The 72,089-nt window shown below is 40.8% G+C and overlaps 7 pseudogenes; all 7 read left to right on the top strand.

The window, feature by feature from the left end:
- Positions 1 to 16,990: 16,990 nt before the first annotated feature.
- Positions 16,991 to 18,601, top strand: LOC129564012 (mortality factor 4-like protein 1 pseudogene; annotated as a pseudogene).
- A 427-nt stretch (positions 18,602 to 19,028) lies between these two features.
- On the top strand, positions 19,029 to 23,449 carry LOC129564013 (uncharacterized; annotated as a pseudogene).
- Positions 23,450 to 24,753: 1,304 nt separating this feature from the next.
- On the top strand, positions 24,754 to 26,507 carry LOC129564015 (mortality factor 4-like protein 1 pseudogene; annotated as a pseudogene).
- A 287-nt stretch (positions 26,508 to 26,794) lies between these two features.
- Positions 26,795 to 27,529, top strand: LOC129564016 (mortality factor 4-like protein 1 pseudogene; annotated as a pseudogene).
- A 53-nt stretch (positions 27,530 to 27,582) lies between these two features.
- On the top strand, positions 27,583 to 28,525 carry LOC129564017 (mortality factor 4-like protein 1 pseudogene; annotated as a pseudogene).
- Positions 28,526 to 28,833: 308 nt separating this feature from the next.
- On the top strand, positions 28,834 to 29,568 carry LOC129564018 (mortality factor 4-like protein 1 pseudogene; annotated as a pseudogene).
- A 338-nt stretch (positions 29,569 to 29,906) lies between these two features.
- Positions 29,907 to 32,212, top strand: LOC129564019 (mortality factor 4-like protein 1; annotated as a pseudogene).
- Positions 32,213 to 72,089: the final 39,877 nt, after the last annotated feature.

Genomic DNA, 72,089 nt, shown 5'->3' on the forward strand with positions numbered 1-72,089 from the left:
AAATAATAGCAAATGAAAAAACTGAAAAAGAATTAATCTCCAAAATATACAAGCAGCTCCTGCAGCTCAACTCCAGAAAAATAAACGACCCAATCAAAAAATGGGCCAAAGAACTAAACAGACATTTCTCCAAAGAAGACATACAGATGGCTAACAAACACATGAAAAAATGCTCAACATCCCTGATAATCAAAGAAATGCAAATCAAAACCACAATGAGATACCATTTCACACCAGTCAGAATGGCTGCTATCCAAAAGTCTACATGCAATAAATGCTGGAGAGGGTGTGGAGAGATGGGAACCCTCTTACACTGTTGGTGGGAATGCAAACTAGTAGAGCCACTATGGAGAACAGTGTGGAGATTCCTCAAAAAAACTGGAAATAGAACTGCCATATGATCCAGCAATCGCACTCCTGGGCATACACACTGAGGAAACCAGAATTGAAAGAGACACATATACTCCAATGTTCATCGCAGCACTGTTTATAATAGCCAGGACATGGAAGCAACCTAGATGTCCATCTGCAGACGAATGGATAAGAAAGCTTTGGTACAATACACAATGGAGTATTACTCAGCCATTAAAAAGAATGCATTTTAATCAGTTCTAATGAGGTGGATAAAACTGGAGCCTATTATACAGAGTGAAGTAAACCAGTAAGAAAAACACCAATACAGTATACTAACACATATATATGGAATTTAGAAAGATGCAAATGATAACCCTGTATACGAGACAGCAAAAGAGACACAGGTGTATAGAACAGTCTTTTGGACTCTGTGGGAGAGGGCGAGGGTGGGATCATTTAGGAGAATGGCATTGCAACATGTATATTATCATATGTGAAACGAATCACCAGTCCAGGTTCGATGCATGATACAGGATGCTCAGGGCTGGTGCACGGGGATGACCCAGAGGGAAGATAAGGGGAGGAGGGAGATGGGAGCGGGGCACAGGAAGGGGAACTCATGTACACCTGGGGTGGATTCATGTCACTGTATGACAAAACCAACCAATATAATACTGTAAAATAAAATTAAAAATAAAAACTTAACAAGGAAGAAATAGAGAATCTTAACAAACACATCACAAGCTCGGAAATTGAAACTGTAATCAGAAATCTTCCAGCAAACAAAAGCCCAGGTCCAGACGGCTTCACTGCTGAATTCTACCAAAAATTTAGGGAAGAACTAACACCAATCCTACTCAAACTCTTCCTGAAATGAGGCCACCATCACCCTAATCCCAAAACCTGACAAATATGCCACAAAAAAAAAACTGCAGGCCAATATCACTGATGAATATAGATGCAAAAATCCTTAACAAAATTCTAGCAATCAGAATTAAACAACACATTAAACAACACATTAAAAAGATCATACATCATGACCAAGTGGGCTTTATCCCAGAAATGCAAGGATTCTTCAATATCTGCAAATCAATCAATGTAATACACCACAGTAACAAACTGAAAAAAAAAAATCATATGATTATCTCAATAGATGCAGAGAAAGCCTTTGACAAAATTCAACATCCATTTATGATAAAAACCCTCCAGAAGGCGGGAATAGAAGGAACATTCCTCAACATAATAAAAGCTATATATGACAAACCCACAGCAAACATTATCCTCAATGGTGAAAAATTGAAAGCGTTTACCCTAAATTCAGGAACAAGACAAGGGTGCCCACTCTCACCATTACTATTCAACATAGTTTTGGAAGCTTTGGCCACAGCAATCAGAGCAGAAAAAGACATAAAATGAATCCAAATTGGAAAAGAAGAAGTAAAACACTCACTGTTTGCAGATGACATGATCCTCTACACAGAAAACCCTAAAGACTCTACAAGAAAATTACTAGAGCTAATCAATGAATATAGTAAAGTTGCAGGATATAAAATCAACACACAGAAATCCATTGCATTCCTATACACTAATAATGAGAAAACAGAAAGAGAAATTAAGGACACAATTCCATTCACCGTTTCAATGAAAATAATAAAATATTTAGGAATATATCTACCTAAAGAAACAAAAGCCCTATATATAGAAAACTATAAAACACTGGTGAAAGAAATCAGAGAGGACAGTAATAGATGGATAAATATACCATGTTCGTGATTTGGAAGAATAAATATTGTGAAAATGAGTATATTACCCAAACTAATTTGTAGGTTCAATGCAATCCCTATCAATCTACCAACGGTATTTTTCACAAAGCTAGAACAAATAATTTCACAATTTGTATGGAAATACAAAAAACCTCGAATACCTAAAACAATCTTGAGAAAGAAGAATGAAACTGGTTGAATCAACCTGCTGGACTTCAGGCTCTACTACAAAACCACAGTCTTCAAGACAGTATGGTACTGGCATAAAGACAGAAATATAGGTCAATGGAACAAAATAGAAAGCCCTGAGATAAATCCACGTACCTATGGGCATTTTATCTTTGACAAAGGAGGCAAGAATATTCAATGGAGAAAAGACCATCTCTTTAACAAGTGGTGCTGGGAAAACTGGTCAACCAATTGTAAAAGAATGAAACTAGAACAATCCCTAATACCATACAGAAAAGTAAACTCAAAATGGATTAACAATCTAAATGTAAGACCAGAAAGTATAAAACTCCTAGAGGAGAACATAGGCAAAACAATCTCCGACATAAATCACAGCAGGATCCTCCATGACCCACCACCCAGAACATTGGAAATAAAAGCAAAAATAAACAAATGGGGCCTAATTAAAATTAAAAGCTTCTGCACAGCAAAGGAAACTATAAGCAAGGTGAAAAGACAGCCTTCAGAATGGGAGAAAATAATAGCAAATGAAGCAACTGACAAAGGATTAATCTCCAAAATATACAAGCAGCTCCTGCAGCTCAATTTCAGAAAATTAAATGATCCAATCAAACAATGCGCCACAGAACTAAACAGACATTTCTCCAAAGAAGACATACAGATGGCCAACAAACACATGAAAGAAAAGATTCTCAACGTCACTCATAATCAGAGAAATCCAAATCAAAACCACAGTGAGGTACCATTTCACACCAGTCAGAATGGCTGCTATCCAAATGTCTACAAGCAATAAATGCTGGAGAGGTTGTGGAGAAAAGGGAACCCTCTTACACTGTTGGGAATGCAAACTAGTACAGCCACTATGGAGAACAGTGTGGAGATTCCTTAAAAAACTGGAAATAGAACTGCCATATGATCCAGCAATCGCACTCCTGGGCATACACACTGAGGAAACCAGAATTGAAGGAGACACATGCACATGCACATGTTCATCACAGCACTGTTTATAATAGCGAGGACATGTAAGCAACCTAGATGTCCATCTGCAGATGGATGGATAAGAGAGCTGTTGTACATATACACAATGGAGTATTACTCGGCAATTAAAAGGAATACTTTTGAACCAGTTCTAATGAGGTGGATGAAACTGGAGCCTATTATACAGAGTGAAGTAAGCCAGAAAGAAAAATACCAATACAGTGTACTAACACATATATATGGAATTTAGAAAGATGGTAATGATAACCCTGTATACGAGACAGCAAAAGAGACACAGATGTATAGAACAGTCTTTTGGACTTTGTGGGAGAGGGCAAGGGTGGGATGATTTGGGAGAAAGGCTTTGCAACATGTGTATTATCATATGTGAAATGAATCGCCAATCCAGGTTCAATGCATGATACTGGATGCTCGAGGCTGGTGCACTGGCATGAACCAGAGGGATGGTATGGGGAGGGAGGTGGGAGGGGGGTTCAAGATGGGGAACACATGTACACCCGGGGCAGATTCATGTCAATGTATGGCAAAACCAATACAATACTGTAAAGTAAAAAAAGAAAAAGAAATAAAAGAAATCAATAAAGATTAAAAAAAAAAAAAGTTAGGCTAGACTCAGGTACAGTAATCATATTCTAAATTTACTAAACAATTGGTTAACTGCCTATGTCCCTTTTTATCACCCATAAATTAAGAAATTATCTTTGCTGTCTCACTCATGCACAAGGGCTACTAAGGGATAGAGAGGCAAAGTAATCAGTTTTTGCAATACTGGAGCAGAGCTCCTATTAGGACATTCAGAAATATAAATCTATGTTTTCAAACATAGCTTAGTCTATAGATCTGGGATTTCTATCACATTTTTTTTTGGCACAAGGCAAGAGTCTTAATCCCACATGATAATAAAGACTTGTGTAAATCTCAAAAGGATTCTAGAGCATATTAGCTCTTTATTGGTGTGTTACAAATTACCAGAAATTTAGCAACTTCAACAAATATTCATTTATTTGCTCATAGTTCTGTGGGTCAGTTCAGGTAGGTTCACCTGGCTTCTCCACTGAGCAGCTTTTCATGTAATTGTTGGCCATTTGTGTATCTTCTTTGGAGAAAGGTCTATTCAAGCCCTATGCATATTTTAAATTGAGTGTATTTTTGCTGTTGAGCATAAAATTCCTTACATATTTTGGATAGTAATATCTTATCAGATATGCAGTTTAAAGATATTTTCTACCATTCTGTGAGTTTCCTTTTCATTTTGTCAATTGTTTCTTTTGCTGAACAGAAAATTCTTAGTATGATATAGTCCCACTTGTTGATTTTTACATCTGTTGTTTGTGTCATTGGTGTCATAATTTAAAAAAAAAAAACCTTGCCACAATCTATGTAAAGCAGTTTTTACTTATTGTTTAGGAATGTTATGGTTTCAGTTCTTACATTTAAGTGCTTAATTAGGTTCAAGTTGATTTTTGTAAGTCGTGTGTGTAAGATGGGGGGGTGAGTCAAATTTCACTCTTTTTCATGTGAATATCCAGTTTTCCTACACCATTTATCCTCTCCCCACTGAGTATTCTTGGCACCTTTGTCAAATAGTACTTGACCATATATGTGAAGGTTTATTAATGGGATCTCTATTTTGTCCCATTTGTTTACCGTGTCTGTTTTATTCCATATTCAAACCGTTTTCATTGTGGTAGCTTTGTAATATATTATGAAATCAGAATTCTGATGCTTCCAGTTTTGTTTTTTGTGAAGATTATCATGTCTACTTGGTGTCTTTTGTGGTTCCATATGAATTTTATGATATTTTTGTCTGTTTTTGTGAGAAATCTGGTTTATTCTTGTAGGGTACAGTTTCATTAGTGATTTAATTTTCAAAGGTATTATTTTGGTTCAGCTTTTTATCTCATGCTCCGGAATTCCTATTGGAGTCTACTTGTGCTGCCTGCAGGAACAAAGAAGTTTTACTGAACCAGAATGCTTGTCACTGAGAGGTCGACCCACGGGTCCTCTCCAGCACAGCAATGTGAGTGTATAGGATGAATTAGAGAAAGTCAGGACTTGAACACAGAAGACCTATTAGGTTAGTGGAGTGATGTAACAGAAATGACCTGGTTAAGGTGATGATAGTGGACTTATAGAGAATAATATGGACTCAAAGGATATTTCAGTACATAATGCTTGTATGTGTGCTCAGTCATGTCTGACTCTTTGCGACCCCATTGATGGTAGCTCACCAGGCTCCTCTGTCCATGGAATTTTCCAGGCAAGAATACTGAAATGGGCTGCAATTTCCTTCTTCAGGGGATCTTCCTGACCCAGGGATTGAACCCGCATCTCCTGCATGTCTTGCATAGGCAGGCAGATTCTTTAACACTGAGCCACCTGGAAAGCTCAGGTGTAATGCTTAGTAATGAGTTACACGTGATAGGTAAAGGAGAGACAGGAACCTAAGCAGACCGCTTGTTTGTTTGTTTGAATTTAATAGTGTATTGTTATGCATTCACCACAATAGGAAAGCAATTTATGCTTTCTCGTTTCAGGATCTTACTGTTGCTGATCAGTCTCAACAATTTTCACTCATTTCTTTACTGTTGCTTCACCCTCCACATAAATCTTATTCGTGCTTTGACACTTTTGACATGCTTTGTAGCATCTTTTCCTCCAAGTAATTTTATATTTTCATTACATGTTTATTATTATTATATTTATATCATATATTATATCCCCATAGAATTTTTTTGAATCTCTATATCACTTATATTTTTCTTATGTATTAATTGTGTTTTGAACTAACTTCCTGAAATAGACTAAACTTATTGAGAAAAGGGACTGTGTATTCAACACATCACCATTAGAGAGTAGTTATTCAATACATGTTTACTGAATAAATGAACAGATAAATAAATTTATTAATTATAACTTCATGTTCACCAGAATATTAGTAATAGCATTGAGATTTTTTCCTAGTAGAGGATATTCTAGATGTATATCACAAATGTTGAAAACGACTCTACATACAGCATATACACCACAGCACACGTGTGCACACACACACACACAATAAACACAATAAATAACACTATCCATGCCTTAACCTTAATCACAGTAAAAATTACTCTCTATGATCATAATTTCTTTGCTAAGCCTATTACACTTCTAAGCTTCTGTAAGATATTTTAAGTTATAAGTAATATTAATTTCTATTCAGCACCTAAACCTGTCATAAATTTAAGAATAGCAAGGGACTGAAGATTTAAGAAAACCAAGGATCATTCAATGACAGGAATAATTAAAACTTTTTTCCTATGTTTCAACCCCTGCCTGAGCTAAATTCTGTAGATAGTGCATATTCAGGGAGATACCAGATAACTGAAGTGTGAACTTGAAGAAGCATCCTAAGAGATGTGGAGTTTTCAAACAATAGTCCAGAAACAAAGTACATTGGGCATAATATGAATTGCTTACACTCGTATCACTAATACCGTTCTGACTCCCAAACTTGTCTGTCTTCAGGCATCTCAGATCAACTTTATGATATAAGGTATACATCTTTGGTTAAAGCTAGATATGTGGATTCATAAATATTTCACTGTCTTTAATATTGCTTTTTGAGCTATGGGGTCAGGTCTCTTGACTCCCTTTTTAATAGATGACACATTCTGTCTGAAGTTAAAACTGCAATCTGTGACAATGGACAGAAACTGTTAATATCTTGTATTCATTTCATGGAGACTAAATTTATATGTGATCTCAGCACAGTGTCCTCAACTACTCAGCTATCAAGAAAAGTGCAATAATGTCTATTATACTGAGAATCTATTCCTTTTTCTTAATAAAAATATTTGTCACCAGAGCAGCTTTTTGGTATACTTGATTTTGCAATAACCCCTTAACTTTCTACTGCATAGTTAACTTTCTGCTTGCAAGTATACTCTTCTTCCAGATATCTCTCCTCTGCCTCTCTCTCTCTCTCTATGACATAATCTGTCTTCCACTCAATGACTCAAGAATGTAATATGGTGTTATGTTAGACTAATGAATCTCTTCCTTATTTTTGGCATCTCAGCTTTTCTTTGCAGCTTCATCAATCATAATTGTCCCGCTATATCATGTCCTCTGTCCACACTAGATTACTTGGCATTTTTGTATATTTTTCATGCTTTCTTATTTTTGCCTATGCTGTGTTTCTACTGGAAACATACTTCTGTCCCTTTTTTTATTTTGCCAAACTCTTTTTTTTTTTAATTTATTGGAGGCAAATTACCTAACATTAATATATTAGTTGGTTTTGCCATACATTGACACGAATCCACCCCGGGTGTACGTGTTCCCTTTCTTGAACCCCCCTCCCACCTCCCTCTTCCCCATATCCTCCCTCCAGGTCATCCCCGTGCACCAGCCCCAAGCATCCTGTATCATGTGTCGAACCTGGACTGGTGATTCATTTCACATATGATAATATACATGCTACAATGCCGTTCTCCCCAATCATCCCACCTTCACCCTCTCCCACAGAGTCCCAAAGACTGTTCTATATACCTATGTCTCTTTTGCAGTCTCGTATACAGGGTTAAGCGTCTGCCTCCAATGCGGGAGACCCAGGTTCGATCCCTGGGTTGGGAAGATCCCCTGGAGAAGGAAACGGTAACCCACTCCAGTATTCTTGCCTGGAGGATCCCATGGACGGAGAAGCCTGGTAGGCTACAGTCCACGGCGTCGCATAGAGTCGGACACGACTCAGCGATGGAACGGAATGGAACGGATACAGGGTTAAGGTTACCATCTTTCTAAATTTCATATATATGCGTTAGTATACTGTATTGAGGTTTTTCTTTCTGGCTTACTTCACTCTGTATAATAGGCTCCAATTTCACCCACCTCATTAAAACTGATTCAAATGCATTCTTTTTGATGGCTGAAAAATACTCCATTGTGTACATGTACCAAAGTTTTCTTATCCATTCATCTGCAGATGGACATCTAGGTTGCTTCCATGTCCTGGCTATTATAAACAGTGCTGCAATGAACATTGGAGTACATGTGTCTCTTTCAATTCTGGTTTCCTAGATGTGTATGCCTAGGAGTGCGATTGCTGGATCATTTGCCAATCTCTTTTATGACTTCTTCTGTGAAGCCTTCCCTAGGCTTTTAGGTAAAAGCAATTACTATTTTCATTCCGCATTATTCTCTTATTTATGTTACTCAAATTTTTACTGAGATATAATTGACAATTAAAACTGTATATATTTTAAGTATACAATTTGATGCATTTATATGTCTATATATGAAAACTGATATTGACCAAACTCAAGCTAATTAACATATTCATCACCTCGTACAGTTACCATTTTTTCTGTGTGTGTGTGTGTGTGTGTGTAGAACACTTGGGATATAACTGCTTTAGCGAATTTCAAGTATACAATATTGTTAAAAATAGTCACATTATTTTATATTAGATACCCATAGATTTTTCATCTTTCGTAACTAAACCTTTGTACTCCTTATTTGATATCTGCTCATTTTCTTCTTCCTCCAGTCCCTGAAAACCACAAGTCTATCCTCTGCCATTATGACTTCAACGATTTTAGATTCTACATATAAGTGAGATCATGTGGTATTTGTCTCTCTCTCTCTGGCACCCTTGTCAAAGATCAGTTGACCATAAACATGTGGATTTATTTCTGGGCTCTCTATTATGTTCCATTGATATGTATGTCTGACTTTTTGCCTGTACCATACTCTTTTGGTTACTGTGACTTTGAAACCAGGCAATGCAGTAACTCCAGTTTTTTTCTTCTTGCTCAATATTATTTTGGCTATTTGGGGCTTTTGTAGTTTCATCTGAATTTTAACATTCTCTATTTCTGTAAAGAATGTCATTACAATATTTGTAAGAAATTGCACTGAATCTTTAGATCACTCTGGGTAGTACAGACATTTTAATAATATGGAGTCTCTCAGTCTTTATAAACATGAGATGCCTTTCCATTTATCTGTATCTTCTTTCTTTCATCAGTATACAGGACTTCCACCTCTTCAGTTAAGTTTATTCCTATTTTAGTCCTTTTGTTGCTATTGTAATGAGGTTTTTTTTAAAAATTTTGTTTGCATATAGATACATGACTGATTTTTTATTTGCAGATACTGTTTTTTTTTTTTAAATAAATTGACGGTTAGTGGTAACCTTGTGCAAGTCTGTTGGTACCACTTTTCCAACAGTGTTACTCACTTCATGTTTCTGTATCACGTTTTGGTAATTCACACAATATTTCAAACCCTCCACCAGCTAATACGCTGAAGACTTGCTGAAGGCACAGATCATTACTAGCATTCTTAGCAATAAAAGATATTTAAATTAGGTATGAGCATTGTATTTTCCAGATATAGTGCTATTGCACACTTAATAGACTACAATATAGTACAAACATAACTTTTATATGCACTGGAAAACCAAAAAAGAAACTTGTGACTCACTTTATTGTAGTGGTCCGGAACTAAATCTGCAATATCTCTGAGGTATGCCTGTGTATTCCAGGGTTCAAAGCTTAATTACTTTTTAATTGACTTTCCAAGCTCATTCCATGTATCTAGTGTATTGTTCTTTTAATTATTTTATTTTCTAGGCTTAAAAATGTTATTATAAATGTGTTATGACATAATATACAATTTCAAATACTGTCAAAAATATGCAAGTATAAATTATAAACAACAAAAATGAAAGGTCTAATATATTATACTTACTGGTTCAAAAAATAATTTCCTGAGCTTCAACCCCTGCCTTTATGTTCACAATTTTCAGATCTAAAATTTTATGACTCCAAAGACAAGTATAGCATTATAGTAGGAGTAAACTGAGATTTTTTTTAAAATTTAGTAGCATCGAGCATTTTATACTTAAAAAATGACCATTGCAGCACACCTGGTTATTCCTCTCTGTTCAGTTTTTTCATATAGTATTTAACTTCATAATATAGTATATACATTATTTAGTATGTCTGTTGTCCATCTCTCATGATAATATCTAAGTTTCACAAGGGCTAATATATATTTTTTAAATTATTCACTGATGTATATCAGAGGCCTAGAAAAACACCTGCCACAAGATAGGAAATCAATAAAGTTTAGTTGAATGAATAAATGAACTATCCCTTAACCTACTATCCCACCTCTTGTTAATCAATCTCATTATTCTCTTTCTTCTCACTTTGTATTCATGACCTAAACCATGACATTTAGGATTCTCACTTAACTATTCTCTTGGGAAATGTTTGTGACATTTCAATGACCTCCTAAATACTAGACAAAATGGGCACATTTCAACCACCTTATTCTATTTTAGGATACATTTGACACTCTTGCTTCTTGAAACTTGCCACTACATTTTATGTCCATTATAATATACTCTGTATTTCTTCTTCTGATTTTTTTCTTCTTTGATTCCTTCCTGGGCTGTTTTTATTCCACGGGTCACATAAATATTGATGTTTATATCTAGAGTTACACTTTTCTATCTGCATACTTTCCATGAATAATCTAGCTCATGATTATCATATCAAACATCATGTCTAATTCACAGTATCTATAGTTACAAAACAGATCTCTACACCAAGTTTCAGAATTATATAGCTAACTTCCTGCTGAATAACTCCTCTTGGGAAGGCCAATGTTATCTTAGACTCTACAACACAAATAATTAAACACAGCTTAACAACTGGACATGGAACAACAGACTGGTTCCAAATAGGAAAAGGAGTACATCAAGGTTGTATATTTTCACCCTGCTTATTTAACTTATATGCAGCGTACATCATGAGGAACACTGGGCTGGAAGAAGCACAAGCTGGAATCAAGATTGCTGGGAGAAATATCAATAACCTCAGATATGCAGATGACACTACCCTTATGGCAGAAAATGAAGAGGACCTCAAAAGCCTCTTGATGAAAGTGAAAGAGGAGAGTGAAAAGGTTGGCTTGGAGGTCAACATTCAGAAAACAAAGATCATGGCATCTGGTCCCATCACTTCATGGGAAATTGATGGGGAAACAGTGGAAACAGTGTCAGACTTTATTTTTTTGGACTCCAAAGTCACTGAAGATGCTGATTGCAGGCAGGAAATTAAAAGACACTTACTCCTTAGAAGGAAAGGTATGATCAACCTAGATAGCATATTAAAAAGCAGAGACATTACTTTCCAACAAAGGTCTGTCTAGTCAAGGCTATGGTTTTTCCCGTGGTCATGTATGGATGTGAGAGTTGGACTGTGAAGAAAGCTGATGGCCGAAGAATTGACGCATTTGAACTGTGGTGCTGGAGAAGACTCTTGAGAGTCCCTTGGACTGCAAGGAGATCCAATCAGTCCATTCTAAAGGAGATCAATCCTGGGTGTTCATTGGAAGGACTGATGCTAAAGCTGAAACTCCAATATCTTGGCCACCTCATGCGTCGAGTTGACTCACTGGAAAAGAGTCTGATGCTAGGAAGAATTGGGGGTGGGAGGAGACGGGGACGACAGAGAATGAGATGGCTGGATGGCATCACCGACTCGATGGACATGAGCTTGAGTGAACTCCGGGAGTTGGTGATGGACAGGGAGGCCTGGTGTGCTGTGATTCATGGGGTCGCAAAGAGTCGGACACGACTGAGCAACTGAACTGAACTGAACAACTAAAACTATGCTTATCCTGCCTTCCTATTTAATGGTACCGCCAGTCATTCAGACACCCCAACTAGAAATGTGGAAATGATCCTTGAATGTTTCTCCCTCCAATCAATCAACAAATCTTACTGATTTACCATAAAATGACTACCCTTTAATGTGACTAATTACGCGTTTCTATCAATATCACTCTGGTTAAGTCCCCAATCATCTGTTACCTAAGTGATTTTTTTGACTATGAGATTTGGGGAAACAAGAAGTATAAAATGGTATATAGATTTTTATGTGCTTATCTTAGGTGATTTGGGTGACTGGAAAGATGGTAGTGTTATGATAGACCTGAACCTATTCTTCCAGTCCTCAAAACAGTTCTCCCTTAAATCAATCCACGTCTCTTCCAAAGCAATATTCTGGAGTTGTCAATATAGAGGTGGTGGTTAAAATCATCAAACTAGATGAAATCATTCAGGAAAAGAGCAAGTAAAAGGGGAAACAGTGCAAGACTGTATATGTTAGCAGGAGGTGTTGTTATGTCTTAGGCAGACATGTGATGAAAAGAAGCAGACACCAGATTATTAAGGGCCTTGTAAGGCCCTTATTCTGAAGACTTTGAAATATGCAAGGTCAATGACAGAAAAATGGAAAGGTTTAATTCAGATAAACGAATGACACAGCTTTGCTTTTCAAGTAGGTTACATTGACTGCAGTATAAACAATTCTTGGGGAAAAGCAAAACTAAAGGTATTAAAAGCAGTTAGGAACTACGATAATCTTGCTGAGAGATGATGGTAAAATGGACCATGCTAGCAGAAAGATGCCAACTCCATCATTGTGAGGAATATATATTGCTTCTGAGGGAGTTCTTGTGAAATAACATGGAAATGATCTGCCAAGTTTCAGGTTTCAGTTCAGTTCAGTCGCTCAGTTGTGTCTGAATATTTGCAACCCTATACAGCACGCCAGCACGCCAGGCCGCCCTGTCCATCACCAACTCCTGGAGTTCACTCAAACTCACCTCCATCGAGTCGGTGATGCCATTCAGCCATCTCATTCTCTGTCGTCCCCGTCTTCTCCCACCCCCAATCACTCCCAGCATCAGAGTCTTTTCCAGTGAGTCAACTCGTCGCATGAGGTGGCCAAAGTATTGCAGTTTCAGTTTTAGCATCAGTCCTTCCAATGAACACCCAGGATTGATCTCCCCAAGAATGGACTGGTTGGATCTCCTTGCAGTCCAAGGGACTCTCAAGAGTCTTCTCCAGTACCACAATTCAAAAGCATCAATTCTTCGGTGATCAGCTTTCTTCATAGTCCAACTCTCACATCCATACATAACCACTGGAAAATCACAGCCTTGAATAGACGGACCTTGGTTGGCAAAGTAATGTCTCTGCTTTTTAATATGCTATCTAGGTTGGTCATAACTTTCCTTCCAAGGAGTAAGCGTCTTTTAATTTCATGGCTGCAATCAGCATCCACAGTGATTCTGGAGCCCCCAAAAATAAAGTCTGACACTGTCTCCACGGTTTCCCCATCTATTTCCCATGAAGTGATGGGACCAGAGGCCATGATCTTTGTTTTCTGAATGTTGATCTTTAAGACAAACTTTTCACTCTTCTCTTTCACTTTCATCAAGAGGCCTTTGAGTTCCTCTTCAATTTCTGCCATAAGGGTGGTGTCATCTGCATATCTGAGGTTATTGATATCTCTCCCAGCAATCTTGATTCCAGCTTGTGCTTCTTCCAGCCCAGCGTTCCTTATGATGTACTCTGCATAGAAGTTAAATAAGCATGGTGACAATATACAACCTTGATGTACTCCTTTTCCTATTTGGAACCAGTCTGTTGTTCCATGTCCATTTCTAACTGTTGCTTCCTGACCTCCATACAGGTTTCTGAAGAGGAAGGTCAGGTAGTCTGGTATTCCCATCTTTTTCAGAATTTTCCACAGTTTATTGTGATCCACACAAAGGCTTTGGCGTAGTCAATGAAGCAGAAATAGATGTTTTTCTGGAACTCTCTTGTTTTCTCCATGATCCAGCGGATGTTGGCAATTTGATCTCTGGTTCCTCTGCCTTTTCTAAAACCTGCTTGAACATCTGTAAGTTCACGGTTCACATATTGCTGAAGCCTGGCTTGGAGAATTTTGAGCATGACTTTACTAGCATGTGAGATGAGTGCAATTGTGTGGTAGTTTGAGCATTCTTTGGCATTACCTTTCTTTGGGATTGGAATGAAGACTGACCTTTTCCAGTCCAAATTTGCTGGCATATTGAGTTCAGCACTTTCACAGCATCATCTTTCAGGATTTGAAATAGCTCAACTGGAATTCCATCACCTCCACTAGCTTTGTTCGTAGTGATGCTTTCTAAGGCCCACTTGACTTCACATTCCAAGATGTCTGGCTCTAGGTCAGTGATCACGCCATTGTGATTATCTTGGTCATGAAGATCATTTTTGTACAGTTCTTCTGTGTATTCTTGCCATCTCTTCTTAATATCTTCTGCTTCTGTTAGGTCCATACCATTTCTGTCCTTTATCGAGCCCATCTTTGCATGAAATATTCCCTTGGTATCTCTAATAGGATTGTTAATTAGAACAGTAGGGAAGTTCTCTTAACCCTAGGATAAAATGCTAAAGAGAAGTAGTTAATATTAAAATCAGGTATGTGGAATAAGTCTACGTATTGAAAGAGTGCTGAGGTAAAAAACAAAGTTCACTTCAGAGTTCAAGTATCAAATGAATGGGAGAACAAATTAGAAAACACACTTAAAAGTTTTGAGGATTCTGGTGTTTTGATGTTATCAGAGAACTTAATGAAGGACTTAATTTGGATTAGAGAAGGGGTGAAAAATTTAAGGGAAAATGCATTTAAGGAGAAACTTAAAAACTAAATTGGAATAGGGGAACAGAATGGGGGAATAGTATTCAGCTCAATGGTGCAGCATTGCAAAGCCCCTGAATTTGGAAGGATTTTGGTATTTTCAAGAAATTGAAAGGAGACCACTGTCTTGATTCAGAAAAGGAGAAGCCAGTACATGTAATCCTTACTGATAATTCTTTTAAAAATAATAAAGATATCATGCTGGCTGCAGTTCAGAGAATGAATTGTAGTGGAGCAAAGACAGAAGTCAGAATATTTGTCACAGTGTTATTACAGCAGTGCAAAGGAAAGATATTCTTGCTTTATAGAAGGATCATGGCAGTGTGAATGGAGAAAAACAGTCAAAACTGAAACACACATATTTGAGATAATACCCAAGATTAGTGTTTGGGTCACATGGAATAAAATCATTATGGTTCGGGAAAACAATAGATTAGAGGTATCCGAGGAGAAGCCTCTACTATCACTAGAAAAGGAAAATGGGAAGATGAATTTTATTTTTCAGAATTTTATCAGCTGAATTTTGAAATATGCAGATATTGAGATATCTGTAAGATGTTTAAATAAAGATGTTCACAAGTCCTTTGAATACTTTACCCCACACTTAATTCAGAGAACTAAGATAGCAACAAAATTTTGACACAATAGGAGTAGATGAGATCACATACATTTTTGGTAGGGTGAAACAGAAAGTCAAAGACAGAAATCGAGAGTTCAAATACCAGGTGGAGGGAAACAATTCATTAAAAAATTAAAAGGAATGTTGGTGTCACTGACAAAGAAATAATTTTTATTAAATAAATAAAGCCCCATAGAGGAAACAGGCCAAAAATAAATCTCAAGTAGCTATTGATAAGTATCCTGTGACCTTCACTGCAGTTTTGTAGTGAGGAAACAGCTTATATTTTCATCTTTGTCAGTTATTTTCAGAGTACATTGTAGGTGCTCACTAGAACTATTATTAATTGACTTAAAATTATTAGCACAGCTAGAAAATAATAAAGGTATATGTTACCTTATTTTGTAATTCTCCAACCATTATGAAAGGCAGGAAAAAAATGGAAAATGTTTACCTGGGGCGGATTCATGTCAATGTATGGCAAAACCAATACAATATTGTAAAGTAATTAGCCTCCAATAAAAATAAATAAAAATAAAGTAAAAAAAAATTAAAAAGAATACAAAGTAAGGTGTTCACACAGCAATTTATTAAGATATTTGTTACCATTACTTTATGGTTTAAATTAATAGTTTTTTTTCCAATCCCTCCCCACTGAAGATTACTCTGTTATCTATTTAAAACATCCACGGTGGGGAAGAAAGTAAGAAAGAAGGAAGAGACACACGGAGGAAGGAAAAGATGAAGGGAGGGAGAAAGAAAGAAATTTTACAATTTGGAATTGCATTTGGAGATTATCTTTTTTATTTATTTTTACTTTAAAACACAGTACTTCTGTTGTGGATATTAGCAACTAAAATATATATGAACTGTATATTAATATAGTTAACTATATTTATCTTATAAATAATATATAAACACATCTTATATAAATATATTGCAACAGTTTGACAAAAAAGCTGAACAGTCTCAGAAAACTTGAAAAAATATAGCTAGTCCATCTACAGTTGCCCTTATATAAACAATATTCTCAGTAGGTAGACAAATATAAAGTTTAGGTCACTGTGATTTGACAGCGTGATAAGGAGCAACACCTCCCATATTTTCTAGGATGCAAGATATGCATTTTGCTTATAAATATACCAATGTGGATATTAAGTGAAGGGAGCAATGTTACAGATTAAACTGGTCCTTAAAATGAGACGAAAATTTGTGCTAGAAGAATGATGGTGAGGGATCGAACCTGTGTCTCCAGTTGCTCCTGCTCTGCAGAACAATACTTTGCCAATTGAGTCTTGGAAGACCAAATTTATTGTTAGAACGCCTTATTTCTGATGAAATATTGAGGTTCACAACAAAATGCTATAGGACTGGGGGAAGGGTGATCTGGGGAAGCCAGCAAATTGGGCCCAAGATATAGAGTTGGCGATCCCTGACAGCGAGTCTGACTCAATTTGGTGGGGGAGAGAGAAGGTGGCAGTAGTCAGGGCTAGTGGGAGAAGGAGGCGGCAACAGCAATTAATCTCTTCTCAATGGTGTGGAAGCAGGACCTGAAGCCTAAATTTCAGGAGGGTGAGAGAGACATGTGCTTGCGTGGGCCTCTGCTTCAGGCAATGAAGAATCTACAAGTTGTCATAAAAGATAAACAAGAGACATACTTAACACAATACAGTCATTGGAATGGGTTCCATAAGGGAGAGTTCTCAAGTACATGGATACCAATCTGCAGAAGCAACGAAAATTTCAAGGAACCAATCAGGAGTACTATGCAGAGCCGAAGATGCAGGCGATGAGCTGCCCCTGGCAAGAAGCCTGATCCCATGAAGCAGAAAAAAGTTGAAGGTAAAACAAAAAACAACCAACAGAAGACACCTGGGCTGGAGATGGTGGCAGACCCAGTGAGACACCTCAGCTCCTCAACGGTGAAGAGCTAGAGTAGATCCTACTGTTGAAAACGAGGAAACACTCCTGAGCAGAGCTGAAGTCAAAGCCATGATTCCTGAACGACTGAAACGGTGGCTTCTTGATGACTGAGACTCAAGTACCCGGCCAAAACAAGCTCTTTCATCTATCTGACAGGATGAATGTGGATATCATTCTCCTGCGTGTGTTGTTCCTGACTTAAGTCACGACTGACTCTTCGCATCCCCATGGACCGTACCCCACAAGGATCCTGTCCATGGCATTTTCCAGGCAAGAATAATGGAGGGGGTTACCATGGCCTTCTTCAGGGGATCTTCAAAACCAAGGGATCGAACCTGTGTCTCCAATCCCTCCTGCTCTGCAGAATGATTCTATACCTTCCGAGTCTTGGAAGACCAAATTTGTTGTCTCGGTTATCTTACAACTGATGAAATACCTAGGTCCTCAAGAAAATACTGTATGTCTGGGAGCTAGATGGTCTGCTGACGCCAGCAAATCCGGCCCAAGATATAGCGCTGACGATGCCTGAGAGTGCAGCTGACCCACAGCTGTGTGGGCGAGAGTGTGGAGGCCAGCAGTCAGGGCTGGAGGGAGAAGGGGGCAGTGGCAACAGCAAATCTCTTATCAACGGAGCGGAAGCAGGATGCCAAGCCTACATTCCAGGAGGGTGAGAGAGAGCTGTCCATGCGTGGGCCTCTTTTGGTGACATGAAGTAGTCACAAGTTGCCATAAGACATAAACAAGTGACATACTTCACATGTTACAGTCGTTGGAATGGGTTCCTGAAAGCAGAGTCCTCAAGCACATAGATAGCCATCTGCAGAAGCAATGATATCTTCAAAGAGCCAATCAGGAGTGGTATGCATGGCAGAAGAAGCAGGCGAGGGGCGGCCCCTGGCAAGAAGCCTAGTCGATGCATCAGAAAAATGTTGAAGTGAAAACGAAAAAGAACAAAACGAAGACACCTGGACATGGACATGGTGGCCACCCCAGTGAGACACCTCGGCCTCCTCCCTGTAGAAGGGCTCGAGTAGACCCTACTGTTGAAAACGAGGAAATACTCCTGAGCAGAGCTGAAGTCAAAGTCACGATTCCTGAATGACTGAAACGGTGGCTCCCTGATGACTGAGACTTAAGTACCCTGCCAAAACCAGCTCTTTCATCTATCTGCCAGGACGAATGTGGATATCATTCTCTGGCGTGTGTTGTTCCTGACTTAAGTCACGACTGACTCCTTGCATCCCCATGGACCAAACCCCACAAAGATCCTGCCCATGGGATTCTCCGGGCACGGATAATGGAGGGGGTTACCATGGCCTTCTCCAGGGGATCTTCTGACCAAGGAATCGAACCTGTGTCTCCAATCCCTCATGCTCTGCAGAACGATTCTTTACCGACTGAGTCTTGGAAGACCAAATTTGTTGTCTCGGTCATTGTCTTACTTCTGATGAAATACCTAGGTCCTCAAGAAAATAATGTAGGTCTGGGTGCTGGACGGTCTGCGGATGCTGGAAAAACGCACCCAAGATATAGAGGTGGTGATGACTGACAGCTCGGCTGACCCACAGCTTGGTGGGCGATAGTGTAGGGGCCATTACTCAGGGCTGGTGTAAGAAGGAGGTGGTGGTAGCAGCGAATCTCTTATCAATGGAGCGGAAGCAGGACCACAAGCCTACATTCCAGGAGGGTGAGAGAGTGCTGTGCATCCGTGGGCCTCTTTTGATGAAATGAAGTAGCCACAAGTTGCCACAAGACATAAACAAGAGACATATTTCACATATTACAGTCGTTGGAATTGCTTCCAAAAAGCAGAGTCCTCTAGCACATGGATACCCATCTGCAGAAGCAATGAAAACTTCAATGTGCCAACAAGGAGTGGTAGGCTGCGGGAAAGACACAGGCGTGGGCTTGACCCTGGCCAGAAGCCTGGTGTTATGCAGCGGAAAAATGCTGAAGAAAAAAAGACAAAGAGCCAACCGAAGACACATGGACATGGTGGCAGCCCCAGGGAGACACCTCAGTCTCCTCGCCGAAGAAGTGCTCGAGTAGATCCTACTGTTGAAAATGAGGAAACATTCATGAGCAGAGCTGAAGTCAAAGTCACGATTCCTGAACAACTGAACCAGTGGCTCAATGATGACTGAGACTTAGGTACCTGGCCAACATCAGCTCTTTCATCTATCTGCCAAGAGGAATGTGGCTTCCATTCTAGTGCGAGTGTTCCCCCCAAAACAAGGAGCCTCTGACTCTTTTTATGCCCGTGGAGCAAGGAGAGATAAGAAAGCCTTTCTCAGTGATCAATGCAAAGAAATAGAGGAAAACAACAGAATAGGAAAAACAAGAGATATCTTCAAGAAAATTAGTGATTCCAAGGGAACATTTCATGAAAAGATGGGATCGATAAAGGACAGAAATGGCATGGACCGAACAGAAGCAGAAGATATTAAGAAGAGGTGGCAAGAATACACAGAAGAACTATACAAAAAAGATCTTCACGACCAAGATAGTCACAAAAATGTGATCACTGACGTAGAGCCAGACATCTTGGAATGTGAAGTCAAGTGGGCCTTAGAAAGCATCACTACGAACAAAGCTAGTGGAGGTGATGGAATTACAGTTGAGTTATTTCAAGTCTTGAAAGATGCTGCTGTGAAAGTGCTGAACTCAATATGCCAGCAAATTTGGAAAACTCAGCAGTGGCCACAGGACTGGAAACGGTCAATCTTCATTCCAATCCCAAAGGCAATGCCAAAGAATGTTCAAACTACTGCACAATTGCACTCATCTCACACGCTACTAAAGTCATGCTCAAAATTCTACAAGCCAGGCTTCAGCAATATGTGAACCGTGAACTCCCAGATGTTCAAGCAGGTTTTAGAAAAGGCAGAGGCACCAGAGATCAAATTGCCAACATCCGCTGGATCATGGAAAAAGAGAGTTCCAGAAAAACATCTATTTCTGCTTCATTGACTATGCCAAAGCCTTTGACTATGTGGATCATAGTAAACTGTGGAAAATTCTGAAAGAGATGGGAATACCAGACCACTTGACCTGCCTCTTGAGAAACCTGTATGCAGGTCATGGGGCAACAGTTAGAACTGTACATGGAATAACAGACTGGTTCCAGATAGGAAAAGGAGTATGTCAAGGCTGTATATTGTCACCCTGCTTATTTAACTTATATGCAGAGTACATCATGAGGAAGGCTGGGCTGGAAGAAGCACAAGCTGGAATCAAGATTGCTGGGAGAAATATCAATAACCTCAGAAATGCAGATGACACCACCCTTATGGCAGAAAGTGAAGAGGAACTCAAAAGCCTCTTGATGAAAGTGAAAGAGGAGAGTGAAAAGTTTGTCTTAAAGCTCAACATTCAGAAAACAAAGATCATGGCATCTGGTCCCATCACTTCATGGGAAATAGATGGAAAAACAGTGGAAACAGTGTCAGACTTTATTTTTGGGGGCTCCAAACTCACTGCGGAAGCTGATTGAAGCCATGAAATTAAAAGACGCTTACTCCTTGGAAGGAAAGTTATGACCAACCTAGGTAGCATATTAAAAAGCAGGGACATTACTTTGCCAACCAAGGTTTGTCTAGTCAAGGCTATGGTTTTTCCCGTGGTCATGTATGGATGTGAGAGTTAGGCTGTGAAGAAAGCTGATCGCCGAAGAATTGATGCTTTTGAACTGTGGTGTTGGAGAAGACTCTTGAGATTCCCTTGTACTGCAAGGAGATCCAAACATTCCATTCTAAAGGAGATCAATCCTGGGTGTTCATTGGAGGGACTGATGCTAAAGCTGAAACTGCAATACTTTGGCCACCTCATGCGATGAGTTGACTCACTAGAAAAGACTCTGATGCTGGGAAAGGTTGGGGGCAGTAGGAGAAGGGGACGACAGAGAATGAGATGGCTGGATGGCATCACTAACTCTGTGGACGTGAGTTTGTCTGAACTCCGGGAGTTGGTGATGGACATGGAGGCCTGGCGTGCTGTGATTCATGGGGTGGCAGAGAGTCGCACACAACTGAGCAACTGAACTGAACTGGACTGTACTGGAGCCCTCCAGGATCCTCTGTCCATGGGATTCTCCAGGCAAGAATAATGAAGGGTGTTAACCATGGCCTTCTCCAGGACATCTTCCTGACCCAGGGATCGAACTTGTTTCTCCAGTCCCTCCTGCTCTTAGAGCAATTATATAACGTCTAAGTCTTGGAAGATCAAGTATATTGTCTCGGTCCTCATCAGCCTTCTGAGGAAATAGTTAGCTCCTCAACAAATATTGTAGGTCTGGGTGCTGGGCAGTCTGCGGATGCCAGCAAATTTGGCCCAAGATAGAGAGTTGGCAATGCCTGACAGCATGGCTGTCACACAGCTGGGTGGGGGAGAGTGTAGGAGACAGTAGTAAGCGCTGGTGGGAGAAGGCGGCAGTGGCAACAGCAAATCTCTTATCAACGGAGCGGAAGCAGGACCCCAAGCCTATGATCCAGGAGGGGGAGACAGTGCTGTGCGTGTGAGGGCCACTTTTGATGAAATAAAGTAGCCACAATTTGCCATAAGACATAAACAAGTGACATACTTCACATATTACAGTCGTTGGAATGGGTTTCAGAAAGCAGAGTCCTCTAGCACATGGATACCCATCTGCAGAAACAACGAAAACTTCAAAGTGCCAACTAGAGTGGCAGGCTGAGGGAAAGACGCAGGAGTGGGGTTGAACCTGGCAAGAATCCTGGTGCAATGCAGCAGAACAAAGTTGAAGAGAAAACGACAAAGAGCCAACCAAAGACACCTGTACATGGACATGGTGGCAGCCCTAGGGAGACACCTCAGGCTACTCGCCGGAGAAATGCTCAAGTAGATCCTACTGTTGAAAATGAGGAAACATTCATGAGCAGAGCTGAAGTCAAAGTCACGATTCCTGAACGACTGAAACGGTGGCTCGATGATGACTTAGACTTAAGTACCCGGCCAAAACAAGCTCTTTCATCTATCTGCCAAGAGACATGTGGGTTCCACTCTAGTGCCAATCTTTTTCCAAACTTAAGGAGCCTCTGACTCTTTGCATCTCCATGGACCATAGCCCACAAGGATCCTCTGTCCATGGGATTATCCAGGCAAGAATAATGGAGGGGCTTACCATGGCCTTCTCCAGGGGATCGTCCTGACCAAGGGATCGAACCTGTGTCTCCAATCCCTCCTGTTCTGCAGAACGATTCTTTACCGTCTGAGTCTTAGAAGACCAAATTTGTTGTCTAGGTCATCGTCTTACTTCTGATGCAAGACCTAGGTCCTCAAGAAAATACTGTAGGTCTGGGTGCTGGACGGTCTGCGGACGCTGGCAAAACGGGCCCAAGATATAGAGCTGGTGATGCCTTATGTCACAGCTGATGCACAGCAGGGTGGGCGAGAGTGTAGGGGCCATTCCTCAGGGCTGGTGGGAGAAGGTGGCAGTGGCAGCAGCAAATCACTTATCAACGGAGCGGAAGCAGGACCCCAAGCCTACATTCCAGGAGGGTGAGAGAGTGCTGTGGGTGCATGGGCCTCTTTGCATGAAAAATGTAGCCACACGTTGCCATAAGACATAAACAAGAGACATACTTCACATATTGCAGTCGTTGGAATGGGTTACAGAAAGCAGCGTCCTCTAGCACATGGATATCCATCTGCAGAAACAACGAAAACTTCAAAGTGCCAACCAGGAGGGGTAGGCTGAGGGAAAGACGCACGCGTGGGGTTGCCCCTGGCACGAAGCCTGGTGCGATGCAGCAGAAAAAAGTTGAAGACGAAACAAGAAAGAGCCAACCGAATCACCTGGACATGGACATGGTGGCAGCCTCAGGGAGACACCTCAGGCTCCTCGCCGGAGAAGTGCTAGAGTAGATCCTACTGTTGAAAATGAGGAAACATCCATGAGCAGAGCAGAAGTCAAATTCACAATTCCTGAACGACTGAAATGGTGGTTCAATAATGACTGACCCTTTAGTACCTGGCCAAACCAGCTCTTTCATCTACCTGCCAAGAGGCATGTGGGTTCCACTCTAGTACGAGTGTTCTTCCAAACTTAAGGAGCCTCTGACTATTTGTAACCCCGTGGACCATAGCCCTCCAAGATCCTCTGTCCATGGGATTCTCCAGGCAAGAATAATGGAGTGGGTTACCATGTCCTTCTCCAGGGCATTTTCCTGACCCAGGGATCAAACTTGTTTCTCCAGTCCCTCCTACACTGAGAACAATTCTATAATTTCTAAGTCTTGCAAGACCAAATGTATTGTCTCGGTCCTCTTCTGCCTTCTGATGAAATAGTTAGCTCCTCAACAAAATATTGTAGGTCTGGGTGCCGGGCAGTCTGTGGATGCTGGCAAACTGGGCCCAAGATAGAGAGCTGGCGATGCCTGACAGCGCGGCTGATCCACATCTTGGTGGGGGAGAGTGTAGGGGCCAGTAGTCAGGGCTTGTGGGAGAAGGCAGCAATGGCAGTAGCAAATCTCTTAAAACGGTGTGGAAGCAGAACCCCAAGCCTACATTCCATGAGGGTGAGAGAGTGCTGTCCATGCGTGGGCCAATTTTGGTGACATGAAGTAGCCATAAGTTGCCATAAGACATATGCAAGTGACATAGTTCACATATTACAGTCGTTGGAATGGATTCCTGAAGGCAGACTCCTCAAGCACATGGATAGCCATCTGCAGAAGCAAGGAAATCTTCAAAGAGACAATCAGCAGTGGTATGCATGGCAGAAGATGAAGGCGAGGGCCGTCCTTGGCAAGAAGCCTTGTGCAATGCATCAGAAAAATGTTGAAGTGAAAACGAAAAAGAACAAAACGAAGACACGTGGACATGGACATGGTGCCAGCCCCAGGGAGACACCTCGGCCTCCTCCCTGTAGAGGGGCTCAAGTAGAGCCTACTGTTGAAAACGAGGAAATACTCCTGAGCAGAGCTGAAGTGAAAGTCACGATTCCTGAATGATTGAAACGGTGGCTCAATGATGACTGAGATTTAACTACCCGTCCAAAACCAGCTCTTTTATGTATCTGCCAAGAGGCATGTGGGTTCACTCTAGTGGGAGTGTTCTTCCAAACCATGGAGCCTCTGACTCTTTGCATCCCTGTGGACGTATCCCATCAGGATCCTCTGTCCATGGGATTCTCCAGGCAAGAATAATGGAGGGGGTTACCATGGCATTCTCCAAGGGATCTTCCTGATCCAGGGATCGAACTTGTTTCTCCAGTCCCTCCTGCTCTGATAGCAATTCTATAACGTCTGAGTCTTTGAAGACCAAATCTATTGTCTCGGTCCTCTTCTGCCTTCTGATGAAATATTTAATTCCTAAAAAAATATTGTAGGTCTGGGAGCTGGGCAGTCTGCGGATGCCGACAAATTGTGCCCAAGATATAGAGCTTGTGATGCCTGACGTCGCGGCTGACCCACAGCTGGGTGGGTGAGAGTATAGGGGCCAGTTGTCAGGGCTTGTGGGAGAAGCTGGCGATGGCAGTGGTGAATCTCTTAAAACGGTTGGGAATCAGGACCACAAGCCTACATTCCAGGAGGGTGAGAGAGTGCTGTCCGTGCGTGGGCCTCTTTTGGTGACATGAAGAAGCCACAATTTGCCATAAGACATAAACAAGTGACATATGTCACATGTTACAGTCGTTGGATTGGGTTCCTGAAGGCAGAGTCCTCAAGCACACGGAGAGCCATCTGCAGAAGCAACGAAATCGTCAAAGAGTCAATCAGGAGTGATATGCATGGCAGAAGATGCAGGCAGAGGGGCGGTCCCTGGCAAGAAGCCTAGTCGATGCATCAGAAAAATGTTGAAGTGAAAAGGAAAAAGAACAAAATGTAGACACCAGGACATGGACATGGTGCCAGCCCCAGGGAGACACCTCGGCCTTCTCCATGGAGAAGGGCTCGAGTAGATCCTACTGTTGAAAACAAGGAAAAACTCCTGAGCAGAGCTGAAGTCAAAGTCATGATTCCTGAACGACTGAAAGGGTGGCTCCTTGATGACTGAGACTTAAGTACCCGCCCAAAACCAGCTATTTCATCTATCTGCCAGGACGAATGTGGATATCATTCTCCAGAGTGTGTTGTTCCTGACTTAAGTCGTGACTGACTCTTTGCATCCCCGTGGACCAAACCCCACAAGGATCCTGTCCATGGGATTCTCCAGGCACAGATAATGGAGGGGGTTACCATGGACTTCTCCAGGGGATGTTCTGACCAAGGGATCGAACCTGTGTCTCCAGTCCCTCCTGTTCTGCAGAACGATTCTTTACCGTCTGAGTCTTGGAAGACCAAATTTGTTGTCTAGGTCGTCGTCTTACTTCTGATGCAAGACCTAGGTCCTCAAGAAAATACTGTAGGTCTGGGTGCTGGACGGGATGCAGACGCTGGCAAAACGGGCCCAAGATATAGAGCTAGTGATGCCTGACGGCACGGCTGACCCACAGCTGGGTGGGCTAGAGTGTAGGGGCCATTATTCAGGGCTCGTTGCAGAAGGTGGCAGTGGCAGCAGCAAATCTCTTATCAACGGAGCGGAAGCAGGACCCCAAGCCTGCATTCCAGGAGGGTGAGAGAGTGTCGTGGGTTCATGGGCTTCTTTTGATGAAAAAAGTAGCCACACATTGCCATAAGACATAAACAAGTGACATAGTTCACATATTACAGTCGTTGGAATGGGTTTTAGAAAGCAGAGTCCTCTAGCACATGGATACCCATCTGCAGAAACAACGAAAACTTCAAAGTGCCAACCAGGAGGGGTAGGCTGAGGGAAAGACGGTAGCATGGGGTTGACCCTGGCACGAAGCCTGCTGCAAAGCAGCAGAAAAAAGTTGAAGACGAAACAACAAAGAGCCAACCAAAACACCTGGACATGGACATGGTGGCAGCCCCAGGGAGACACCTCAGGCTCCTCACCGGAGAAGTGCTCGAGTAGATCCTACTGTTGAAAATGAGGAAACATTCATGAGCAGAGCTGAAGTCAAATTCACGATTCCTGAACGACTGAACCGGTGGCTCAATGATGACTGAGACTTAAGTACCCGGCCAAAACCAGCTCTTTCATCTATCTGCCAAGAGGCATGTGGGTTCCACTCTAGTGCGAGTGTTCTTCCAAACTTAAAGAGCCTCTGACTCTTTGCATCCCCGTGGACCGTAACCCTCCAGGATCCTCTGTCCATGGGATTCTCCAGGCAAGAATAATGGAGGGGGTTACCATGGCCTTCTCCAGGGTATCTTCCTGACCCAGGGATCAAACTTGTTTCTCCAGTCCCTCCTGCTCTGAGAGCAATTCTATAACGTCTAAGTCTTGGAAGACCAAATGTATTGTCTCGGTCCTCTTCTTCCTTCTGCTGAAATAGTTAGATCCTCAACAAAATCTTGTAGGTCTGGGTGCTGGGCAGTCTGCGGATGCCAGCAAATTCGGCCCAAGATAGAGAGCTGGTGATGCCTGGCGGCACGGATGACCCACAGCTGGGTAGGGGAGAGTATAGGGGCCAGAAGTCAGGGCTGGTGGGAGAAGGCGGTGGTGGCAGTAGCAAATCTCTTAAAACAGTGCGGAAGTAAGACCCCAAGCCTATATTCCAGGAGGCTGAGAGAGTGCTGTCCATGCGTGGGCCTCTTTTGGTGACATGAAGTAGCCACAAGTTGCCATAAGACATAAACAAGTGACATGCTTCACATTTTACAGTTGTTGGAATGGGTTCCTGAAAGCAGAGTCCTCAAGCACATGAATAGCCATCTGCAGAAGCAACGAAATCTTCAAAGAGCCAATCAGGAGTGGTATGCATGGCAGAAGATGCAGGCGAGGGGTGGCCCCTCGCAAGAAGCCTTCAGCGATGCAGCAGAAAAACGTTGAAGTGAAAACGAAAAAGAACAAAACGAAGACTCCTGGACATGGACATGGTGGCCGCCCCAGGGAGACACGTCAGCCTCCTCCCTGGAGAAGGGCTCCAGTATATTCTGCTGTTGAAAACGAGGAAATACTCCTGAGCAGAGCTGGAGTCAAAGTCACGATTCCTGAATGGCTGAAATGGTGGCTCCTTGATGACTGACACTTAAGTACCCAGCAAAAACCAGCTCTTTCATCTATCTTGCAGGACGAATGTGCATATCATTTTCCTACCTGTGTTGTTCCTGACTTAAGTTGGGACTGACCCTTTGCATCCCCATGGACCGTCCCCAAAAAGATCCTGTACATGGGATTCTCAAGGCAAGAATAATGGAGGGGGTTACCATGGCCTTCTTCAGGGGATCATCCTAACCCTGAGATCGAACCTGTGTCACTATCCCTCCAGCTCTGCAGAACGATTCTTTACCGTCTGAGCCTTCGAAGACCAAATTTGTTTTCTCGTTCATCATCTTACTTCTGATGAAAGACCTAGGGCTTCAAGAAAATACTGTAGGTCTGGGTGCTGGACAGTTTGCGGACCCTGGCAAAACGGGCCCAAGATATAGAGCTTGTGATGCCTGACAGTGCAGCTGACCCACAGCTGGGTGGGTGAGAGTGTAGCGGCCATTACTCAGGGCTGGTGGAAGGCGGCGGCGGTGGCAGCAGCGAATCTCTTATCAACGGAGCGGAAGCAGGACCCCAAGCCTACATTCCAGGAGGGTAAGAGAGTGCTGTGCATCCGTGGGCCTCTTTTGATGAAATGAAGTAGCCACAAGTTGCCATAAGACATAAACAAGAGACATACTTCACATATTACAGTCGTTGGAATGGCTTCCAAAAAGCAGAGTCCTCTAGCACATGGATACCCATCTGGAGAAGCAACGAAAACTTCAAAGTGCCAACCAGGAGGGGTAGGCTGAGGGAAAGACGCAGGCGTGGGCTTGACCCTGGCACGAAGCCTGGTGCGATGCAGCAGAAAAATGTTGAAGTGAAAACGACAAAGAACCAACCGAAGACACCTGGACATGGACATGGTGGCAGCCCCAGGGAGACACCTCAGGCTCCTCACCGGAGAAGTGCTCGAGTAGATCCTACTGTTGAAAGAGAGGAAACATTCATGAGCAAAGCTGAAGTCAAAGTCACGATACCCGAACGACTGAAACGGTGGCTCAATGATGACTGAGACTTAAGTACCCGGCCAAAACCAGCTCTTTCATCTATCTGCCAAAAGGCATGTGGGTTTACTCTAGTGCGAGTGTTCTTCCAAATGTAAGGAGACTCTGACTCTTTGCTCCCCGTGGACCGTATCCCATCAGGAACCTCTGTCCATGGGATTCTCCAGGTAAGAATAATGGAGGGGTTACCATGGCCTTCTCCAGGGCATCTTCCTGACCCAGGTTTCGAACTTGTTTCCCCAGTCCCTCCTGCTCTGAGAGCAATTCTATAATGTCTGTGTCTTGGAAGACCAAATATATTCTCTCGGTCCTCTTCTGCCTTCTGATGAAATATTTAGGTCCTCAATAAAATATTGTCGTTCTGGGTGCTGAGTGGTCTGTGGATGCCTGGAAATTGGGCCCAAGATATAGAGCTGGCCATGCCTGACAGCGTGGTTGCTCCACAGCTGGGTGGGGGAGAGTGTAGGGGCCAGGAGTTAGGGCTGGTGGGAGAAGATGGCGGTGGCAAGAGCAAATCTCATAAAACGTTGAGGAAGCAGGACCTCAAGCCCACATTCCAGGAGGGTGAGAGAGTGCTGTCCGTGTGTGGGCCTCTTTTGGTGACATGAAGTAGCCACAAGTTGCCATAAAACAAAAACAAGTGACATACTTCACATGTTACAATCGTTGGAATGCGTTCCTGAAAGCAGAGTCCTCAAGCACATGGATAGCCATCTGCAGAAGCAACGAAATCTTCAAAGAGCCAATCAGGAGTGGTATGCATGGCAGAAGATGCAGGCGTGGGGCGGACCCTGGCAAGAAACCTGTTGCGATGCAGCAGAAAAATGTTGAAGTGAAAACGAAAAAGAACAAAACGAAGACACCTGGACATGGACATGGTGGCCACCCCAGGGAGACATGTCGGCCTCCTCCCTGGAGAAGGGCTCCAGTACATCCTGCTGTTGAAAACGAGGAAATACTCCTGAGCAAAGCTGGAGTCAAAGTCACGATTCCTGAACGACTGAAACAGTGGCTCCTTGATGACTGAGACTTAAGTACCCGCCCAAAACCAGCTCTTTCATCTATCTGCCAGGACTAATGTGGATATCATTATCTGGCGTGTGCTGTTCCTGACTTAAGTCGCAACTGACTCTTTGCATCCCCGTGGACCAAACCCCACAAGGCTCCTGTCCATGGGATTCTCCAGGTAAGAATAATGGAGGGGGTTACCATGGCCTTCTCCAGGGGATCTTCTTGACTCAGGGATCGAACCTGTGTCTACAATCCCTCCTGCTCTGAAAGACGTTTCTTTACCGTCCGAGTCTTGGAAGGCCAAATTTGTTGTCTCGGTCATCGTCTTACTTCTGATGAAATACCTAGGTCCTCAAGAAAATACTGGAGGTCTAGGTGCTGGACAGTCTGCTGACGCTGGCAAAATGGGCCCAAGATATAAAGTTGGCAATGCCTGAGGGCACGGATGACCCACAGCTGCATGGGTGAGAGTGCAGGGGCCATTACTCAGGGCTGGTTGGAGAAGGGGGAGGTGGCAGCAGCGACTCTCTTATCAACGGAGCGGAAGCAGGACCCCAAGCCTACATTGCAGGAGGGTGAGAGAGTGTCGTGGGTGCATGGGCCTCTTTTGATGAAAAAAGTAGCCACACGTTGCCATAAGACATAAACAAGTGACATACATCACATATAACAGTCGTTGGAATGGGATCCTGAAAGCAGAGTCCTCTAGCACATGAATACCCATCTGGAGAAGCAACGAAAACTTCAAAGTGCCAACCAGGAGTGGTAGGCTGAGGGAAAGACGCAGGTGTGGGCTTGACCCTGGCAAGAAGCCTGGTGTGATGTAGCAGAAAAAAGTTGAAGAGAAAACTACAAAGAGCGAACTGAAGACACCTTGACATGGACATGGTAGCAGCCCCAGGGAAACACCTCAGACTCCTTGCCGGAGAAGTGCTTGAGTAGATCTTATTGTTGAAAATGAGGAAACATTAATAAGCAGAGCTGAAGTCAAAGTCACGATTCCTGAACGACTGAAACGGTGGCTCGATGATGACTGAGACTTAAGTACCCGGCCAAAACCAGCTCTTTCATCTATCTGCCAAGAGGCATGTGGGTTCCACTCTCATGCGAGTGTTCTTCTAAACTTAAGGAGCCTCTGACTCTTTGCATCCCCATGGACCGTAACACCAGGACCCTCTGTCCTGGGATTCTCCAGGCAAGAATAATGGAGGGGGTTACCATGGCCTTCTCCAGGGTATCTTCCTGACCCAGGGATCGAACTTGTTTCTCCAGTCCCTCCTGCTCTGAGAGCAAATCTATGACGTCTGAGTCTTGGAAGACCAAATGTATTATCTAGGTCCTCTTCTGCCTTCTGATGAAATATTTAGGTCCTCAACAAAATATTGTAGGTCTGTGTGCTGGGCAGTCTACGGATGCCGACAAATTGGGCCCAGGATATAGAGCTGGCAATGCCTAACAGCGCAGTGACCCACAGCTGGGTGGGGGAGAGTGTAGGGGCCAGTAGTCAGGGCTTGTGGGAGAAGGCGGCGGTGGCAGTAGTGAATCTCTTAAAACGGTGCGGAAGAAGGACACCAAGCCTACATTCCAAGAGGGTGAGAGAGTGCTATCTATGCGGTGGCCTCTTTTGATGAAATGAAGTAGCCACAAGTTGCCATAAGACATATACAAGTGACATAGTTCACATATTACAGTCGTTGGAATGGGTTCCAGAAAGCCAAGTCCTCTAGCACATGGATACCCATCTGCAGAAGCAACAAAAACTTCAAAGCGCCAACCAGGAGTGGTATGCATGGTAGAAAATGCAGGAAAGGGGCGTCCCCTGGCAAGAAGCCTGGTGCGATGCAGCAGAAAAAAGTTGAAGAGAAAACGACAAAGAGCACGACAAAGAGCAAACTGAAGACACCTTGACATGGACATGGTAGCAGCCCCAGGGAGACACCTCGGCCTCCTCCCGGGAGAAGGGCTCGAGTAGATCCTACTGTTGAAAACGAGGAATCATTCATGAGCAAAGCTGAAGTCAAAGTCACGATTCCTGAGTGACTGAAACGGTGGCTCAATGATGAGTGAGACTTAAGTCCCTGGCCAAAACAACTGTTTTATTTTCCTGCGAAGTAGAATGCGGATTTCATTTTAGTTAGTGCAGTGCATGTTGCTTCAGTAGTGTCAACTCTTTGCCACCCCTTGGACTACAGCTTACCACGCTGCTTTGTCCATGGGATTCTCCTTGGAAGATTACTTGAGTAGATTACCATGTTCTTCTCCAGGGTATCTTTCTGTCCCATGGATTGAACCTGTGTCTCCTGTAGCCCCTGCATTGAAAGCAGATTGTCTGCTGCTGAGCCACTAGGGAAGCCCTTCATTTTAGAGAGTTATGCAAAGTATAAGAGATCTTGAAGAAACACAGATTATAAGGAGTATGCCATCAATGAGGTCGACCGGGACAAACGAGTACTTCAATATGATGCTGGGCACTGAACTGCTCTACAAATTTGAGAGGCCACATATGCTGAGATCCTTGTGGACCACCCTGATGCACCCACGTCCCAGGTTTATGGGGCCTCACATCTCCTGAGATTGTCAGAATTGGAGCAATGTTGGCCTATACACCTCTGAATGAGAAGAGCCTTACTTTATTACTGAATGAATCATCTTCCTGAGTTCCTAAAATACCTGGCAAAAAGCTCTACAACTTTGTTTATTGCCAGCAATTATGAAGTTGCTCTCCCTGAGTACCGTTGGAAAGCTGTGTGAGGTGCTTTCACCCATCCACTTTTGATCTCTGTAAGCACATTTTGTTTCTTAGTCCTTCTCCTTTACAAACAATGTACTTTGTAAATGTTCATGTACAACAAAATTGATGTTTGTTTTGTTTGATTTTAAATAGACAAAATAAAGGGAATTACAGCTCCTTTTTCCTTTTTTCATTTCAGAGTTGCTACCAGTGTATTCAGTGATGGACAACAAACTCTCCAGTGTTTTATTGCTTAGTTGAGAAAGCTGCTTTTGGATGCTGGTAGTTTCTATTTCTTTGTCACGACACTTTTTTATAATATGTGCTAATGCTGTATGACATAATACTCTGATTCTGAGTGCCAAATGTTCAATTCAGTGTATATAACTGACCACACTCATCTACTTGTGCTCCCCCCATTTTTTATGGTGCTTAAAGTAAAAAGAGCCCATCCTCTGCAAGTCATCCATCCATGTTGTTCGTTAGGCATTTTATCTTTGCTCAGATTGTTGAAGAAAGGTGGCGTCTTTCATGGTTTGTGTATTTGTGCCTAGTGCATGTTTTAACATGATAGACACAATACATTGTGCAGCTACAGTTTTCTGGAAAAGTTAATCTTTTAGAAATTGTTAGGATGGGGAGAACACTCTCTCCCCCAAAAATTCATCAAAAGAACATTTCAATGCCGAGCAAATTACACAAAACAACTTCTGAATGGTGGCAGAGGACATCAGGCACCCAGAAAGGCAGCCCATTGTCTTCAAAAGGAGGTAGGACAAAATATAAAAGATAAAAAGAGAGGCAAAAGAGGTAGGGAAAGAGATCTGCCCTGGGAAGGAGACTTAAAAAAGAACTTTCCAAACACCAGGAAACACTCTCTCTGGCTGGTCTGTGATGAGCCTTGTAATCTCAGAGGGCAAATAATCAGGAGGAAAAATAAATTATTAAAACCCACAGATTACATGCCTAACAGCAACTCCCAGTGGAGCAGCAGTCCAGATGCTCGCATTCCCCACTAGCAAGCGGGGGCTGGACAGGGAGGCGCAGGCTGCAGTAATTTGGCTAAGGACCGGGCCTGAATACCCCGAGGGCAATCTGAGGGAACTAACTTGAGATAGAAACCCAGAACGTGGGATAGCAATCCCGTGAAAACCGTAACCTAACCTAACCTAACCTAACCTAACCGTAACCTAAGACGCTGCCAGACTGGCTCACAGAACAAAGGGCTGAGCAGAGCTAGCCAGCTGCAGCCCGGCCCATCCCCCACCAGAGACAGGCAAGAGAGGGCAGCCAGAGCTGGAAGGAGGCAATCCTGGCCCCAGTGAGGCATCCTATACCAAACTGCGGCTTCTTGGGATTCTGGACGGTTGACATCCACCAGGAGGGTCGCAGCCAGAGATCAGCTCCCCAGAAGAGACACACGGCACACCTGAGAAGGTACGCCATTGTACACCCAGTAAACCTAGCAGCTGGGATGGGGGAGGCTATAAGTCACAGCCTTCAACTGGGAGCTACTGTGCTAGCCAAGCACCTGGTCACCTGAGCTGCTTGGACCTGGGATGGGCCTAAAGCGCAGGCCCAACCAATTCTGTGCCTTTGTGGAGTACCCGAGTGAACCTGAGTGACTTAGACCTGGGAAGTGCATGCAACCCAGGGCACACATCAGACAGTTCCTGGCAGAACAACCTAGAGCCTGAGCAGTGAAGGCACACACACCATGAGCGGGGGCAAACCCAGTGTGCAGCTGAAACACTGTGAGCTGCAATGCCCACACATGCCAATGATATTTGCTTGCAGCATTCCTCCCTCCCCACAGTACAACTGAACAAGTGGGCCTAAAAAAGTCACCACCACCGCCCCCGTTGTGTCAGGGTGGAAATTAGACACTGAAGAGACCAGCAAACAGAAGAAGCTAAAATAAACAGAGGGAACTGCTTTGGAAGTGACAGGTGCAATAGATTAAAACCCAGTAGTTAGCACCAACTACATAGGAAGGGGCCTATAGCCCTTGAGAAGTGCAAGCTGGACCAAGGAACTATCTGAAAATGAACTGACCCCAGATGGTCCGCAACAGCTCCAGGGAAAGTCCTAGATATATTTCTACTATTATCATTTTTTAAATTAAAAAAAAGTTTTTTTTTTTAAATTTTAAGTCCCCTATCACTCCATTAATTTTCATTTTTATAACCTATTACCTTGCCAAAAAAAGACCCTGAAAATTGTTTTTCAGATTTTCAGTAAATTTTTTCTTTAAATTTAAAAACATGTATTTTAGTCATCTAAACTCAACATAAAGTTTAGGAATGATAAAGAGTAACACAATCCATCCCATATTCAGTTCTCATTTGACCTCTGCATGATTAAAAAAACTAATGTATTCTTCACAGATAACCATAGTTTTGTTAATATAAAGTTATATTACTACAAATATTTCTAAAAATTATGTTTCAATGTTAGTCATATGATGTTTTGGGTTTCCCTCTAATTATGGTTTGTTCACCAATTAATTCTTTGTACAAATATTTCTAATATTTGACTACTTTTCCCAATATTGGTACACTGAAGCTGGTGGCCAGTGTCTCAGGACCAAGGCTACATCTACTGGAAGCTATTACTGGCAGAGTGATTTTCTGGGTGACCATACTGCATCAACAAACATGCATATTAAACAGCTTTAGTTCAGAAGTCATTTGTAGATGTATCACTATTCTACCATAAACTGGTCACTGTCTTGACATCCTGCTTATGAGAAATAATTAGCTAAAAGTTAAAGCTATTAATGTATAATTTTATAGAATTCTTCAGCATCCTACTTTCTTTGCTTTGTCTTCATTCTGAAGCAACTGTGACAAAAATTATTTTTATTTTTTTATAGGGAGATCCTGCTTTGTTGTATTATATCTGATCCTGAAACTCAGGGACCCTGGTGGCAGCTGAGGCAGATAAATCTTTCAGGGAGATATGCTCCAGGTTCCAGGGACCCAAATGATCTCTGTCTTCTGGGCCAGTGTCATTACAGTTTTGGTAAGTTGAAGTTATCAAGAATTTATTGGTAAGTTTTGCCTGCTCAAACCTCTCTTCAATATGAACTGTTCAGAATTGAATAATTTTCTACAACAATGAAAGTTGTCGCTCTGCCAGCTTGATAAATTGTAGTCCCAACTGGCAGAGCCATTTGCCCTACAGTAAGCGCAAAATGACAGAGTTCTTTTCTCCACATCCTCTCCAACACTTGTGATTTCCTACCTCTTTGATAATAGCATTCCAACAGTTGTGAGGCAACAGCTCATTGTGGTTTTGATTTTCATTTTTCTAATAATTAAGGATGTTGAACATCCTTTCATTTGCCTGTTGAACTATCATATGTCATCTGTGGAAAAATGTTTATTCAGCTCCTCTGTCCATTTTTTAAAATTGGGATTTTGTTTTTTTGTTATTGACTTGTATGTGTTCTTTATATATTTTGGCCATTAACTCTTACCAAATTTATGATTTGCAAATACATTCTCTCTTTTAGTAGGTTGTCTTTTGATTATGTTTTGGTTTCCTGAGCTGTGCAGAAACCATTTAATTTGCTGTAGTTCCATTTACTTATTTTTGGTTTTGCTTCCCTTGAATGAAAAGACATCCAGAAAGGTACTGCTAAACTGATGTTAAAGAACGTACTCTTTCTGTTTTCTGCTAGGAGTTTATGGTTTCATATGCCACATTCAAGTCTTTAGTCTACTTTATTTTGTGTATGGCATGAGGTAGCAGTCTTACTTCTTGTTTTCTGATTGCTTTATAACTCATTTATTTTTTAGTTTTCTACCATTTTGTTTGTAGTTTTCTGTTTTTCTCAGTTTCCTCTTTTTTGTGTATCTGTGCTATAGATGTATGTTTTGTGGTTACCATGAGGTATTTTTAAGATGTCTCATAGACAAAATAGCCCTTTTTCTGCGGATAGCATCTTATCTTTATTTGCCTGATTTTCACCCTTGTTCTCTTCCCCCTTTTATGCTCTTGTTATCTCACATTATCTATCCCTTTTAATGTTTTGATTTTCTTATAAAATTGCAGTAGGTGTAATTATTTTTTACTGTCTTTTCTCTTTAACCTTCATGCTATAATAAACTATTTAACAGCCCATTCTAATATGGAGTTGAAAATGTCTGATTCTATCACCTTACTCAAAGATTTCTGTGCCTTTGCCTTTTTGTTTCAGATAGAAGAGGTGCTTTCAACATGTCTTGTAAGCAGGTCTAGGGTTGACAAACTCCCTTAGCTTTTGTTTTTCTGGAAAAGGCTTTTATTTCTCCTTCATAGCTGAATGGCATCTTGCTAAATATTGTATTATTGGTTGACAGTTTTTATCTTTTAGTATTTTGAGTACGTCATTCCACTCTCTCCTTGACTATACAGAAATCTGCTGATAGCCTAATAGGAGTTTCTTTGTAGGTAACCATTCTTTTTTCCCTGCCTGATTTTAAAATTCTGCCTTGGTCATTGACTTTTGATAGTTTTAATATAATACATCTTGAGGAAGGTCTTTTTGCATTGAGGTAATTAGGTATTCTCTTGGTTTCATGAAATGCTATATCCTGTTCCTTCCCCATATTTGGGAAGTTCTCACTTATTATTTCTTTCTTTTAAAGTTATTTCTTTTAATTGGAAGCTGATTACTTTACAATATTGTAGTGGTATATGCAGAGTACATCATGAGGAACGCTGGGCTGGAAGAAGCACAAGCTGGAATCAAGATTGCCGGGAGAAATATCAATAACCTCAGATATGCAGATGACACTACCCTTATGGCAGAAAGTGAAGAGGAACTCAAAAGCCTCTTGATGAAAGTGAAAGAGGAGAGTGAAAAGGTTGGCTTGAAGCTCAACAAAGATCATGGCATCTGGTCCCATCACTTCATGGGAAATAGATGGAAAAACAGTGGAAACAGTGTCAGACTTTGTTTTTTTGGGCTCCAAAATCACTGCAGATGCTGATTGCAGCCATGAAATTAAAAGACGCTTGCTCCTTGGAAGGAAAGTTATGACCAACCTTGATAGTATATTAAAAAGCAGAGACATTACTTTGCCAACCAAGGTCCGTCTAGTCAAGGCAATGGTTTTTCCTGTGGTCATGTATGGATGTGAGAGTTGGACTGTGAAGAAGGCTGACCGCCGAAGAATCGATGCTTTTGAACTGTGGTGTTGGAGAAGACTCTTGAGAGTCCCTTATACTGCAAGGAGATCCAGCCAGTCCATTCTAGAGGAGATCAATCCTGGATGTTCATTGGAGGGACTGATGCTAAAGCTGAAACTGCAATACTTTGGCCACCTCATGCGACGTGTTGACTCACTGGAAAAGACTCTGATGCTGGGAAAGGTTGGGGGCGGGAGGAGAAGGGGACGACGGAGAATGAGATGGCTGGATGGCATTACCGACTCTGTGGACATGAGTTTGAGTGAACTCCGGGAGTTGGTGATGGACAGGGAGGCCTGGCGTGCTGTGATTCATGGGGTCGCGGAGAGTCGGACACGACTGAGCGACTGAACTGAACTGAACTGAACTGAACTTTGCCATGCATTGACATGAATCCACCCCAGGTGTACATGTGCTCCCCATCTTGAACCCCCCTCCCACCTCCCTCCCCACATCATCCCTCTGGGTCATCCCAGTGCACCAGTCCCGAGCACCCTGTATCATGCATGGAACCTGGACTGGCGATTCATTTCACATATGATAATATACATGTTTCAATGCCATCCTCCCAAATCATCCCACCCTCACCCTCTCTCACAGAGTCCAAAAGACTGTTCTATACATCTGTGTCTCTTTTGCTGTCTCATAAACAAGGTTATCATTACCATCTTTCTTAATTCCATATATATGTGTTAGTATACTATATTGGTGTTTTTCTTTCTGGCTTACTTCACTCTGTATAATAGGCTCCAGTTTCATCCACCTCATTAGAACTAATTCAAATATATTCGTTTTAATGGCTGAGTAATACTCCATTGTGTATATGTACCAAAGCTTTCTTATCCATTCATCTGCTGATGGACATCTAGGTTGCTTCCACGTCTTGGCTATTGTAAACAGTGCTGCGATGAACATTGGAGTACATGTGTCTCTTTCAATTCTGGTTTCCTCAATGTGTATGCCCAGGAGTGCGATTGTTAGATCATATGGCAGTTCTATTTCCAGTTTTTTGAGGAATCTCCACACTGTTCTCCATAGTGGCTGTACTAGTTTGCATTCCCACCAACAGTGTAAGAGGGTTCCCTTTTCGCCACACCCTCTCCAGCATTTATTGCTTGTAGACTTTTGGACAGCAGCCATTCTGACTAGCGTGAAATGGTACCTCATTGTGGTTTTGATTTGCATTTCTCTGATAATGAGTGATGTTGAGAATCTTTTCATGTGTTTGTTAGCCATCTGTATGTCTTCTTTGGAGAAATGTCTGTTTAGTTCTTTGGCCCATTTTTTGATTGGGTCGTTTATTTTGCTGGAATTGAGCTGCAGGAGTTGCTTGTATATTTTTGAGATTAATTCTTTGTCAGTTGCTTCATTTGCTATTATTTTCTCCCATTCTGAAGGCTGTCTTTTCACCTTGCTTATAGTTTCCTTTGCTGTGCAGAAGCTTTTAATTTTAATTAGGTCCCATTTGTTTATTTTTGCTTTTATTTCCAATATTCTGGGAGGTGGGTCATGGAGGATCCTGCTGTGATTTATCACCTATTATTTCTTTAAATGATTGCTGTTATACTACCTTCTACCCTTCTTCTTCTGGGATACCCGTTATCTTAATTTCTCCCGTTGTAATAGAGTTGGGTAGTTCTCATAAAATTTCTTCATTTTTTCAGATTTTCTTTCTTTCTCTTCTTTTACATGTGTCACTGCTAGAGTTCTACCTTTGAACTCACTGATTCTGTCTTCCACATGGTCTTTTCTATTTACAATGCTTTATATGCATTATTCATCTCATTTTGGGGGGTTCTTCAAATTAATAATTTGTTTTTTTTTTTTTTTTTTTTTTAGGGATTCACAGGTAGCTCAGTGGTAAAGAATCCACCTGCCAATGCAGGAGATACAGGAGATGCAGATTCGATACCTGGGTTGGGAAGATCCCCTAGAGTAGGGAATAGAAAGCCACTCCAGTATTCTTGCCTGGGAAATCCCATGGACAGAGAAGCCTTGTGGGATGCAGTCTATGGGGTTGCAGAGTTGGACACAACTGAGCACACCTACTGTTTTTTTTTAAGAGTTTCAGTTTCTCCTTCTGTTAATTTTATTCATGAGCTGACTGAACTGCCTTTCTAGGTTTTCTAGGTTTTCTTGTATATCATTGAGTTTCTTCATGACAGTTACTTTGAATTCTGATCAGTTACATGGCAAAATTCCATTTACATGGCTTCTTGGGAACTGTTATTTTCTTCTTGTGATACTATATTAGTGTGGTTCTTCATGTTACTTGATGTTGTTCCTCTGCTGATGCATTTGAAGTAACGAACACCTTTCTTCCTTCTCTTTCTCTCCTTTTTCTTCTCTTCCTTGATTCTAAGAATTCAACAGGTTAGTAATTAGAGGCCTTTCTTATCTTTTCCAGTAGGTGGCACTATATCACAAGTTTTTCATTTCTCTTCCCAGAGCTACCTCTGGGTATACCTGAGAATTGAAGCTTTCCACCCTACAAGGACTCTTTCAGAGGTATCTCCCCTCAATGTTGCTGATTGTGCCACGGGAGTCACAAATGCCTTGCTGCTACTGGTATAACTGGCACTGCTGCCTGTGGCACCAGTATGGTGGGCACCTGTATTGGATCCAGTATCCTGAGTTGGAGGGGTGGGGACCCAAGATCAAAGGTGTCTCTGCCTTGACTAGGGTTGTTGGGTTCATGAGTGCCACCACTATAGGTGGTATTGCAGGGCCAGAGTCATAGGTGCCTCTATGGCTGATGGGACAGGGTCACAGGTTTTACTGTCCCTATGTTCAGTTAGTTCCCTGTGGCTGTGGACACCACTGCAGCTGAAAGGCTGATTATCTGTGTGTTGCCTTCCCTGATGCTACAGGGTTCTCTGGGGCTGCAGGCTCGGCCACTGCAGCTGGGGGTCCAGGATCACAGGCACTGTCTCAACTGCTCCCCTTGTTCTACCTCTTCTATGTGTCCACTCCACCTACCTTTAGATGTACAGATGTGTAGAACTGTCCAGAGTCTTGGGCAGAGGCATCTTGTTGAGTTATAGCTGTTTTAATGGTTATAGACTGAAGAGGAGAGAAAAAGGGAGCATTTCATGATGCCATGATGTTGACATTACTCAATAATTCTTTATTAATATTGGGTTAGCCAAAAAGTTCATTTGGGTTTTTTCCATAAGATGTTAGTTAAATTTAAGCTTTTTCAACAATTATCTTAAAATTCTAGCTTAAACCAAATACATCAAAAGTGAGAAACTTCCAAGTTACATTGATACTTTAATCACGTGCTTTCACTCACTATCATTCTTAGTTCCTTCTAACTGGAGACATAACCTCATATTTACCTGAGGCCTCTCCAACGTGATTTGGACACCAACAATTTTCAGCCTTAAATTTTTCAGAATTTGCAGATCTCAGCTACTACAGTGAAGAAAATTATATTGTAAGAAAATAAGACTGTGTTTCTTTCTCAAGGCCCTGATTTCATAACTATTTTATTCATCCAATAAGTGAAAACATATTTTCCAGAAAATGATTTTACACTTTGTTTTATAGGTAAATTTATATATAAGACCTCAGATTAATTTAAACTCTCAGATTAATTTAAAAGCTGTTTTTAGGTTAATAAGTCTAATTAAAGCAAACAAATCATGTAACAATAACAAGACATATAAATGCATTCAATAAGGTGTATTAATCTTTCTGTCATATATCTTTATTTTTTGAGGTTTTGTGATTTTTATTTATTTTTACTGAAGTACAGTTGATTTATATTAGTTTCACATATACAACATTCAATATTTTTATAGATTATGTTCCATTTACTGTTGTTAAAAAATATTGGCTAAATCCTCTACACTGTACAATATCTTTGTAGCTTATTTGTTTTGCACATAGTAGCTTGTATTTTTCAATCCCATATCATGCCTTTCTTGCCCCACGGTTAACTACTAGACTTTTCTCTATATATGCAATTCTGCTTCTATTTTTTCATTTATTTCATTTTTAAGATTCCACATTAAATGATAACATACAGTATTTGTCTTTCTCTGTCTGACTTATTTCACTAAGCATAATACCCTTCAGGTCCATTCATATTATTGCAAATTTTCACTTCTTTAAGGCTGGGTAATATTCCAGTGTATAATCTTAATTATATAGATTGAAATTTTACATTTGCATATAACCTCATAATTACTACCCTTTTCAATTTATTATTCCATACAGTTCTCTTATGTCCCATTTATTTATTTAACTGTTTTGTTTTTGGCTGTGCCCCACAGCTTGCAAGATCTTAGTTCCCTTATCTATGGATCAAACCCAGGACCTCAGCAGTGAGAGTGTGAAGTCCTAACCACTGGACTGATAGGGAATTCCCTCTTATGCCCCTTTTAAATCAATCACCCACTATATAGCCAACCACTGTTCTTATTTCTGTCACCATAAATTTGTTTTGCCTCTTCTTAAATATTATGTAAAAAGAAATCAGAGTATGTACTAATTTTTACATAGTTTGTGTTTGGGTTCTGTCAAATAAGTACCTATGATATTCACTGATAGTAGTATGTACAGCAGGAATTTTATCCTTTGTAATCGATGTGTTCATAGACCAAAATTTATTTAATTCTATTCTTGATGGGCATGTGGTTACTTCCAGTTTGGGTACATTATAAACTACTTTGCTATGAATTTCTTATACTTGCATTCCAGAGTACAGGCACATAAGCACTTGTTTCTCTAGGAGTGGGATTGCTGTATTGCAGCATAAATAGGAATATTGTTAGCTTCAGTATCTAGTGCCAAGATAGGATTCCCTCCCAAAGTGTGTGTACTATTTCCAAGAACCAAAACAACATATGAGATTTGTTTTACATCTTAACCAAGTTTGGAATTGTCAGCCTTCTTAGTTTTAGCTATTTTGGTATGACTATAAAGATACCTCATTTTGTTTTTATTTGCTTTCCCCAATGAAAAACAATGGTGATCACCATTTGGGAAAAATGGAACCAAACGCAATTAGATATCACTGCACACCTATTAAAATGGATAAAACTATAAACAAGAACTTAAAATACAAAGTTTTGGAGAGAATACAGAACAACAGAAATGTCACACACTCCTGGTAAGAATGTAAAATGTTATAATCATTTTAGAAAACAGTTTGGCAGATTCTTATGACGTTAAATAACCACATAACATATGTCTGGCAATCCAAATCCTAAGGATTTATCCAAGAGAAATGTAAATTATGTTCATACAAAAGCTTGGACATATATATAGAAGTTTTATTCAAAAATTTATCCAAACTGAAGGAACTTAGATGCCTTTCAAAAGGTGAATGGATAGATAAACCTTGTTACATACATGGAATGGAGTGTTCCTTAGCAATAAAAATAAGGAACTAGTAATTCATTCAACTTATAAATGTACTTTGATAAAAGAAGCCAGATCCGAAAGACTATATGTGATATGATTCCATTTATATGACATCATACATGGCCATAAGACAAGTTAAAAATTTATTATAAGTATACAGTCTGGTTGCAATAGAATTTAATCTCCTACTAGGGGAAAAATCCAGAAAATAGACAAACTTTTAAAACTAAGGAACATACTTCTAAATAACCCATAGATGAAGTCAGTAATCACAGCAAAATTAGATAATTTATTTAAATGAGTAATAACAAAATAAATGAACATACATGAAAATAAATATCTAGAATAAATGATCTAAGTCTCCAACTTAAGAAGCTATAAAAACAACTGTTCAGAAGTCTAAAGTAAGGAGATGGAAGGGGATAACAAACTACAATCAGAAATTAAAGAGGGACTTCCCTGTCAGTCCAGTGGTTAAGACTGTGCTAAATGTACGGGGCATGGGTTCCATTTCTGGTCAGGGAACTAAGATCTTACATGCTGTCTGTAGAGCATAGCCAAAAAAGAAATAGGAAACAATATTTAAAAAGTTTTAAATTGAAAAAAATGTTTTTTGAAAAGTTTAATAAATTGTAAAGAATCCGCATGCAATGCAGAAGACCTGTTCGATCCCTGGGTTGGGGAGATCCCCTGGAGAAGGGAAAGGCTACACATTCCAGTATTCTGGCCTGGAGAATTCCTTGGACTGTATAGTCCATGGGATCCCAAAGAGTCACACATGACTGAGTGAATTTCACTTTCAGTTCACAAATCCTTAAAAGAATGACCAACACTTGAGTGAATGTGGATTTTCACTACAGATCTGGGATATATTAAAAGTATGGGTGGTCAGAAAAATGGGGTACTACAAATTTCCAAGACCTTATTCTCCTTCAGGAAAAACACAAAACAAGCAGGGCTCTCTGAACCATCATTGTCAGATTTCTGGAGAACAGTCAAAGGTTCATAGAAACTAAGTGAACACTCAATCAGAAAAAAAAACATCCTCCAAAATGATAGAAAAATTTATTTGTATGTTTACTTTTCCCCACATTCTTCCGGTGTGGAGTCAGTCTTGGTCTTGCAGTGGGAGCACTCTAGTTCCCAGTTCCCTCTTAAACCAGAGAGAACTGGCTGATCTTATTTGCAGATTATTGTATACATCTGTGCTAACGTGTTTAGGGGATACCTGAAGCAAAGCACTCATTTCTACTTCTCCCAACTCAGGACACAGGTGGGATAAGTAGCAGGCACTCCTCATAAAAGCTACAAGAGGACAATAAACCCACAGACACCTGAGGCAAGAGATTATGGGCAGAGACATACAACAGACCACCTAAGGAACTAGAGTGAGGCTTTTTGTGGAACTAGGATGTTCAACACCAGCCATATATATGCGAAAACTCGGAAAGCTGAGATACACGCTCAAAAAGGACTTGAGTAGACATCAAGCTTATGTTGGGCTACAGAAAAGAGGCAATTTGCAAAGACTAGGAGAGGTAACTGAGTCTTTGTGTTTGTTTTGCTTTTTTTTTTTTTTTTTGGCTTGTTTGTTCTATTATAGCTTGTGGCATTAAAGGAAATTTCTAAAATATTTCCTAAATATAAGTTATGAAAATACAGACTTCAGTGATTACATACAGTAAGAAATAGCCTTCGTAAAAATGGTCTAGCGAAGTCTCAAATGTTTATACCACACTTTAAGTGATTTAAAAAATACCACATAAAATCCTGGAGAATTGGATATGAATTCCAGTGTTACCACAATGTAAATGTCAAATTCCCAATCTGAAATAGCACATAATGCTGAGAAAAATATGTAGAAACCATTCCTGAGAAAATCCATACTTCAACCCAGACTTCAGCTGCACCCAACATCTGCTAGCCACAGATTTGACAAACCTTGAGTCTATAAAAGACCCCAAACCATTGTTGTGTTCAGAGTTCTGACCCTAGAGATTCCCTGCCATGCTGCTGAGTGACATCACCTATATATGTAAGCTCTCTTTCTGTTTCCCTCCCCTCTGTGAGTCCACTATCCCTCTTCTCCTTCTGAGCAATGATCCAAAAGTATCTGGAAGGTTCCCTACTGTGAGAGACTTCCTCTTATAAGGAATCTTATCAAACCACCACCCAAATAAATCTCTGCTACCGCTTGTCTTTTCCAAGAAGTCATCAAATAATTGATATGCCTACAGGTGTATATTGAACTGAATAGATTACATTTCATCAAATTTAAGACATTGTCTGCCACTATTTCTTCAATGTTTTTTTTTCACATTTATCTCTGTTTTATCTTTGAGGATGTTAATTACACATGTAATTGACTTTTTGACAATGCCCACATCTCACTGATTTCCTCTTCATTTTATGGTTTGATTATCTTCTCTTTTATTATTTGCATTGAATATCTCCACATTCACAAATCTTTATTTCTGTAGCATCTGCTGCTGCTGCTGCTAAGTCACTTCAGTCATGTCCGACTCTGTGTGACCTCATAAATGGAAGCCCACCAGGCTCCCCTGTCCCTGGGATTCTCCAGGCAAGAACACTGGAGCAGGCTGCCATTTCCTTCTCCAATGTGTGAAAGTGAAAAGTGAAAGTGAAGTCACTCAGTCCTGGCCAACCTTTAGCGACCCTGTGGACTGCAGCCTACCAGGCTCCTCCATCCATGGGATTTTCTAGTCAAGAGTACTGGAGTGGCTTGCCATTGCCTTCTCCACTGTAGCATCTAATATGCCCTTAATCCATTTAGAATATTTTGGAGTTTTTATCTGTGTAAATTTTATTTGTGTCATGCTTCCCAGGTGGCTCACCTGTTAAAGAATCCACCTGCTTCAATAGATGCAGAGAAAGCCTTTGACAAAATTCAACATCCATTTATGATGAAAACCCTCCAGAAGGCGGGAATAGAAGGAACATTCCTCAACGTAATAAAAGCTACATATGAAAAACCCACAGCAAACATTATCCTCAATGGTGAAAAATTGAAAGCGTTTCCCCTAAAGTCAGGAACAAGACAAGTGTGCCCACTCTCACCACTACTATTCAACATAGTTTTGGAAGTTTTGGTCACAGCAATCAGAGCAGAAAAAGACATAAAAGGAATTCAAATTGGAAAAGAAGAAGTAAACCTCTCACTGTTAGCAGATGACATGATCCTCTACACAGAAAACCCTAAAGACCCTACCAGAAAATTACTAGAGCTAACCAATGAATATAGTAAGTTGCAGGATAGAAAATTAACACACAGAAATCCTTTACATTCCTATACGCTAATAATGAGAAAATAGAAAGAGAAATTAAGGAAACAATTTCATTCACTGTTGCAACAAAAAGAATAAAATACTTAGGAATATATCTACCTAAAAAAAACAAAAGACCTATATATAGAAAACTATAAAACATCAGTGAAAGAAATCAGAGAGGACACTAATAGATGGAGAAATATACCATGTTCATGGATGGGAAGAATAAATATTGTGAAAATGAATATATTACCCAAAGTCATTAATAAGTTCAATGCAATCCCTATCAAGCTACCAACGGTGTTTTTCACAGAGCTAGAACAAATAATTTCACAATTTGTATGTAAATACAAAAACCTCGCATAGCCAAAGCAATCTTGAGAAAGAAGAATGGAACTGGGGGAATCAACCTGCTGTACTTCAGGCTCTACTACAAAGACACAGTCATCAAGAAAGTATGGTACTGGCATAAAGACAGAAATATAGATCAATGGAACAAAATAGAAAGCCCAGAGATAAATCCATGCACCTATGGACACCTTATCTTTTACAAGGGAGGCAAGAATATTCAATGGAGAAAAGGCAATCTCTTTAACAAGTGGTGCTGGGAAAACTGGTCACCCACTTGTAAAAGAATGAAACTAGAACACTCCCTAACACCATACACAAAAATTAACTCAAAATGGATTAAAGATCTAAACATAAGACCAGAAACTATAAAACTCCTAGGGGAGAATATAGGCAAAACACTCTCCGACATAAATCACAGCAGGATCCTCCAAGACCCACCTCCCAGAATATTGGAAATAAAAGCAAAATTAAACAAATGGGACCTAATTAAAATTAAAAGCTTCTGCACAGCAAAGGAAACTATAAGCAAGGTGAAAAGACAGCCTTCAGAATGGGAGAAAATAATAGCAAATGAAGCAACTGATAAAGGATTAATCTCCAAAATATACACGCAGCTCCTGCAGCTCAACTCCAGAAAAATAAACGACCCAATCAAAAAATGGGCCAAAGAACTAAACAGACATTTCTCCAAAGAAGACATACAGATGGCTAACAAACATGAAAAAATGCTCAACATCCCTCATAATCAGAGAAATGCAAATCAAAACCACCATGAGATACCATTTCAAACCAGTCAGAATGGCTGCTATCCAAAAGTCTACAAGCAATAAATGCTGGACAGGGTGTGGAGAAAAGGGAACCCTCTTACACTGTTGGTGGGAATGCGAACTAGTACAACCACTATGGAGAACAGCGTGGAGATTTCTCAAGAAACTGGAAAGAGAACTGCCATATGACCCAGCAATCGCACTCCTGGGCATACACACCGAGGAAACTAGAATTGAAAGAGACACATGTACTCCAATGTTCATTGTAGCACTGTTTATAATAGCCAGGACATGGAAGCAACCTAGATGTCCATCAGCAGATGAATGGATAAGAAAGCTTTGGTACATATACACAATGGAGTATTACTCAGCCATTAAAACGAATACATTTGAATTAGTTCTAATGAGGTGGATGAAACTGGAGCCTATTATACAGAGTGAAGTAAGCCAGAAATAAAAACACCAATACAGTATACTAACACATATATATGGCATATAGCAGGATGATAACGATAACCCTGTATATGACACAGCAGGAGAGACACAGATGTGTGGAGCAGTCTTTCGGGATCTGGGAGAGGGCGAGGGTAGAATAATTTGGGAGACTGGATTGAAACATGTATATTATTATATGTGAAAAGAATCTGACGTGGTTGGGGGCTCCCCACCTCAACACTCTGTGGATTTAAGAGACCATTCCTTCCAGAAATTTATAAGTTAGCCTGGGATAGAACCTGCATGCTGAATTTACTAATTAAGAAATGAGAAACAAGAACTATAAAGGTGGCATAGAAATACAAGAAACTATTTTTAAGTAATCTTTTAAAACTTTGAACAGAGTTACAGATTTTACCGTTTGTTATAAACTGGTATATATAATTTAACAAGAACCAAAAGAAAATTAGTATTGTGTGAATTCTGAAGCACTTTCAACATATTGTAGGAATAATGTGGACTTTCTTCAGTTTTACACATTCATAAGTAAATGGTCTGTATCTCGTGCCTTCCTTGGTTTTCTGTGAGCTGTAGTTTCTGGGAAGTGAGCAGCTCTCATTCCTGTAAATCTTGTAATCCAGTCATACGTGTGCCTCCTTCATGAGGATTCAGTACAGCTGTGGTGCTGTTATCCCTCTGATAGGAACTCTTAGTTCAGTTCAGTCGCTCAGTCGTGTCCGACTCTCTGCGACCCCATGAATCACAGCACGCCAGGCCTCCCTGTACATCACCAACTCCCGGAGTTCACTCAAACTCATGTCCACAGAGTCGGTGATGCCATCCAGCCATCTCATTCTCTGTTGTCCCCTTCTCCTCTCGCCCCCAACCTTTCCCAAAATCAGAGTCTTTTCCAGTGAGTCAACTCGTCGCATGAGGTGGCCGAAGTATTGCAGTTTTAGCTTTAGCATCAGTCCTTCCAATGAACACCCAGGACTGGTCTCCTTTAGAATGGACTGGTTGGATCTCCTTGCAGTCCAAGGGACTCTCAAGAGTCTTCTCCAACACCACAGTTCAAAAGCATCAATTCTTCGGCGACCAGCTTTCTTCACAGTCCAATTCTCACATTCATACATGACCACGGGAAAAACCATTGCCTTGACTAGACGGACCTTGGTTTGCAAAGTAATGTCTCTGCTTTTTAATATACTATCAAGGTTGGTCATAACTTTCCTTCCAAGGAGTAAGCGTCTTTTAATTTCATGGCTGCAATCAGCATCTGCAGTGATTTTGGAGCCCCCCAAAAAATAAAGTCTGACACTGTTTCCACTGTTTTTCCATCTATTTTCCATGAAGTGATGGGACCAGATGCCATCATCTTGGTTTTCTGAATGTTGAGCTTCAAGCCAACTTTTTCACTCTCCTCTTTCACTTTCATCAAGAGGCTTTTGAGTTCCTCTTCACTTTCTGCCATAAGGGTAGTGTCATCTGCATATCTGAGGTTATTGATATTTCTCCCAGCAATCTTGATTCCAGCTTGTGCTTCTTCCAGCCCAGCGTTCCTCGTGATGTACTCTGCATATAAGTTAAATAAGCAGGGTGACAATAGACAGCCTTGACGTACTCCTTTTCCTATTTGGAACCAGTCTGTTGTTCCATGTACAGTTCTGACTGTTGCTTCCTGACCTGCATACAGGTTTCTCAAGAGGCAGGTCAGGTGGTCTGGTATTCCCATCTCTTTCAGAATGTTCCACAGTTTATTGTGATCCACACAGTCAAAGGCTTTGGCATAGTCAATGAAGCAGAAATAGGTGTTTTTCTGGAACTCTCTTGCTTTCTCCATGATCCAGCGGATGTTGGCAATTTGATCTCTGGTGCCTCTGCCTTTTCTAAAACCTGCTTGAACATCTGGGAGTTCATGGTTCACATATTGCTTAAGCTTGGCTTGGAGAATTTTGAGCATGACTTTACTAGCGTGTGAGATGAGTGCAATTGTGCGGTAGTTTGAGCATTCTTTGGCATTCCCTTTCTTTGGGATTGGAATGAAGACTGACCTTTTCCAGTCCTGTGGCCACTGCTGAGTTTTCCAAATGGAGTAACAGGCATATTTGGCCTTGGAGCACGGAATGAAGCAGGGAAAAGGCTAATAGAGTTTTGTCAAGAGAATGCACTGGTCATAGCAAACACCCTCTTCCAACAACACAAGAGAAGACTCTACACATGGACATCACCAGATGGTCAACACCGAAATCAGATTGATTATATTCTTTGCGGCCAAAGATGGAGAAGCTCTATACAGTTAGCAAAAACAAGACCAAGATCTGACTGTGGCTCAGATTATGAACTCCTTATTGCCAAATTCAGACTTAAATTGAAGAAAGTAGGGAAAATCACTAGACTATTCAGATATGACCTAAATCAAATACCTTATGATTATACAATGGAAGTGAGAAATAGATTTAAGGGACTAGATCTGATAGATAGAGTGCCTGATGAACTCTGGATGGAGGTTCGTGACATTGTACAAGAGACAGGGACCAAGACCATCCTCATGGAAAAGAAATTCAAAAAAGCAAAATGGATGTCTGAGGAGGCCTTACAAATAGCTGTGAAAAGAAGAGAAGCAAAAAGCAAAGGAGAAACGGAAAGATACAGGCATCTGAATGCAGAGTTCCAAAGAATAGCAAGGAGAGATAAGAAAGCCTTCCTCAGTGATCAATGCAAAGAAATAGAGGAAAACAACAGAATAGGAAAAACAAGAGATCTCTTCAGGAAAATTAGAGATTCCAAGAGAACATTTCTTGCAAAGATGGGCTCGATAAAGGACAGAAATGGTATGGACCTAACAGAAGCAGAAGATATTAAGAAGAGGTGGCAAGAATACACAGAAGAACTGTACAAAAAAGATCTTCACAAGTCACGATAACGTTATCACTGACCTAGAGCCAGACATCTTGTAATGTGAAGTCAAGTGGGCCTTAGAAAGCATCACTACGATCAAAGCTAGTGGAGGTGATGGAATTCCAGTTGAGCTATTTCAAATCTTGAAAGATAGGAACTCTAACTTGGTGTAAAGCCCCAAAGGTCTGTTACTTATTTTTATTTTATATTGTTATATTTCATTTACAGTGTTGTGTTTGTTTCAGGTGTATAGCAAAGTGATACAGTTATATATATATATATATATATATATATATATATATAAGAATTAACAAAAGCAGTTCCCGTCTTTTGATGGGGTGCTTATGGTTTGTAACATAAATGGCATTATTTTGAGAGAGGGATAACTTAGGTATGGCACTGTGTTTTTTTTTTTTTTCTTTTTGCAGCTTGAGGCAGTTGTAAAATAATTTAATGTAGCTTTTTACAGCTGTGTATTCTATAGTATTTTTTCATTTGGTGAAATTTTAACTGTTAATGTTTTTGGCATTGTGCTTTGTACCATTTATTAAATAAAAATTAAAAACAAAAAAAGAATCCACCTGCAATACATGAGACCTGGGTTTGATCTCTGGGTTGGGAAGATCCCCTGGAGAAAGGAAAGACTACCCACTCCAGTATTCTGCCCTGGGAATTTCAAGGACTGTATAGTCCATGGGGTCACAAAGAGTTGTAAACAACTAAGCAACTTTCACATATCTTTCATGTCTCTAACTTCTTAAAGACTGAAATTATAATAATTGTTATATCCTTTTTCGCTAATTCTAAGCACTGTGTCATTGTGTCATTTCTAGATTGGTTTCTGTTTATTAATTTTTGTTCTCATTTGGGATATACCTTGCTGCTTCATGTTTGTTTGTTTGTTTGTTTTACATGCCAGCCATTGTGGATTTAACCTTGTTGAGTTCTGGAAACTTTTCTTTAATTCCAAAAAAATCTCCATCTTCCTTCTGGTAGACAGCTAAGTTACCTGAAAACAATTTCTTTCAGGACTTGCTTTTAAGATTTATTAGGCAAAACCTAATAAATCTTGGAGAAGGAAATGGCAACCCACTCCAGTGTTCTTGCCTGGAGAATCCCAGGGACAGGGGAGCCTGGTAGGCTTCCGTCTATGGGGTCACACAGACTCGGACATGACTGAAGTGACTTAGCAGCAGTAGCAGGCAAAACCAGGACAGTGGTCAGTCTTGGGCTAAGCATTTTCTCTCCTATGGAGGTAAGACCCATCCTCTGTACTCTACCAGTGAGCCATGAATCTTCATGAAGCTTTCCAGTTTGGCTGAAAGAAACAGGCATTATTCCTGGCCCTGTATGAGTTCTGAATGCTGTTTCCTCTAATCCTTTTGTATGGTTCACTTCTGGTCTTGGGTCACTTCCTCAGAAGCATATGCTCATGAGTTGACTGAGTTCAATAATTGAATGAGATCTTCTTCAGAGATCTGGAGTTGTTTTTCTGTGTTACTCTCTTCACTCTTGAATTGTGTCCAGCAAACTCTAGGCCTTTTGTGTCCCATTACATAGCCTGTTTCATATACTCAGTGCAGAAGGTTCATTGGACTTGCCTGACTTCTCTTTTCCTCAGTTTCCTGGAAATATTCTCCCATAAGCTGGTACAAATATATAGCTCACCTTAAGTAGATGAGGCCCTTAAATGCCTAATATCTAGTATCTTAAAATTATTTTATAAATTTCATCCATTGTTCAGTGATTTCCAGAAGGATGGTGAATCCAGTCTCTATTACATCATGATAGTAACCCCCTTATTTTCATTCAAATGTGAAGTTTTGTTCAGAATCTTCTTGCCTATTCATTCGCCAGTGTCCAGACTTCTATTATTTTGTTCATAATATAAAGCTGTTAAATAAAGAAAGATAATTCTGGTGGAAACTTATGAAGTCATATATTCAAGTTGATTTGTTCAGTTTTATTAAATTACATTTTTCTAGGTTATATTTGATTATATATTCATTATTCAAGGTATTCATGTACAGTTATTCAGTGTTCTGAGTTTTAAAAATCTAAAATATAGCTATAGTAATATCATATTATGCTGCTGCTACTGCTGCTGCTAAGTCACTTCAGTCGTGTCCGACTCTGTGCGACCCCAGAGACGGCAGCCTACCAGGCTCCCTCGTCCCTGAGATTCTCCAAGCAAGAACACTGGAGTGGGTTGCCATTTCCTTCTCCAATGCATGAGAGTAAAAAGTGAAAGTGAAGTCGCTCAGTCGTCTGACTTTTAGTGACCCCATGGATTGCAGCCTACCAGGCTCCTCTGTCCATGGGATTTTCCAGGCAACAGTTCTGGAGTGGCTTGCCATTGCCTTCTATACTACCTTATATATTATTTCATCTGTTTTCTTCAAAAAAAGTCCATAGCTTTAATCTTCATAAATAAAAAATATTGTGAATTTATAGCTACTCTCTACTGATTTATCAAGTCCAATGTATTAAGATGTTATTTTAATGTTTTTAGATTTTAATTTATTTTTGTTTTTTGGCATCAGTCTCTATTTTTAAGTTTATTTTTTTAACTTTTTATATTGCAATATAGCCAATTAACAACACTGATAGTCTCAGGTGGACATCAGAGCAACTCAGCTATACATATGTATCAGTTCTCCCCCAAACTCGCCTCCCATCAGGCTGCCACATAACATTGAGCAGAGTTCACTGTGCAATACAGTAGGCCCTTGTTGGTTATCCATTTTAAATATAGCAATGTATACATGTCGATCTCCAGCTCCCTAACTAACCCTTCTCAACCCCGCCTTTCCTCCCTGGTAACCATAAATTTGTTCTCTAAGTCTGAGTCTGTTTCTGTTTTGTAAGTAAGTTCATTTGTATTTTTACTTTTTAGATTCCGCATATAAGGGATATATCATATTTCCCTTTCTCTGACTTCACTCAGTATGACACATTCTAGGTCCATCCATGTTGCTGCAAATGGCACAGTTTCAGTCTTTTTAAGGGCTGAGTAATATTCCATTGTATATATGTCCCACATCTTCTTTATACATTCTGTTGTCAATGGACATTTAGTTTGCTTTCATGTCTTGGCTATTGTAAACAGTGCTGCAGTGAACATTGGTTTCCACATATACTTTCAGATCATGTTTTTCTCTGGACATATGCCCAGAACTGGGATTGCAGGACCATATGGTAGCTCTATTTTTCAGTTTTTTCACGAATCACCACAATACTGTACCAGCCTAGACAGCACATTAAAAAGCAGAGACATTACTTTGCCAACAAAGTTCCTCAGTCTAGTCAAAGGTCTAGTCAAAGCTATGGTTTTTCCAGTAGTCATGTATGTATGTGAGAGTTGGACTGTAAAGAAAGCTGAGCACCGAAGAATTGATGCATTTTAACTGTGGTGTTGGAGAAGACTCTTGAGAGTCCCTTGAACTGCAAAGAGAACAAAGCTGTCCACCCTAAAGAAAATCAGTCCTGAATATTCATTGGAAAGACTGATGCTGAAGCTGAAACTCCAATACTTTGGCCACCTGATGCAAAGAACCGATTCACTGGAAAAGACCCAGATGCTGGGAAAGATTGAAGGCAGAAGGAGAAGGGGATGGCAGAGGATGAGATGGCTGGATGGCATCACCAACTTGATGGACATGAATTTGAGTAATCTCCAGGAATTGGTGATGGACAGGGAAGACCTGCTGTGCTGCAGTCCGTGGGGATGCAAAGAGTTGGACACAACTGAGCTGCTGAACTGTAACTGTTCTCCATAGTGGCTGTACCAATTTACATTCTCACCAATAGCGTACAAAGGTTCCCTTCTCTCCACACCCTCTTCAGCATTTATTGTTTGTGAATTTTTGGAGAATAGCTATTTTGACTGGTGTGAGGTCATTACCTCATTGTAGTTTTGATTTCCATTTCTCTAAAAATTAGTGATGTTGAACCTCTCTTCATGTGCTTATGATCATTTGAGTGTCTTCTTTGGAGAAGTGTCTATTTAGGTCTTCTTCCCATTTTTTAAAAAGTATTTATTTATTTATGGCTGTATTGAGTCTTTGTTGCTATGCATGGACTTTAGTTGTAGCACGTGGGGGGCTACTCTCTAGTTGTGGTGTGTGGGCTTCTTATTGCAGAGCACAGGCTCTAGGCACAAGGGCGTCAGTAGTTGTGGCACATGGGCTTCGCTGCTCTGTGGCACACAGGATCTTCCTAGACCAGTGATCAAATCAGTGTCCCCTGCATTGCAAGGCTGATTTTAACTACTAGACTACCAGGGAAGCCCTTCTGCCAATTTTTTGATTGGGTTATTTGTTTTGATAATGTTAAGCCACATGTTTGAAACCTTTGGAGACTAATCTCTTGTTAGCCACATCATTTGCAAATATTTTCTCACAATTTGTGGGTTGCTTTTTCATTTTGTTTACTATTTCCTTTGCTTTGCAAAAGCTTTTGAGTTTAAGTAGGTTCCATTTGTTTATCTTTGGTTTTACTTCCATTATTCTTGGAGATGGATCAAAAAGATATTGTTATGATTTATGTCAGAGAGTGTTCTGCCTATGGTTTCCTCTAGGAGTTTTATAGTGTTGAGTCTCACATTTCTGTCTTTAATGAATTTTGAGCTTATTTTTTGTGTATGATGATAAAGAAGATCATTTTTTTTTACATGTGGTTTTCCAGTTCTCCCAGCATGATTTGTTGAAAAGACTGTCTTTCCATCACTGTATAGTCATGCTCCCTTTGTCATTGATTAATCGATCATAGGTGCCTGGGTTTATTTCTGAGCCTTCTATCCTGTTGCACTGACCTATGTTTCTGTTTTTGTGCTGGTACCATACTATTTTGATGGCTATATCTTTGTAGTCTAGTCTGAAGTCAGGGAGCCTGATTCCTCCAACTCCATTTTTTTCCCCTCAATATTTTTTCCCCTTTGGCTATTTGGGGTCTCTGTGTCTCCATATAGATTTTAAGATTTTTTTTGTTCTAGTTCTGTGAAAAATTCCCATGGTAATCTGATAGGTAATTTTCTTCTAGATCAGATTTTATACACAGTGTTTTAATTATAGTTTCATTTGGATACTCAAATATTCCTTATTATTTTTGATTCCATGAGTCATTTATATAAGAGTGTTGTACATTTTTTTATTTTGGAAAATATGGCTACATTTTGTTATCAGCTTCTAATTTACTATGTTGTTGTCCATATGGTAACGAATCTGGTTTGAGTTTCCTCTGATCTGTGGCTACTAACGGAAGTGTTCTATGAATTCTAAATTCTTTGGCAGTTGCAGTTTCTATATTAACTAGATTACAAATTTTATTATTTGTATTTTCCATAAACCTTGCTATTTGAAACTTCTCAATGAATAAATCATTTGGAAATTCACATTAAAACTTCATATAATATTTATAGATTTATAACTTCCTATCCATAATCAATTTTTTCTTTATATATTTTAAGCCTCTATATAATCACTGAATATAAACAAGTCCATAGTTTTAATAGCTTGTTAGCACTAATTAATAATCACATTCTAAATAATGCTTTTCTTTCATGTTTATTTTATCTGACATTAACATCGGGACCCCGTTTCTTGTTATTTGTAATTAATTGTTATGTGTTTTTATATAATTTCTTTCACATTTCTATGATTTCATAGTTTAAGTATGTGTATTTTAAATAATATGTGTACTCAGTCAATTCACTTGTGTCTGACTCTTTGTGACCCCATGGACTGTGGCCCACCAGGTTCCTCTTTCCATGGGATTATCCCAGCAAGAATACTGGAGCAGGTTGCATTTCCTCCTCCAGGGATTTTAAAACTCAGTTAGATATTTGTTGAGTTTGAGATACTGATTTATTACCATATAACTTATCCTCTCCCCTTCTCTAATTTTTAACTGAAGTTCTTTTATTAAATTTTTTTATTGAAGTGTGGTTGATTTATAATGTCATGTATGCTTCAGGTATACAGCACAGTATTTCACTTGTATATATTTCTTTCTTAGATTATTTTCCCTTATAGATTATTACATAATATGGAGTCTAGTTCCCCTATCGTATACAGTAGGTCCTTGGTGGTCATCTATTTTATACAAAGTAGTATTTATATGTTCAGTTCAGTTCAGTCGCTCAGTCGTGTCCGACTCTTTGCAGCCCCATGAATCACAGCACGCCAGGCCTCCCTGTCCATCACCAACTCCCTGACTTCACTCAAACTCATCTCCATCGAGCTGGTGATGCCATCCAGCCATCTCACTCTCTGTCGTCCCCGTCTCCTCCCACCCCCAATCCCTCCCAGCACCAGAGTCTTTTCCAGTGAGTCAACTCGTCGAATGAGGTGGACAAAGTATTGCAGTTTCAGTTTTATCATCAGTCCTTCCAATGAACACTAAGGATTGATCTCCTCTAGAATGGACTGGTTGGATCTCCTTGCAGTCCAAGGGACTCTCAAGAGTTTTATCCAGTACCACACTTCGAAAGCATCAATTCTTCAGCGATCAGCTTTCTTCACAGTCCAACTCTCACATCCATACATGACCATGGGAAAAACCATAGCCTTGACTAGACGGACCTTGGTTTGCAAAGTAATGTCTCTGCTTTTTAATATGCTATCTAGGTTGGTCAGAACTTTCCTTCCAAGGAGTAAGCGTCTTTTAATTTCATGGCTGCAATCAGCATCTGCAGTGATTTGGGAGCCCAAAAAAATAAAGTCTGACACGGTTTCCACGGTTTCCCCATCTATTTCCCATGAAGTGATGGGACCAGATGCCATCATCTTGGTTTTCTGAATGTTGAGCTTCAAGCCAACATTTTCACTCTCCTCTTTCACTTTCATCAAGAGGCCTTTGAGTTCCTCTTCACTTTCTGCCATAAGGGTGGTGTCATCTGCATATCTGAGGTTATTGATATTTCTCCCGGCAATCTTGATTCCAGCTTGTGCTTCTTCCAGCCCAGCGTTCCTCATGATGTGCTCTGCATATAAGTTAAATAAGCAGGGTGACAATATACAACCTTGATGTACTCCTTTTCCTATTTGGAACCAGTCTGGTGTTCCATGTCCAGTTCTAACTGTTGCTTCCTGAGCTGCATACAGGTTTCTCAAGAGACAGGTCAAGTGGTCTGGTATTCCCATCTCTTTCAGAATGTTCCACAGTTTATTGTGATCCACACTGTCAAAGGGCTTGGCATAGTCAATGAAGCAAAAATAGATGTTTTTCTGGAACTCTCTTGCTTTCTCCATAATCCAGCGGATGTTGGCAATTTGATCTCTGGTGCCTCTGCCTTTTCTAAAACCTGCTTGAACATCTGGAAGTTCACGATTCATATATTGCTGAAGCCTAGCTTGGAGAATTTTGAGCATGACTTTACTAGCGTGTGAGATGACTGCAATTGTGCGGTTGTATGAGCATTCTTTGGCATTCCCTTTGTTTGGGATTGGAATGAAGACTGACCTTTTCCAGTCCTGTGGCCATTGCTGAGTTTTCCAAATTTGCTGACATATTGAGTGCAGCACTTTCACAGCATCATCTTGCAGGATTTGAAATAGCTCAATTGAAATTCCATCACCTTCACTAGCTTTGTTCGTCGTGATGCTCTCTAAGGCCCACTTGACTTCACATTCCAAGATGTCTGGTTCCAGGTGAGTGATCACGCCATCGTGATTATCTTCGTCGTGAAGATCTTTTTTGTACAGTTCTTCTGTGTATTCTTGCCACCTCTTCTTAATATCTTCTGCTTCTGTTAGGTCCATGCCATTTCTGTCCTTTATAGAGCCCATCTTTGCATGAAATGTTCCCTTGATATCTCTAATTTTCTTGAAGAGATGTCTTGTTTTTCCTATTCTGTTGTTTTCCTCTATTTCTTTGCACTGATCGCTGAGGAAGGCTTTATATCTCTCCTTGCTATTCTTTGGAACTCTGCATTCAGATGCTTATATCTTTCCTTTCCTCCTTTACTTTTTGCTTCTCTTCTTTTCACAGTTATTTGTAAGGCCTCCTCAGACATCCATTTTGCTTTTTTGCATTTCTTTTCCATGGGGATGGTCTTGGTCCCTGTCTCCTGTACAATGTCCTGAACCTCCGTCCAGAGTTCTTCAGGCACTCTATCTATCAGTTCTAGACCCTTAAATCTATTTCTGATTTGATTTAGGTCATATCTGAATGATCTAGTGGTTTTCCCTACTTTCTTCAATTTAAGTCTGAATTTGGCAATAAGGTGTTCATGATCTGAGCCACAGTCAGCTCCTGGTCTTGTTTTTGCTAACTGTATAAAGCTTCTCCATCTTTGGCTGTAAAGAATATAATCAATCTGATTTCGGTGTTGACCATCTGGTGATGTCCATCTGTAGAGTCTTCTCTTGTGTTGTTGGAAGAGGGTATTTGCTATGATCAGTGCGTTCTCTTGGCAAAACTCTATTAGCCTTTTCCCTGCTTTATTTCGTGCTCCAACGCCAAATTTGCCTGTTACTCCAGGTGTTTCTTGACTTCCTACTTTTGCATTCCAGTCCCCTATAATGAAAAGGACATCTTTTTGGGGTGTTAGTTCTAAAAGTTCTTGTAGATCTTCATAGAACTGTTCAACTTCGGCTTCTTCAGCATTACTGGTAGAGGCATAGCCTTGGATTACTGTAATATTGAATGGTTTGCCTTGGAAACGAACAGAAATCATTCTGTCGTTTTTAAGATTCCATCCAAGTACTGCATTTCGGACTCTTTTGTTGACCATGATGGCTACTCCATTTCTTCTAAGGGATTCCTGCCCACAGTAGTAGATATTATGGTCATCTGAGTTACATTCACCCATTCCAGTCCATTTTAGTTCACTGATTCCTAGAATGTCTATGTTCACTCTTGTCATCTCCTGTTTGACCACTTCCAATTTGCCTTGATTCATGGACCTAACATTCCAGGTTCCTATGCATTATTGCCCTTTACGGCATCAGACCTTGCTTCTAGCATCAGTCACATCCACAACTGGGTATTTGTTTTGCTTTGGCTCCATCACTTCATTCTTTCTGGAGTTATTTCTCCACTGATCTTCAGTAGCATACTGGGCACCTACCGACCTAGGGAATTCCTCATTCACTATCCTATCATTTTCCCTTTTGATACTGTTCAATGGGTTCTCAAGGCAAGTATACTGAAGTGGTTTGCCATTCCCTTCTCCAGTGGACCACATTCTGTCAGACCTCTCCACCATGACCCGTCTGTCTTGGGTGGCTCCACACGGAATGGCTCAGTTTCATTGAGTTAGACAGGGCTGTGGTCCATTTGATCAGATCAACTAGTTTTTTGTGATTATGATTTCAATGTGTCTGCCCTCTAATGCCCCTTCCCGATACCTACCCTCTTATTTGGGTTTCACGTACCTTAGTCGTGGAGTATCTCTTCACAGCTGCTCCAGCAAAGTGCAGCTGCTGTACCTTACCTTGGACGAGGGGTATCTCCTCAAGGCCGCCCCTCCTGACCTTGAATGTGGAGTAGCTCCTCTTGGCCCTCCTGTGTCCAAGAAGCCACCACCTCTTGGACGTGGGGCAGCTCCTCTCGGCCACCGCCCTAACCTTGGGCGTGGGGTAGCTCCTCTTAGCCACGATTCTGTACGTGGTCGGTTGCACTGGAGCTGGCGTCTCTCGCGTCTGCCCCACCGGGCCAGCGTCTCTCGCGTCTGTGCTGCCGGGGCTGCAGTCTCTCGCGTCTGCGCCATATAATAGTGTACATATGTCAATTCCAATTTATCCTTACCCCTCTTTTTCCTCCTGGTAATCGTAAGTTTGGTGTGTACATCTATGACTACATTTTTGTTTTGTAAATAAGTTCAAGTCTACCATTTTTTAAAGGGTTCCATATATGAGAAATATGTGATATTTGTCCTTCTCTGTATGACTTCACTCAGCATAAGTACCAAGGTGTGGGGTGGGGGACACATGGTTTGGGAGTTTGGGTTTAGTGAATGTAAACTATTATATATAGAATGGATAAACAAGGTCCTACCATATAGCATGGAGAACTATATTCAATATTCTGTAATAAACTATAATGGAAATGAATATAAAAAGTTTTGATTTGCATTTTTCTAATAAGTAGTGATCTCCTGGAGAAGGAATAAGTGGCAACCCACTCCAGTATTCTTGCTTGGGAAATCCCACAGACAGAGGAGCCTGACGGGCCATAGTCCATAGACTCACAAGAGTCGGACACAACTTAGCGACTAAACAATATGTATATATATATATATATATATATATATATATATATATATATGGAAAATATAAAAAGCTGAATCACTTTGCTGTATAGCAGAATTTAATAGCATTGAAAGACAACTATACTTTAAAAAATAACTTGAGAATTCCCTGAAGGGCCCAGTGGTTAAGGCACCATGCTTCCACACTGCAGTGGGCATGGGTTTAATTCCTGGTCAGGAAACTAAGATTCCCACAGATTTACTACAATAAACAACAATATTTTATATACCATCTGTGTTGTGAGATCATTTTTTTTTAACTTTTCAAGAAAAATTTGCTTCTTTTGGGAACAATCCCCTTTTCTGGAATCTACCCTATTCCCCACTGCAACATTTAAAGCACACTAAAAATTAAGAGATAATTCTTTTTTTTTTTCTTTTCAAAACAATAAAATTGAAACAAAATCCTAACATCAATGGGCCTTGAGTATATGATGCTAAGTGAAATAAGTGAGATGGAGAAAGACAAATACAATATGGTTTCACTCATAAGTGGAATATAAAACCAAACAAAAAATAAATGAACAAACCAAACAAAAATAAACATATAGATATACAGAACAGAGTAATGGGTACCAGAAGGAAAGAGGTAGGATGAGGGCTGAACAAATGGATAAAGGGTGTCAACTGTAGGGTGATAGACGGAAATGTTTTTGGTGGTGAGCACACTGAAGGGTATATATAAGTAGCAATATATATGTTGTATACATGAAACTTACATAATGTTATACACCAGTGTTATTTCAATAAAAAATATTTTAAAACGTAGAGAAAATCTAAATATTACACAAAATGACTATGAAAAATCAAGCAAAACAGAAATGGCATTTTTAAAAAGAATAATAAGATGTGTAAACATATGCTACCTATGTTGAACATTTCCCATGAAAATGCAAATAGACAAAAATTAGAAAACCTGAATAAACGAATAACCTAGAACACTTTTTTAAAATGATGAGATTAGGCTCAATGAATTTGACAAACTTTTTAAAGCATGGGTAAAATGTCCGTTCTAAAGGAGATCAATCCTGGGTGTTCATTGGAAGGACTGATGCTAAAGCTGAAACTGCAATACTTTGGCCACCTCATGAGACGAGTTGACTCACTGGAAAAGACTCTGATGCTGGGAAAGGTTGGGGGCAGGAGGAGAAGGGGACGACCGAGAATGAGATGGCTGGATGGCATCACCGACTCGATGGACATGAGTTTGAGTGAACTTCGGGAGTTGGTGATGGACAGGGAGGCCTGGCGTGCTGTGATTCATGGGGCCGCAAAGAGTCGGACATGACTGAGTGACTGAACTGAACTGAACTGAAAAAGTATTAAAAAAAACAAATTTTGAGGTAGTAAAAACATGGCATATGAGCTCCACCCTTAGGCTTCAAGGTCCCCTGTCCTTCACAGTAATGCCACTAATCTCTTTTATTCTACTTAATACATTTCCAAAGTGTTGTATAAACCAATTGTAACACAATAAAATTTTTTAGTAATCACTTTTTTAAAAAGTTAATTTCAGAACAATCTCAACTTATAAATGTCAAAATCTCAAAGTAAGCCCCAGGAAAATAAATATTGAAAGAAACCGAAAGAAATACTACAACACTGACTAGTACAAACTGATGTGTTAAAAAGAGTATTATATAATCCTTTTCACTTTATTAGATCAAGGAAGAAAATAGACAAAAATATGGCCAGTATATTAAATACTGAATAAGTATTTTATTAAAAACACCACATTTCCCTCATTTAAAAAATGTCTGGGGGAGAAGGAACAAGATGGCAGAGGAATGGGATGATGAGACCACTCTCTCCCCAACAAATTCATCAAAAGAACATTTGAACACAGAGTATAGTCCACAAAACAACTTCTGAATGCTGGCAGAGGACATCAGGCACCCAGAAAAGCAGCCCATTGTCTTCAAAAGGAGGTAGGAAAAAACATAAAAGATAAAAAGAGAGACAAAAAAGTAAGGATGGAGCTCCGTCCCAGGAAGGGAGGCTTTAAAAAGAGAGAAGTTTCCAAACACCAGGAAACACTCTCACTGGCGAATCTGTGGCGAGCCTTAGAAGCTCAAAGGGCCATATAATCGAGAGGAAAAAGAAATAAATAATGAAAACCCTCAGATTACCCGCCAAACTGTAACTCCCAGCGGAGAAGCAGCGCAGACGCCTGCATAGCCATTAGCAAGCAGGGGCTAGGCAGGGAGGAGCTGGCTGAACTGCTTAGAGAGAGGACTGGGCTTGAATGCCGCGAGAACAATCTGAGAGAACTGGGGATAGCAAAGCAGACTGCGATAGCTTCCACACAAAAAGGTGGAAATCTCTAACCTAAGACTCTGCCAGCCCCACTCACAGAACAAAGGACTGAGCAGAGCAAGCGGGCTGCGGTCAGCCCATCCCTAATCCCCCCACCGAGACAGGCAAGGGAGGGCAGCCAGAGGTGGAGGGGGCAATCGTGGCCCCAGGAAGGCATCCGATACCAAACTGCAGGCAGGCTTCGTTGCTAATCAAGACTTCTTGGGCTTGGGCCGGTTGTACACCCAGAAAACCGAGTGGCAGGGACTAGGGAGGCGATAAGTTGCAGCGACCATGCTCGCCAAATACCTGGTCACCTGAGCTGCTTGGACCAGGGAAGGCACAAAACGCAGACCCAGCCAAGTCTGTGCCTTTGTGGAGTAACCGAGAACCTGAACTTGAGCCACTCAGACCTGGGAAGTGCATACAATGCAGCGCCGGGCTCGGAGAGTTCCCAGCAGAGCAACCTAGAGCTTGTGCAGTGTAGACTGGGACAGCACATGCACTGTGAGCGGGGGCAAACCCAGTGTGGCGGAGACGCTGCGAGCACTCCCCACAGATGCCAGAGATATTTGTCTGCAGTGTTCCTCCCTTCCCAGAATAGGACTGAACAACTAAGCCTTAAAAAGTGCCCACCCACACCCTAGTGTCAGAGTGGAAATTAGACACTGAAGATAACAGCAAACAGAAGCTAAAACAGAGGGAACCACCTTGGAAATGACAGACAGAGAAGTCTAGAGGCTACTCCAAGAATAAGACCAAAAACCAGAGGCAAGAGGCTTAAGTCCGAATCCTGAGAACACCAGAGAACTCCTGACTCCAGGGAACATCAATCAATAGGAGCTCATCAAACGTCTCCATCAGTTCAGTTCAGTTCAGTTCAGTCGCTCAGTTGTGTCCGACTCTCCGCGACCCCATGAATCACAGCACGCCAGGCCTCCCTGTCCATCACCAACTCCCGGAGTTCACTCAAACTCATGTCCACAGAGTCCGTGATGCCATCCAGCCATCTCATTCTCCGTCGTCCCCTTCTCCTCCCGCCCCCAACTTTTCCCAGCATCAGAGTCTTTTCCAGTGAGTCAACTCGTCGCATGAGGTGGCCAAAGTATTGCAGTTTCAGCTTTAGTATCAGTCCCTCCAATGATCATCCAGGATTGATCTCCTCCAGAATGGACTGGTTGGATCTCCTTGCAGTATAAGGGACACTCAAGAGTCTTCTCCAACACCACAGTTCAAAAGCATCGATTCTTCGGCGGTCAGCCTTCTTCACAGTCCAACTCTCACATCCATACATGACCACGGGAAAAACCATTGCCTTGACTAGACGGACCTTGGTTGGCAAAGTAATGTCTCTGCTTTTTAATATACTATCAAGGTTGGTCATAACTTTCCTTCCAAGGAGCAAGCTTCTTTTAATTTCATGGCTGCAATCAGCATCTGTAGTGATTTTGGAGCCCAAAAAAATAAAGTCTGACACTGTTTCCACTGTTTTTCCATCTATTTCCCATGAAGTGATGGGACCAGATGCCATGGATCTTTGTTTTCTGAATGTTGAGCTTCAAGCCAACATTTTCACTCTCCTCTTTCACTTTCATCAAGAGGCTTTTGAGTTCCTCTTCACTTTCTGCCATAAGAGTAGTGTCATCTGCATATCTGAGGTTATTGATATTTCTCCCGGCAATCTTGATTCCAGCTTGTGCTTCTTCCAGCCCAGCGTTCCTCATGATGTACTCTGCATAGAAGTTAAATAAGCAAGGTGACACTATACAACCTTGACGTACACCTTTTCCTATTTGGAACCAGTCTGTTGTTCCATGTCCAGTTCTAACAGTTGCTTCCTGACCTGCATACAGGTTTCTCAAGAGGCAGGTCAGGTGGTCTGGGATTCCCATCTCTTTCAGAATGTTCCACAGTTTATTGTGATCCACACAGTCAAAGGCTTTGGCATAGTCAATAAAGCAGAAATAGATGTTTTTCTGAAACTCTCTTGCTTTCTCCATGATCCAGCGGATGTTGGCAATTTGATCTCTGGTGCCTCTGCCTTTTCTAAAACCTGCTTGAATATCTGGGAGTTCACGGTTTATATACTGCTGAAGCCTGGCTTGGAGAATTTTGAGCATGACTTTACTAGCGTGTGAGATGAGTGCAATTGTGCGGTAGTTTGAGCATTCTTTGGCATTGCCTTTCTTTGGGATTGGAATGAAGACTGACCTCTTCCAGTCCTGTGGCCACTGCTGAGTTTTCCAAATCTGCTGGCATATTGAGTGCAGGACTTTCACAGCATCATCTTTCAAGACTTGAAATAGCTCAACTGGAATTCCATCACCTCCACTAGCTTTGTTCGTAGTGATGCTTTCTAAGGCCCACTTGACTTCACATTCCAAGATGTCTGGCTCTAGGTCAGTGATCACGTTATCGTGACTATCTTGGTCGTGAAGATCTTTTTTGTACAGTTCTTCTGTGTATTCCTGCCACCTCTTTTTAATATCTTCTGCTTCTGTTAGGTCCATACCATTTCTGTCCTTTATCGAGCCCATCTTTGCATGAAATGTTCCCTTGGAATCTCTAATTTTCTTGAAGAGCTCTCTTGTTTTTCCTATTCTGTTGTTTTCCTCTATTTCTTTGCATTGATCACTGAGGAAGTCTTTCTTATCTCTCCTTGCTATTCTTTGGAACTCTGCATTCAGATGCTTATATCTTTCCTTTTCTCCTTTGCTTTTCGCCTCTCTTCTTTTCACAGCTATTTGTAAGGCCTCCTCAGACAGCCATTTCGCTCTTTTGCATTTCTTTTCCATGGGGATGGTCTTGGTCCCTGTCTCCTGTACAATGTCACGAACCTCCATCCAGAGTTCATCAGGCACTCTATCAATCAGATCTAGTCCCTTAAATCTATTTCTCACTTCCACTGTATAATCATAAGGAATTTGATTGAGGTCATATCTGAATGGTCTAGTGGTTTTCCCCACTTTCTTCAATTTAAGTCTGAACTTCGCAATAAGGAGTTCATGATCTGAGCCACAGTCAGCTCCTGGTCTTGTTTTCGCTAACTGTATACAGCTTCTCCATCTTTGGTTGCAAAGAATATAATCAATGTGATTTCGGTGTTGACCATCTGGTGATGTCCATGTGTAGAGTCTTCTCTTGTGTTGTTGGAAGAGGGTGTTTGCTATGACCAGTGCATTCTCTTGACAAAACTCTATTAGCCTTTGCCCTGCTTCATTCCGTGCTCCAAGGCCACATTTGCCAGTTACTCCAGGTGTTTCTTGACTTCCTACTTTTGCATTCCAGTCCCCTATAATGAAAAGGATATCTTTTTTGGGTGTTAGTTCTAAAAGGTCTTGTAGGTCTTCATAGAACCGATTAACTTCAGCTTCTTCAGCATTACTGGTTGGGGCATAGGCCTGGATTACTGTAATATTGAATGGTTTGCCTTGGAAACGAACAGAAATCATCCTGTCATTTTTAAGATTGCATCCAAGTACTGCATTTCGGATTCTTTTGTTGACCATGATGGCTACTCCATTTCTTCTAAGGGATTCCTGCCCACAGTAGTAGATATAATGGTCGTCTGAGTTAAATTCACCCATTCCAGTCCATTTTAATTCACTGATTCCTAGAATGTCAACGTTCAATCTTGCCATCTCCTGTTTGACCACTTCCAATTTGCCTTGATTCATGGACCTAACATTCCAGGTTCCTATGCAATACTGCTCTTTACAGCACCGGACCTTGCTTCTATCACTGGTCACATCCACAACTGGGTTCTGGTTTTGCTTTTGCTCCATCCCTTTATTCCTTCTATAGTTATTTCTCCACTGAGCTCCAGTAGCATACTGGGCACCTACTGACCTGGGGAATTCCTCATTCAGTATCCTATCATTTTGCCCTTTGTTACTGTTCATGGGGTTCTCAAGGCAAGTATACTGAAGTGGTTTGCCATTCCCTTCTCCAGAGGACCACATTCGGCTGTGGTCCATGTGATCAGATTGGCTAGTTTCCTGTGATTATGATATCAGTCTGTCCGCCCTCTGGTGCCCCCTAGCAATACCTACCGTCTTATTTGGGTTTCTCTTACCTCGGTAGTGGAAAATCTCTTCACAGCCGCTCCAGCAAAGTGCAGCCGCTGTACCTTACCTTGGGTGAGGGGTATCTCCTCGAGGCCGCCCCTCCTGACCTTGAACGCGGAGTAGCTCCTCTCGGCCCTCCTGCGCCCGCGCAGCCACCGCCTGTTGGACGTGGGGTAGTTCCTCTCGGCCGCCGGCCCTGGCCTCAGGCGTGGGGTAGCCCCTCACGGCCGCACCTCTTTGCGTGGCTCGTTGCGCCGGGGCCGGCGCCGGGGCCGGCGTCTCTCGGGTCGCGTCTGCGCCGCCGGGGCCGGCGTCTCTCGCGTCGCGTCTGCGCCGCCGGGGCCGGCGTCTCTCGCGTCGCGTCTGCGCCGCCGGGGCCGGCGTCTCTCGCGTCGCGTCTGCGCCGCCGGGGCCGGCGTCTCTCCATACCTACACTAAAACCAAGCACCACCCAAGGGTCAACAAGTTCCAGAGCAAGACATACCACACAAATTCTCCAGCAACACAGGAAAATAGCCCTGAGTTTCAATATACAGGCTTCCCTATGTCACTCCAAACCCACTGGCATCTCATAACTCATTACTGGACACTTCATTGCACTCCAGAGAGAAGAAATCCAGCTCCACCCACCAGAACACCGACACAAGCTTCCCTAACCAGGGAACCTTGAAAAGTCACCCGTCCAAACCCACACACAGCAAGGAAACTACATGATAAAGAGAACTCCACAAACGGACAAAAGAGGGAAAGTCCACCCCAAGCAAAGCAATATAAGCAAGATGAAGAGGCAGAGAAATACCCAGCAAGTAAAGGAACAAGATAAATGCCCACCAACACAAGCAAAAGAGGAAGATATCGGGAATCTACCTGATAAAGAATTTCGAATTTTGGTGGTGAAAATGATTCAAAATCTTGAAAGCAAAATGGAGTTACAGATAAATAACCTGGAGAAAAGGATTGAGAAGATGGAAGAAAGGTTTAATAAGGAATTAGAGGAAATAAAAAAGAGTCAATATACAATGAATAATGCAATAGATGAGATCAGAAACACTCTGGAGGGAACAAACAGTAGAATAACAAAGGCAGAAGACAGGATAAGTGAACTAGAAGATAGAATTGTAGAAATAAATGAAACAGAGAGGAAAAAAGAAAAACGAATTAAACGAAATGAGGACAATATTAGAGACGTCTGGGACAATGTTAAACTCCAACATTCGAATCATAGGAGACCCATAAGAAGAAGACAAAAAGAAAGACCATGAGAGAATACTTGAGGAGATAATTGTTGAAAACTTCCCTAAAATGGGGAAAGAAATAATCACCCAAGTCCAAGAAACCCAGAGAGTCCCCAACAGGATAAACCCAAGGCGAAATACTCCAAGACACATATTAATCAAATTAACAAAGATCAAACACAAAGAACAAATATGAAAAGCAGCAAGGGAAAAGCAGCAAATAACACACAGGGGGATTCCCATAAGGATAACAAGCTGATCTTTCAACAGAAACTCTTCAGGCCAGGAGGGAGTGGCAAGACATACTTACAGTGAAGAAAGAAAATAACCTACAGCCCAGAATATTGTACCCAGCAAGGATCTCATTCAAATATGAAGGAGAAATCAAAAGCTTTACAAACAAGCAAAAGCTGAGAGAATTCAGCATCACCAAATCAGCTCTCCAACAAATGCTAAAGGATCTTTTCTAGACAGGAAACACAAAAATGGTGTATAAACTCGAACCCAAAGCAATAAAGAAAACGGCTGTGGGATCATACTTATCAATAATTACCTTAAAACTAAATGGGTTGAATTCCCCTACCAAAAGACAAAGGCTGGCTGAATGGATACAAAAACAAGACCCCCATATAAGTTGTCTGCAAGAGACCCACCTTAAACCGAGGGACACACACTGACTGAAAATGAAGGGCTGGAGAAAGATATTCCATGCAAATAGAGACCAAAAGAAAGCAGGAGTAGCAATACTCATATCAGGTAAAATAGACTTTAAAATAAAGGCTGTGAAAAGAGACAAAGAAGGAATCTACATAATGATCAAAGGCTCAATCCAAGAAGAAGATATAATAATTATAAATATTTATGCACCCAACATAGGAGCACCGCAACATGTAAGACAATTACTAACAAGTATGAAAGGGGAAATTAACAACAATGCAATAACAGTGGGAGATTTTAATACCCCACTTACATCCATAGATAGATCAACTAAACAGAAAATTAACAAGGAAACACAAACTTTAAATGATACAATAGACCAGTTAGACCTAATAGATCTCTATAGGACATTTCACCCCAAAACAATGAATTTCAGCTTTTTCTCAAGTGCACACGGAACTTTTTCCAGGATAGATCACATCCTGGGCCATAAATCTAGCCTTGGTAAATTCAAAAAAATTGAAATCATTCCAAGCATCTTTTCTGACCACAATGCAGTAAGATTAGATCTCAATTACGGGATAAAAACCATTAAAAATGCCAGCATATGGAGGCTGAACAACACACTGCTGAATAATGAACAAATCATAGAATAAATCAAAAGAGAAATCAAAATATGCATAGAAATGAATGAAAATGAAAACACAAAAACCCTAAACCTCTGGGACACTGTAAAAGCAGTGCTCAGGGGGAAGTTCATAGCAATACAGGCACACCTCAAGAAACAAGAAAAAAGTCAACTAAATAACCTAACTCTACATCTAAAGCAACTGGAAAAGGAAGAAATGAAGAACCCCAGGTAGAAGGAAAGAAATCGTAAAAATTAGCGCAGAGATAAATGCAAAAGAAACAAAAGAGACCATAGCAAAAATCAACAAAGCCAAAAGCTGGTTCTTTGAGAAGGTAAATAAAATTGACAAACCACTAGACAGACTCATCAAGAAGCAAAGGGAGAAGAACCAAATCAATAAAATTAGAAATGAAAATGGAGAGATCACAACCGACAACACAGAAATACAAAGGATTATTAGAAAATACTATCAGCAATTATATGGCAATAAAATGAATAACCTGGAAGAAATGGACAAATTCCTAGAAAAGTACACCTTTCCAAAACTGAACCAGGAAGAAATAGAAAATCTGAACAGACCCATCACAAGCATGGAACTAGAGGATGTAATCAGAAATCTGCCAGCAAACAAAAGCCCAGGTCCAGACGGCTTCACAGCTGAATTCTACCAAAAATTTAGAGAAGAGCTAACACGTACTCTACTCAAACTCTTCCAGAAAATTGCCGAGCAAAGGAAACTTCCAAACTCATTCTATGAGGCCACCATCACCCTAATACCAAAACCTGGTAAAGATCCCACAAAGAAAGAAAACTACAGGACAATATCACTGATGAACATAGATGCAAATATCCTGAACAAAATTCTAGCAATCAGAATGCAACAACACATTAAGATCATACATCATGACCAAGTGGGCTTTATTCCAAGAATGCAAGGATTCTTCAATATACATAAATCAATCAACGTAATACACATTAACAAACTGAATAATAAAAATCATATGATTATCTCAATAGATTCAGAGAAAGCCTTCAACAAAATTCAACATCCATTTAGGATAAAAACCCTCCAGAAGGTGGGACTAGAAGGAACATACCTCAACATAATAAAAGTTATATATGACAAACCCACAGCAAACATTATCCTCAATGGTGAAAAACTGAAAGCATTTCCCCTAAAGTCAGGAACAAGACAAGGGTTCCCACTCTCACCACTACTATTCAACATAGTTCTGGAAGTTTTGGCCACAGCAATCAGAGCAGAAAAAGACATAAAAGGAATACAAATTGGAAAAGAAGAAGTAAAATTTTCACTGTTCACTGATGACATGATCCTCTAAACAGAAAACCCTAAAGACTCTACCAGAAAACTTCTAGAGCTAATCCAGATATAAAATCAACACAAAGAAATCCCTTGCATTCCTATACACTAATAATGAGAAAATAGAAAGAGAATTTAAGGAAACTATTCCATTCACTGCTGCAACGAAAAGAATTAAATACTTAGGAATATATCTACCTCAGGAAACAAAAGACTTGTACATAGAAAACTATAAAACACTACTGAAAGCAATCAAAGAGGACACTAATAGATGGAGAAATATACCGTCTTCATGGATTGGAAGAATAAATATTGTAAGAATGAGTACTCTACCCAAAGTAATTTATACATTCAATGCAATCCCTATCAAGCAACCAACGATATTTTTCACAGAACTAGAACAAATAATCTCACAATTTGTATGGAAATACAAAAAACCTCGAATAGCCAAAGCAATCTTGAGGAAGAAAAATGGAACTGGGGGAATTAAGCTGCCAGACTTCAGGCTCTACTACAAAGCCACAGGCATCAAGACAGTATGGTACTGGCATAAAGACAGAAATATAGATCAATGGAACAAAATAGAAAGCCCAGCAATAAATCCACACACCTATGGACACCTTATCTCTGACAAAGTAGGCAAGAATCTAAAATGGAGAAAAGACAGTCTCTTTAACAAGTGGTGCTGGGAAAACTGGTCAGCCACTTGTAAAAGAATGAAACTAGAACACTTCCTAACACCATACACAAAAATAAACTCAAAATGGATTAGAGAGCTAAATGTAAGACCAGATTCTATAAAACTCCTAGAGGAGAACATAGGCAAAACACTCTCTCACATAAATCACAGCAGGATCCTCCAAGATCCACCTCTCAGAATATTGTAAATAAAAGCAGAAATAAACAAATGGGACCTAATTAAATCAAAAGCTTCTGCACAGCAAAAGAAACTATAAGTAAGGTGAAAAGACAGACTTCAGAATGGGAGAAAATAATAGCAAATGAAGCAACTGATAAAGGATTAATCTCCAAAATATACAAGCAGCTCCTGCAGCTCAATTCCAGAAAAATAAATGACCCAATCATAAAATGGGCCAAAGAACTAAAGAGACATTTCTCCAAAGAAGACATAAAGATGGCTAACAAACAC

The sequence above is a fragment of the Moschus berezovskii genome, chromosome X (assembly GCF_049115385.1).
Source record: "Moschus berezovskii isolate FMDL1 chromosome X, NW_MosBer_1.0, whole genome shotgun sequence".
NCBI classification, from domain to species: Eukaryota; Metazoa; Chordata; class Mammalia; order Artiodactyla; family Moschidae; genus Moschus; species Moschus berezovskii.